At 42.9% G+C, this 72089-nt stretch overlaps 3 protein-coding genes across 3 annotated transcripts in view; all 3 read left to right on the forward strand.

Moving 5' to 3' along the window:
* The first annotated feature begins 13486 nt into the window (after positions 1-13486).
* On the forward strand, positions 13487-42092 carry LOC139261964 (protocadherin gamma-B5-like). Its single transcript, XM_070877125.1, has 6 exons — positions 13487-14044; positions 22812-22987; positions 24900-24976; positions 28287-28352; positions 29491-32015; positions 41928-42092. Exons 1-6 carry the CDS (start codon positions 13487-13489, stop codon positions 42090-42092), a joined length of 3567 nt encoding a protein of 1188 aa, XP_070733226.1.
* A 6873-nt stretch (positions 42093-48965) lies between these two features.
* On the forward strand, positions 48966-51515 carry LOC139261965 (protocadherin-10-like). The gene has a single exon (XM_070877126.1). The coding sequence runs from the start codon at positions 48966-48968 to the stop codon at positions 51513-51515; it is 2550 nt and encodes an 849-aa protein (XP_070733227.1).
* Positions 51516-70877: 19362 nt separating this feature from the next.
* The window catches only part of LOC139261966 (protocadherin-10-like), a 2562-nt gene continuing 1350 nt past the window's right edge, over positions 70878-72089 (forward strand). Inside the window, exon 1 of the mRNA XM_070877127.1 lies at positions 70878-72089. This exon is cut by the window's right edge and continues 1350 nt beyond it. Within this exon, the coding sequence (XP_070733228.1) occupies positions 70878-72089 (1212 nt within the window).

Here is a 72089-nt window from a genome sequence, read left to right on the forward strand (position 1 = left end):
CTCTGCCATCATTGAGCTTAGGAATATTCATGGCGACACGTTCTCTCGTTATTTGTTTAATTTACACCACCAATCCCGACTGGCTGTGGCTGGACTGCCGAGCTTTGATCTGATCTGTTTATTGTTGGAACGATTAGCTCTTTATAGCATGTGCTTCCGTTGCTTACCATTCAGTTAGTCCTGTGTTGCAGCTTCCTCAGGTTGGTATCTCATTTTTAGCTACTCGTGTTGCTGCTCCTGGCATGCTCTTCTGCACTCCACATTGCACGAGGGTTGGTTTTATGTTAATGGTAGAATGAGGAACATGCCGGGTTACACCACGAAGTTACAGATTGTGGTGAAATATAATGCTGGTGCTGCTTATGAAACTCAACGCTTCAAGCTCCATGTTAAGAACATAACAACATAGGAAATACAGAAGTAGGCAAGTGGTCAATCGAGCCTGCTATGCCATTCAATAAGATCATGGCTGATCTGATCTTGGACTCAGCTCCACTTCCCTGCCAGCTCCGCATAACACTTCATTTCCTTATTGCTCAAATATCTGTCTATCTCCATCTTAAATATATTCAATAACCTAGCAGAGAACTCCACAGATTTCAAAACTCAGAGTTAAGAAATTCCTCCACTCTCAGCTTTAAACAGGCGACTCCTTATTCTTAAACTATGCCACCTAGTTCTAGATTCTGCCACGAGGGGAAACATCCTCTCTACATCTACCTTTTCGAGCACCATCAGCAGCTTACATGTTTCAAAAAGTTCACCCCTCATTCTTCTGAACTCCACTGAGTATAGTCGCAAGCGACTCAATCTTTCTTCATAAGTCAACTCCTTCTTCTAAGGAATCAATCTCGTGAACCTTCTCTGAACTGCCTTCAATGAAAGTATATCACTCCTTACATGAGGAGAACAAAACTGTGTTCAGTGCTCCAGGTGTGGCCTGAACAATACCACGTACATGTGTAGCAGGACATCTCTGCTTTTATACTACATCCCCATTGCAATAAAAGCCAACATTTCTTTCACCTTCCTGATTATTGCTACACCGGCATATTAACTTTTTCATGCACAAGGACAACAAGGTCCCTCGTTACAGCAGCATTTTGTAATGTCTCTCCAATTAAATAACAATTTCCCTTTTTGTATTTCCTGCCAAAGTGGATAACCTCACCCATTCCCACATGATACGCCATCTGCCAAATGTTTGCCCTCTCATTTAGCTTGTCTATATACCTTTGCAGATTTTTTGTGTCCTCCTCAGAACGTGCTTTCACATCCATCATTGCATCATCAGCAAACTTGGCTACTTTACACTAGGTCCCTTCATCCAATTCATTAAAATATATTTTGAAGAGTTGAGACCCCAGCATCGATCCCTGTGGCACCACATTACTGACCATTTGCTAATCTGAAAATGACCCAATTATCCTAACTCTCTGTTGTCTGTTAGTTAGCCAATCCACTATTCATGCTAATATATTGCTCCCAAACTGTGAGCTATTACCTTGTGCAGTAATCTTTTATATGGGACCTTAGCGAATGCTTCTGGAAATCCACATAGACCACGTTATCTGGTTCTCCCTTACCACCCTGCTTGTTGCATCCTCAAAGAACGCCAAAAAATGTGTTAAACATAATTTCCCTTTCATACAACCATTTGACTCTGCTTGACTGTATTATCTAAAAATTGCAAAGTGCTGCAGTACATGGAACCTGGGGTTCCTGGTGCACGAAACACGAAACACAAAAGGTTAACATGCAGGTACAGCAAGTTTTCAGGAAGGCCAATGGAATCTTGGCCTTTATTGCAAAGGGGATGACGTATTGGAGCAGGGAAGTCTTGCAACAGTTACACAGGGTATTGGTGAAGCCACGCCTAGAATACTGCGTACAATTTATAGTTTTCATATTTAAGAAAGGATATACTTGCTTTGGCCGCAGTTCAGAGAAGGTTCACTAAGTTGATTCCAGCGGTTGACTTATGCAGAAAGGTTGAGTATGTTGGGCCTCTACTCATTGGAATTCAGAAGAATGAGAGGTGATCTTATCAAAACAATAATATTATGTGGAGGATTGAAGAGGTGGCTGTTACCGCTGATAGAACAGACTAGCTCTAGGGGGCATGATCTTAGAATAAGGGGCTGCTCATTCAAAACTGAGAAAAGGAGGAACTTCTTCGCTCAGAGGGTTTAAAATCTGTGGAAATTGCAGCCTCAGAGAGCTGTGGAGCTGGGTCATTGAATATATTTAAGACAGAGAGAGACAGTTTCTTAATCAATAAGGAAATAAGGGGTTATGGGGAGCGGGCAGCGAAGTGGACCTCAGTCCATGACGAAATCAGCCATGTTATTCAATGGCGCAGCAGGCTTGAGGTGCCGTAAGGCCTACTCCTGCTCCTATTTCTTATGTTCTTATGTTCTTGTGAGTACAGCCCCAACCTGCTCATGTTTTCTTCATAAGACAATCCCCTTCATCTCAGGAAACAACCTCGTGAACCTTCTCTGAGCTACCTCCAATACAAGTGTGCCGCTCCTTAAATATGGAGACCAACACTGTATGCAGTACTCCTGGTTTCATCTGAACAACACCCTTAACTTTTGTCGTAGGTCTTCCCTACTATTATAATTCATCCCGCTTGCAATTAAAGCCAACATTCCATTTGCCTTTCTAATATTACTGCACATGAAAGCTAACGTTTTGTGTTTCATGTACAAGATGCCTTGATCCCTCCGTAAAACTGCATTTTGTAATCTCTTTTCATTTAAATAATAATTTGCTCTTTTATTTTTCCTACCAAAATGGATAAACTCACATTTTCCCAGCTGCCAATTTTTGCCCAGTAACTTAACCTATCTATAATCCCATTGCAAATTATTTGCGACCTCCTCACAATTTGCTTTCCCACCTATCTTTGTATCAGCAGCAAAATTGGCTACATTGCACTGGGCTCCTTCATCAATTTCATTAATACAGGTTACAAATAGTTGATGCCCAAGCTGCGATCCCTGTGAAACCCGACGAGTTACATCTGCGACAGGTTGCTTGGTGATCTTGAATTCAAGTAGTTTTTTCTCTCCTTTGGTATCTCTCACCAGCTGCTGCAAGGCCAGTCTGAAAGCTCGCCTTCTCTGTCAGTAATAGTGCTCGCGAGCCACTACTGGTGATAGACTTTGAAGTTCTCCAACCGGATTACATTTTGTGTCCTTGCTACGCTCACTGCTTCTTCCAACTGAGGGAGGGTGGTAGTGGTAATCAACAGAAAGTTTCCTTGCCGAATCTGAATCCATGAGATTGCATGCAGTCCAAAACGACGAAAGGTTTCTGGTCACCATTACTGAACTAGCTTTTTTTAAATTCCAGATTTATTGAATTAACTAAATTTAAATTCATAGCAGTCGTGGTTGGATTTGAACTCATGTCTCCGTATCTAATAGTGCCGGAATTTCACCTCCATCCTATCGTTCCCGTAGATAATTCTAAATATTGTAGGCATTGATTTGTACGAGTTAAATCATCTATTAATATGGTTCAACACATCGAGAATTATTTGCGTAAAGGAAATAGCTCCGAACTCTGTTGATGGAAAAACTGAGTTTGAAATCTATTAAAGTGAAAGGGGAATATTAAACAAAGCGTAACAGATCGTTGATGTTGTCTGTTTCAATATAATCTAAACTTTCCACTTTTGTGGCCATTTCATACCGATAAAGATATGCTGGGATCGATTCTGTGTCGTCTCTCCTAATTTGTATCTGCTTCACTGACTGAGTCATTTCTCTTTAGCTGAATTTCGTGAAGTATGTTGGTCATAGAAATTAACCAGTGTTAGAAATAATTAACAGGTACAACTGCCAATTAAAAAGCGAATAGTAGTAAACTTTCCCGAGGCGTTTCACATGAGTGCTATCAAAGAAGGCAGTGTCGAGGGGTGGGGCGGGGGATAACCTTAACACAACGGGCGGTTTGGGCTCGAGTGGAAGGTTAAACATTTAAAAAATATGAATACCGATCCCACCCGGACTCCAAATTACACTCTTCCGGTTTTAGAGCTGCTGTGGGAGACGGGGGCACGATGGGGACCGGTCAACTAGCTCACAGCAGGCTTGTTTCACTATAAATATGAGGCTGCGTGCCACTTTTTGAAGCATCATTTTGAATGTATCGCTGGCTGGGTAGATTGTCCTGGCGTTGGGAAACCCAACAGCTGAATGGAGGCGATTACTGCTGCAAATTGAGTTTATGCTGGCTGAAAAAGAGCTATCCAGCCTAATCCAACTTCCCTGCTCGTAGTCCGTAGTCCTACAGATTATCGAACGCAAGAACAGTTTAAAATTTGATTAGGGTCTGTGCCTCTGCCAACGTTCCAGTCAGTGAGTTCCAGATCCCCACGACACTCTGCATGAAACATAATTCTCCTCAACTCCCTTCTAAGCCCTCAATCAACTACGTTAAATCTATTCCGCTGGTTATTGGTCTGTCTGCTAAGGGAAATAGGTCCATCCTTTCCACGCTGTCTCGACCCCATTTTATTTTTAAGCACCTCAAACATCCTCTCATTCTCCGCTCTTCTGATAAAAGAAACACAACCTATCCAATCATTCCTAGTACCTAAAATTCTCCAGTCCTCCGATCTCCAATCAGTTCTCCTGCCTTCTAACCAACCCTGGTCTCCGATATCCTTTCAGCCGGCTTCCGACCCTTCAACCTCCAGTCCACTGACCTCGCCAAAGATTACAGCCACAGACCTCTCTGACAATCCGCAACACCCGACGTCCCTGCAACCTCCAGCCCTCGATCTCACCGACGATCTGTAGTCACCAACCTACAATCCCTGAACATGCCAACCATCTGCAGCTCCGAACTCGCCGGCGACTTCCAACCCTCCACTTCCCTGATGATTTCCAGCCTTATTACTCCCGTGCCAATCCTTCCTCTCTGCGACCTCATGCCGCAGGCCGACCATTTAATCTGGTTGGCTGCCTATGGGATACAGACATTCAAAACGTTAGACAGACCCTGCCGTTAAATTCGCAGAGCTGGTGGGTAAACTGTTTCCTTGGTATTCGCGGCAAAATCCATGGCGCCCCCGCATCCTGGCTACCAGCCTCAAAATTAAAATTCTGGTGAATGTTTCACTGAGTTGTTAAGGAGATATTAAAACAAGTGATCGGAACTAGGTCGAAACATTTACGTTTTAATGTTTTACCGGAGCGACTTCAAGGAGTGGAGAGAAGCGGAGCGGCTTGAGGAGGGAATTTCATGGTTGATGTGCTCCGCAGCTGCAGGCACTGCCACCAGTGGTGGATCGATAAAATTCGTAGATGGGAAAGAGACCAGAATTTATGGAGCACAGAGAGGTTGGCGGGTTGTGGGCAACGCCACAGACGGAGTGGAAATATGGAAGTGAATTTTAAAATCGAGGACTTGCCGGACTAGGTCGAGTACAGGTAGGTGGCTGGTTGAAATCTTGCTAGTTCGGAAAGGTGCAGAGTTTTAAATGATGCCGAATTTACAGATAGCGCAATGTGGGGTGGCAGCCAAAAGAGCGTTGGAATAATTCAATCATCATCATTATCATCATAGGCAGTCCCTCGGAATCAAGGAAGGCTATCTTCCACTCTTAATATGAGTTCATAGGTGACTGTACATTCCAATGCGAGAACCACCGTCTCTGTCACTGTTGGGACAGGCAGTGGCTGAAGGGAAGGGTAGGCAGGGTGCCTAGTTTGCCGCATGCTCCTTCCGCTGCCTGCACTTGATTTCTTCATGCTCTCGGCGATGATACTCGAGGAGCTCAGCGCCCTCCTGGATGCACTTCCTTCATTTAGGGTGGTCTTAAGCTTGGTACTCCCAGGTGTCAGTGGGGATGTCACACTATTAGTGAGGCTTTGAGGGTGTCCTTGTAACGTTTCCTCTGTCCACATTTGTATCCTTTGCCGTGGACGAGTTCTGAGTAGAGCGCTTGCTTTGGGAGTCTTGTGTCTGGCATGCGAACTATGTGGCCTGCCCAGCATAGCTGATCAAGTGTGGTCAGTGCTTCAATGTTGGGGATGGTGGCCTGGACAAGGACACTAATGTTGGTGCGTCTGTACTCCTAGGGGATTTGTAGGATCTTGCAGAGATATTGTTGCTGTTATTTCTCCAACAACTTGAGTTGTCTACTGTACATGGTCCACGTCTCTTATCCATGCAGGAGGGCGGGTATTGCTATGGCCCTGTAGACCATGAGCTTGCTGACAGTTTTGAGGGCCTGGTCTTCAAACACTCTATTCCTCAGGCGGCCGAAGGCTGCACTGGAAGCAGTGTTGTATCTTGTTGTCAATGCCAGCTCTTGTTGATAGGAGGCTCTTGAGATAAGAGAAGTGGTCCACGTTGTCCAGGGCCGCGCTGTCTGGGGGGCAGTGTTGTGCGGTGAGAACAGGCTGGTGGAGGACCATTGTCTTACTGATGTTTAGCGTAAGCCCACGCTTTCATATGCCTCAGTAAATACGTTGACAATGCATAATCGAGTATATAATTAACAAATGCATCGATTAATGTTGGCAATCAATTCGACTAAATGTTCATTTCTCTTTCTAGTATTGCACCTGCTTTATTGCAGGGCGTTTTTTGTGGAGTAAAAATGAATATAAGGTTATTGCAACTTGGTAAAATAAATGCTTGCCCCCTTTCCAAAGTTAGACAGAGGGGTTATTTTTTGTGGAATTTGGAGATGTGGTGCCCTGATCTGCCATCAAGTTCAGAGCAACGTTCATTGATAGAGTACTGGAGACATATAATTTAAGAAAAAATGTGTGTTAAAATATCGATTACCAGTTTTTAATAGATATGCAACCAGGTGAAGGAAGGAATGAAGCATGAAAGCAAGAAAGCAAGCATGGAATAAATAAAAAAAGAAACATAGAAATCTACAGCGCAGAAGCAGGCCAATTTGGTCTATTGTGTTTGCACCAGCCGAAAAAGAACCACACGGCCCTCGGTCAGCAGCCGTGAAGTGTAAATATAAAAATATGAATAATGAACAATTGCGGAAAGGTGTACAGTGTCCGGCCCAACAGATCTGCGCCATGCAATTGCGGCACCTTCTACATCTCATATTTAAACATTCCACACTCCACCCCAATATGATCTCCTGGGAGCAGTTAAAAAACAAATAAAATCCCAGTCCAATTGGGGAAAGAATTCTGGGAAAATTCCTTTCCGACCCATCCAGGTGATCGAAACTAGTGCAGGAGATCACCCTAGCCATATTCTATTCCCAGCTGGACTTACATTCGTATCTTCGCCAGACAACAAGAGGTTATCCAATCTAATCCCGATTACCAGCTCGAGATCCATCACTCTGAACGTTAGGGCACTTCAACTGCCCATTCAAGCAACCATTAAAGGTCGTGAGATTTTCTGCATATCCCACCCTTCCAGGCAGTCAGTTCCAGACTCCCACCGATCTCAATGTGAAGAAGCCTATCCTCAAATCCCCTGCAAACCTTCCACCAACCACCTTAAAACTATGTCGCCCCATAATTGGCCCTGCACTAAGGGAAATAGGTCTTGCTCTCCATTATATCCTGGCCTCTCAAAAAGTTATACATCTCAATGACGTCGCTTATCAACCTCCTCTGTTCAAATCAGAACAAACCCAGACTATCCAATGTGTCCTCATTGCTAAAATATTCCATTCCAGGCAGTATCTAGGAAATCTCGTCTGCACTCTCTCTAGCACAATGATGTCCTTCCTATGGCGACCAGAACTTCATTCAGCTAATAAAGGCAAGCATTCGGTATGCCTGCGTAACAACGTTATCCACCTGGCCTGCAATTTCAAAGAAAGATTGAAAGAAAGACAGAGAAAATTATGCAACAGGGAAAGCAAAGAATGTATATTGCATAGGAAAAGTGTTGATTGATGTAATATATGATTAAAAATAATTTGCAAATGGGAGGACAGTATTTTGAACGTCTTCATGAAATACGTCTTTGAAGAAGTAAGACAATAGATAGCTTCACAATTCTTTGGTATTTTTTTAATTATTAATTCCTGGAATGTAGGCGCCACTGGCAAGGCCAGTTCGTTCTTCCCATTCTTAATTAACCCGGAGAAGGTGATGTTGATACAACTTCTTGAATTGCTGCAGTATGTGTGTTGATGATGCATCCACAGTGCTGTTTTAGAGGAAGTGCCTGGATTTTGATCCAGCCACAATGAAAGAACGATTATATAATCCCATGTCATGATGCTGTATGAATTGGCGAGGTATTTGGAGGCGATGGTCTTCCCATATCTTGGCTGCACTTGTCCTTGCAGGTGTAGAGGTAGCGGATTCGGGAGATATTGTTAAAGAATCCTTCACAAATTGCTGCAGTGCAACTTGTACTGTTTTTTTTTTCATTTCAAAATATACTTTATTCATATAAAAATGTGTACAGTACATTCAAAAACAGTTCAGTACATTTAGCTGTGGTCAGCAATCCCATACACTATATTTGGGTGTTGACTGCAGTTCCATTCGATACATTCCCTTGCTTTTCAGTTCAAGTACAATTCAGTACAGTACGGGATACATTGTAGTACATTCAACAAATTCCGTTACATGTGTCACTATAGAGTACGCGGAATGGGTGATGGTACATTTAATTTTTTTTTTCAACTTGCATTACGAAACCGACCTTGCATTGTACATGGCACTTCATAGATGTTTAGAGATCATGGTGCTCCATGTACACAAAAAAGAAGTTACAAGTACAGCCTGAGGGGAGTTTTGTACTGATTACTGCCCCCGGGTTTACCGTGGCAGAAGGGCTTTAAACTGTGACCCTTCCCCACCGTGCCTTTGCAGCGTCTGCACCAATTTTGAGTGCGTCCCTCAGCCCATAATCCTGGATCTTGGATTGCACCAGTCTACAACATGCAGACGTGGACATCTCCTTGCTCTGGAAGACCAGCAAGTTTCGGCAAGACCAAAGAGCATCTTTGACCGAGTGGATGGCCCTCCAGCAGCAAGTGATGTCAGTCTCGGTGTGTGTCCCTGGGTACAGCCCGTAGAGCACAGAATCCTGTGATAGGAAGCTGCTCAGGATGAACCTCGACAGCAACCACTGCATCTCTTTCCAAACCTGCCTTGCGAAGGCGCAATCCTGAAGGAGATGGGTGACAGTCTCGTCCGCCCCGCAGCCGACTCGGGGGCACCGTGCCATGTTGCTGAGATGTCGGCTGTGCATGAATGCTCTGACAGGCAAGGCGCTCCTCACCACCAACCAAGCGACATCTTGGTGCTTGTGTGACAGCTCTGGCGATGAGACGTTCTGCCAAACGAGTTCGACAGTCTGCTCAGGGAACCACCCGACAGGGTACACCCTCTCTTTCTTTCGTAGGGCGTCCAGGATGTTATGTGTTGACCACTGTTTTATGGCGTTGTGGTCAAAGAGGTTTTTTGTGAAAAACGTTTCCACGAAGGACAGGTGGGCAATCATGGTCCAGCTGGTGGGGGCGTTTTGCGGCAGCGTGGCAAGGCCCATCCTTCGCAACAAAGGGGACAGGTAGAACTTCAGCACGTAGTGACACTTGGTGTTTGCGTACCAGGGGTCTGTGCACAGCTTGATGCAGCCGCACACAAAGGTGGCCATCAGGATGAGGGCCACGTTCGGAACATCCTTTCCTCCACTGTCCAGAGATTTGTACATTGTGTCTCTGCGGACACGTTCCATTTTGGACCTCCAGACAAAGTGGAAGACGGTCCAGGTAACTGCTGCGGCACAGGAGCGAGAGATGGGCCAGACCTGTGCCACGTGTAGCAACCTCGAGAGCACCTGAACTCCTGATGACCAGGTTCTTTCCTGCCATTGAGAGGAAGCGCAGCTTCCAGCATCCCAGTTTTTGCTTCACTTTGGCGATATGCTCTTCCGAGTTTTTGGAACACGCCCCATCCGCTCCAAACCATATTCCCAACAACTTCAGGTAATCTTGCTTAATGGTGAAGGGAATAAAGGATCGGTCGGCCCAGTTGCCAAAGAACAGGCCTCGCTTTTGCTGCGATTGACGTTTGCTCCCGAGGCCTGTTCAAACTGGTCGCAGATTGTAAGCAATCTGCGGACCAACTGCGGATCCGAGCAAAAGACGGCGAAATCGTCCATGTACAGGGAGGTCTTGACCTGAGCACCTCCGCTGCCTGGGATCGTCAACCCTCTAATGCCCGCATCCTTCCTGATGGACTCTGCAAAGGGCTCAATACAACACACAAACAAGACAGACGAGAGAGGACAGCCTTGCCTGACTCTAGACCTGATTGGAAAGCTTTGAGTTTCCCACTCGTTGATTAGAAATGCACTACTGATGTCTGTGTAGAGCAGTTGGACCCAATTGCGGATAACCTCCCCAAACCCCAATTTGGAGAGCACGTCCATCAGGTACGTGTGCGATATCCTGTCAAAGGCTTTCTCGTGGTCTAAGCTGATTAAGCAGGTGTCCACCCTCCTGTCCCGCACGTAGGCGATTGTATCCCTGAGTAGCACGAGGCTATCTGAGATCTTCCTGCCGGGGACACCGCAGGTCTGGTCCGGGTGAATCACCAGCTCAAAAGCAGACTTGACCCTGTTGGCGATGACCTTTGACAGGATCTTGTAGTCCACACTTAGCAGCGAAATGGGCCGTCCGTTTTTGATTTCTTCCCTCTCCCCCTTCTGTTTGTAGATGAGGGTGATGATGCCTTTCCTCATCGATTCTGACATGGTGCCGGCCAGAAGCATACCTGGGTACACTTCCAGCGGGTCTGGGCCTATCCAGTTCCACAGAGCCGAGTACAACTCGACCGGTAAGCCGTCGCTTCCGGGATTTTTATTCGTCTTGAAGGACCGGACGGCCTTTGACAGCTCGTCCAGAGTTAGCAGCTGGTCCAGACTCTCCCGCTTGCTGTCGTCTAAGACCTCCGAAATAGATGAAAGGAAAGACTGGGAGGCCGCGCGGTCTGTGGGCTTGATGTCGTACAGCCTGGCATAGAAGGATTTGCTGATCCTCTGCATGTCAGGATGCGAAGACGTCAACTTGTACTTCGTATACACGGCAAGCATAGTGTGCCATTGGTGGAGGTATGAATCTTTAGGCTGGTGGATGGGATGCCAATCAATCTGGCTCCTTTGTCCGTCATGGTGTCTTGCTTCTTCAGTGTTGTTGGAACTGCTCTCATCACGGTTATAATGACTAATTCGACATTGAAAAATTAATGAATCTATAACTGTGTGATTTTGTTTCACAAATTGATGAGGAGAAATTTAATATTACATTATTTTACGCTCAACGTCGTAGTTGTTCGTTTAATAATTGCAACTGAATAACTTAAAATTGATTTTATTTTGCAATTTCTTGCATCAGATTACCAAGATTTTTCCCCAAGCCAGCAAGACAATAAGATAAGACATGTCCAGCAGAGAGCAGCTCGCTCTGCCTAACTGATGATTTTTGTCGGTTATTGTCAACACGGAGATGAGGTTCAAACGTTACCACTGCGCAATGAAAAGCTCTTCCATTCCAAAAAACAGGCACCAGCATTACGCACTCGGAGCCTATATATGTCGGGGTATACACAGAACGTTTTCCATTTCAGCAGCACAGTGGGCCTGAAGAGCGACAAAATAGCAACATGAAATATGACTTTAATATATATTTTGGTTTCTGACATGATCCACCCCTTGCTTCATTTGAGCGGGTCTGGCGATCTCATGGACGTACTGGTAATTTTCCGCTGTGGTCAATTTCTGAACATGGACACTTGCGAGATTTAATTCATTTAATTCACAAGTTTAATTACTGGAATCCGCCTGATTAAAATTTTATGATCCCGAAGCAAGCGTAAAAAGTGGTGTCCGACCAATCCACCAAACTATTTAATGACTTGGAAATACATTGTTGTTTGGGAATTAACAAGTCTGTTGATGTAAATAGTTCATCCATAACGTGAAGAATGCAGAATAATCTTTTTTTTTGCATTCACTTACCAATATTAAATATCACATAGTTTGCATAAATATGCTATAATGAGGCACGGCACCTCAAAATAACACCGTTGTTTCTATACACTTGGCCATTCGGTAATATTCAGCTGGCAATTAAGTTTTCAAAAACTCAACCAGTGAATATTGATTAAACGAGAGAGGACAATTCCAGATTGCAATGTTTGTTCATTTACTTAAAGTTTCTTTTACAAATTTAAAAATAACATCATAGCAAAAATGTCTATATAAAGTCATATGTGTAAAGTTCGACTTATTGGAAATTAAACAAAGATTACTTATCATAATTCTGCTATTTATAACAAACTTAAATTTACATTTCTTCATCAATAAAAACATCAATATATGTGCTGGAGTATATATTGAACACTTTGAAATATCGCATATAAATCATTCCAAAACAAACTCGCTTTAAGTAATGCCTGGTGCAATTATTGGTTGAGGCTTTTTGTGTCGCTGTCGACCAACAAGGAGCTGTGACGCACAGAGAGATCTACCCCCACCTTCGTTAAATACAGAACCGAACCGAAGGAAGCGACACAGTCCCTGCGATTATACCGTCGAGCCATGTTTAGAAGGATCGCTCTGGTCGCGATCGTGTATATCTGGGTTTAAAAACCGCATTTCGGTGCGGGAAACGACGTTTATTGCGAAGGGATTTAGTGGCCATTGATTCAGTTGTCAGAAAATCTGATATAGATAGAATTCAATCCCGAGCAATGGCGAGTACACTCGGCAACGGGGTGTATTTCATGTTCCTACTTTGTGTCTCGGTCCTGGTTTTTGGGCAGATTCGCTACTCTGTTTCCGAGGAACTGGAGATTGGTGCCTTTGTTGGAAACATCGCTGAAGATGTAAGGATAAGCGTTCGCGAATTATCAGCTCGGAGGTTTCAACTGCACTCCGATAATAGAAAATAATATTTCGAGGTAAATGTGGACAATGGGATTTTATTTGTTAATGAACGAATCCACAGAGAACTGCTTTGCATGGAAAGCCCGACTTGCTTCATGGCTTTGGAACTTGCGTTGGAAAATCCTTTCGAAATGTTTCTTGTTGAAGTGGAGATATTAGACGTAAATGATAATGTGCCGGCATTCCCGACCGCTAGATTGTTATTGCAGGTCGCAGAGTCAGTTGCACCAGGAGCGCGCTTCTCTCTCAAGAGCGCGCATGATCCGGACGTTGGTACAAACACTATCAGCACTTACGAGATTAGTTCAAATGAGCACTTCGACCTCAAAATGCACACAAGAAACGATTGTAGCAAAATCGCTGAATTGTTCTTGGAGAAGGCATTGGACCGCGAACAACAATCATCCTTTACGATGGAGTTGACAGCTGTTGATGGCGGGACCCTGCAGAGATCTGGCACAGCTCAGAGAATCGTCACTGTCGCGGACATTAATGATAAGCGCCTGCATTCGATCACGAAATATACAAGACAAATGTGTTAGAAAACACATCCAAAGGAAGTTTGGTAATGGAACTGCACGCAGCTGATTTAGACGAAGATGCCAACGCTGAATTCAAATATTCCTTTAGTAATTACGCCTCACAAAGCGAGCGAGATTTGTTCAATTTGGACGCGGAAAGTGGAGAGATTAGAGTTAAATGTTTACTGGATTTTGAAAAATCAGACGTTTACGAGCTGGTGCTACAGGCTGTGGACAGCGCTTCAAACGCGGGATATTCCAACGTTTTGGTTACAATAGTGGATGTGAATGATAATGCCCCCGAGATAAAGCTGACCTTAGTAATCAAAATGGTCCCCGAGGATCCGGCACCAGGTACTTTGATCGCTGTATTCAGTATCACTGATGGAGATTCTGGTGAGAACGGGCAGATTCGATGTCATATTCCAATGAATGTACCATTCAAACTTCAAAGCACAGTGATGAATAACTACATGATTGTAACCACTGACATACTGGATCGAGAATCCACTGCACTTTACAACTTACCAATTTCAGCATGGGATGCTGGTTTGCCCGCTCTGTCTAATAACAAAACTATAGCCTCTGAACAGCCTCCATTGCAAGTATATCTGTCCTTAAATACGGAGACCAAAACTGCACGCAGTACTCTAGGTGTGGCCTCACTAATATCCTGTATAGTTGTGGCAGGACTTATCTGCTTATATACTCTATTCCCCTTGCAATAAAGGCCAACATTCCATTTTCCATGCAGGTTACTTGCTTTACCTGAATACTAATGTTTTGTGTTTCAAGCACAATTACCCCAAGTTCTTCTGTTCTGAAGCACTTTGCAATTTTTCTCCATTTAAATTAAAATTTGCTTTTCTATATTTTCTGCCAAAGTGATAACCTCACATTTTACCACGTTATACTCCATCTGTCATTTTTTTCCCACTTGAATAGCCTGTCTATATCCCTTTGCAAATTTTATGTGTGCTCCTCACAATATGCTTAGTATCATCAGCAAACTTGGTTACATTACAATCGGTTTCCTCGTTCAAGTCACTAATAGAGATTGTAAATAGTTGACGCCCCATTACCGTTCCCTGCAGCATCCCACTGGTTACTGTTTGCCAAACGGAAAATGACCCGTTTATCCTGACTCCCTTTTTTCTGTTACTTTTCCAAACCTCTATCCAAGCTAATATATTACCACGAAGCCCGTGAACGCTTATCTTGTGTAGTAACCTTTTATGTGGCAACTTATCGAATTAATTCTGGAAATCCAAAAATTCACCACATCCACTTGATCCCCCTTATCGACCCTGTTCATTACATCCTCAAAGAAATCTAGCAAATTTGTAAAATATGATTTCCCCTTCATAAAAACATGCTGACTGTGCTTGATTGAATTTTGATTTTCCAAATGTCCTGCCACTGCTTCCTTATTAATGGACTCCAGCATTTTCACAGCAGCAGATGTAAATCTAACCGGTCTATTATTTGCTGCTTTCTGTCTGCCTCCTATTTTAAATAAGGGTGTTACATTTGCGGTTTTCCAAGCTGCTGGGATCGTCCCAGAATCCAGGGAATTTTGGTAGATTACGACCAATGCATCCACTATCACCTCAGCCACTTCTTTTAGGACCGTAGAATGCAAGCCATCAGGTCCAGGGTGATTGTCCGCCATTAGACAGATTATTTTGCCAATATTTCTTCTTCACTGATAGTTATTCCTCCCTCCCTATTGCACCTTGATTATCCATTATTGCGATGTTTTTACTGTATTCTACTGTGGAGACCGATACAAAATATTTGTTCAAATTCACTGCCATTTCCCTGTTCCCCATTATTAATTCCCCAATCTCATCCTCTAGGGGACGAACATTTACTTTAGCCGATCTTTTCCTTTTCATATACCTGTAGAAACTCTAACTAGCTGTTTTCATATTTTGTGCTATTTTATTTTCATAATCTAACTTCCCGTCCCTTTTTTTAGTCGTTCTTTGCTGGCTTTTAAAATATTCCCAATTGCCAGGCCTTCCACTAGACTTGGCCACATTGTATGCCCTTGTTTTCAATTTTTTATCATCCCTTATTTCATTAGTTTGCCAAGGATGGTTATCCTCCTCTAGCAGCTTTTCCTTCTCATTGGGATATATTTTTGTTGAGAGTTAATGAAATATCTCCTTAAATGTCAGTCACTTCCCATCAACCATCCCAATCTTTAATCTATTTTCCCAGTCCATTTAGCGAACTCTGCGTTCATACCATTGTAGTCTGCTTTATTTAAGCTTAGGTCACGGCTTTGCAATCCAACTTTCTCACCCTGCAAATGAATTTGAAATTCAACCACGGTATAGTCACTCATTCCTAGAGGATCTTTTACTGAAAGATTGTTTATTAATTCTGTCTCATTAACCAGTACCAAATCTAAAATAGCCTGCTTCCTGCTTAGTTCTGCAAAGTACTGTTCATGGAAACTATTCTACATACACTCTATGAATTCTTCTTAAAAGCTACCCTGGCTAATTTGCTTTGTCCAATCTATATGAAGTATAAAATCGCCCATGATTATTGCTGTTCCTTTTTTACAAGCATCCATTATTTCTTCATTTATACTCCATCCAACATTGTAGCTAATGTTAGGGGGCCGATAGATTATGCCCATAAGAGACTTTTTCCCCCTATTTTCCTTACCTCCACCCCAACTGATTCAACATCTTGATCTTCTGATCCAATATCGTTTCTCATTAATGCTCTGATCTCATCGTTTATTCACAGTGCAACCACGCATCCTTTTCCTTTCGGTCTGTCTTTCCAAAGTAATGTTCATGTTTAGACAGGTTAGATGCAGGAAGAATGTTCCCAATGTTGGGGAAGTCCAGAACCAGGGGTCATTGTCTGAGGATAAGGGGTAAGCCATTTAGGACCGAGATGAGGAGAAACTTCTTCACCCAGAGAGTGGTGAACCTGTGGAATTCTCTACCACAGAAAGTAGTTGAGGCCAATTCACTAAATATATTCAAAAGGGAGTTAGATGAAGTCCTTACTACTCGGGGGATCAAGGGTTATGGCGAGAAAGCAGGAAGGGGGTACTGAAGTTTCATGTTCAGCCATGAACTCATTGAATGGAAGTGCAGGCTAGAAGGGCTGAATGGCCTGCTCCTGCACCTATTTTCTATGTTTCTATGTTTCTATGTTTCATCAAAAGTTTCTTTTAATGCCAAATATTGAACTCTTAAATTTCAACAATTTGCATTCTTAGACAGATTTTTGTAAACATTTGGAAGTGTCTTAGTGAGTGGTTATCAATGGTGAGGCAAAGCAGTACAGCCCCCTCCCCCCACCCCCCATAATCTCTGCAATAGTAATAAGTGTGAAAGTAATGGCTTGAGCATTATGCTGCTGGTGTGACTGGTGACAATCTGGATACATTGTGGCCACCCAGTTGCACAGCTTCAAAAGAAATAAATCTGACAATGGTGAGACCAACCCTGGCCTCCCGGGCTGCAATGTGCTCATGTGCCGATGCCCTCTGTGCTGTGCAGCATCAGTTCATGCGCAGATGGTCGGTGTTGTTGTTGGTGCTGCTAGTGTGGCTGCTGCTGGTGTTGGGGCTGATCGTGGAGGGATTCTGAGGACCCAGGTGAGAGAATATAAAGTTAAACATGCTGATGGAATAGATGGCAGCTGAAGGAAAGAGGACAAAGCGATCTGCCCATGGTGAGAGCAGTAATGAGGTCAGACTGGATGGAGACTTGTGTAAAGACTGGCAGCATCCTGAATCTGTTGTGGAAATGCATTGAGTAACAGCTTCTGGCTGATGAAGAGCTTCTTGCGTGGACGCCATGGGTGAGCTTTCAAATGCAAAGTTTAAGCTGAAAATCATTCTTAAGTGTTTGTAAACAAACCTCTAATTACATTTATTGGATTGCCCACCACTGCCTCTCGGGTCTGCTAAGTGCTGACATGCTCGACATCAAGGTGCATGGGAACCAGTTCCTGACCCGCTCTCAAAAATATCAAATTTCACACCCAACCAACCATGAGTCCTGTCCGCGGACACCCTGGAATATTCCACCCATTTTCTTCAGTTCGCACCACCAACTCGATTATTCAGCCATCCACGTCCTCACTCTGTGGACTCTGTTTGAAGCAGAACGAGACCATTCGTAAACTTTGCATCATATTTGGACCTGAGATCAGCTTTCGGCAACAACAACAACAACTTTCATATACATTGCAACTTTTACATAGTAAAATGACCCAAGATGCTTCACTGGATCGCTATTGGGCACAATTTTGGCTTCTGTTACCAGTCTAGTGATCTGGAAGCCTGGAATAATGATACTGGATGAATGAGTTCAAATCGCACCATGGCAGCAGGGGAATAAAAATTTAATTAAACAAATCTGAAATAAAAATCTAATATCAGTAATAGTGATCATGAAACTACCAGAATGTCCTAAATACCCATCTGGTTCAGCAATGTTCTTCAGGGAAAGAAATCTGCCATTCATAGCTGGTCTGGCCGATACGTTGCGCCCAAACCACAGCAATGTGGTTGATTCTTAGTTGCCCTCTGAAATGTCCTAAAATGCCACTCAGTAATATTCAAGAATGTAGGTAACCGCTATCATCTAGAAGACAAATAGAGATGGGCAATAAATGCAGGTCTTAGTAGCAACATTCATATCCCACGAATGATTTCTTATATATTGACAATGTACCACAAAAGGCAATAATGGGACAGGTGACCAAATGCTTGATAAAAGAGATATGGTCTAAGGAGCGTCTTAAAGAAGGAGAGAGAGGTACAGAGATTTAGGGGGGAATTCTACAGCGTAGAGTCTAGAGCCAGGACCAATAACCTCTCGGTGCAGGGGGGGCGGGGGTGCTCGTGATGTTGGCGAGGGTTAAAAATAGCTTGATAGGGGGATGGGAACCAGAGAATACTTCCAGTAGGGAGGAAATTAAAGCTGGAATTGGAAAGCAAGAATCTAGAAATTGAATTTGAAGGACAGAGGAAACAATGGCTAGAAAGTAGCCAACAAAAAGGTCTGGTTGTAGTAAATGGTATATTCTAAAATGCAAGGATTATAGTGAATAAGGCAGATGAGCTGAGAGCACAGGAAGACATTTGGGAGTATGATATTATAACTAATGCAGAGGCATGGCAAACAGAGGGGCAGGTATGGCAGCTTAACATTCCTGGTCACTGGATTTTCATACGGGTTAGAGAGGGGGCATGGGTAAAAAGGGAGCATGACGTCATGGTATTGATTCAGGAAACTATTACAGCTGTGAGGAGGAATGATATGTTAGAGGGATCATCAAACAAGACTATATCGGTTGAACTTAAAACAAAAAAGGGGCGATTACACTGCTAGGCGTATACAATAGACCCTCAAACCATGAGAGGTAAATAGAGGAGTAAATTTGTAGGCAGATTTCTGAGAAGTGCACAAACTATAGCACAGCAATAGTAGGGGATTTAAGCTATCCTAATCCCGAGGACAAAATTGGTGTGAAGGGTATTGAGCGTGAGGTATTCGTAAAATGCATGCAAGAGAATAATTTTAGCCAGTATGTATGTAGCAAGCCCAACAGGAGAGAGGCTGGTTCTGGATTTAGTTTTAGGGAAGGAAGCCGGGCAGCTGGAAGAGATATCAGTGGGAGAGGATTTATGTGCTAGTGACCATAATTCAGGAATAGAAATATAGAAAATAGGTGCAGGAGCAGGCCATTCAGCCCTTCTAGCCTGCACCGCCATTCAATGAGTTCATAGCTGAACATGAAACTTCAGTACCCCCTTCCTGCTTTCTCGCCATACCCCTTGCTCCCCCGAGTAGTAAGGACTTCATCTAACTCCCTTTTGAATATATTTAGTGAATTGGCCTCAACTACTTTCTGTGGTAGAGAATTCCACAGGTTCACCACTCTCTGGGTGAAGAGGTTTCTCCTCATCTCGGTCCTAAATGGCTTACCCCTTATCCTTAGACTGTGACCCCTGGTTCTGGACTTCCCCAACATTGGGTACATTCATCCTGCATCTAACCTGTCTAAACCCGTCAGAATTTTAAACGTTTCTATGAGGTCCCCTCTCATTCTTCTGAACTCCAGTGAATACAAGACCAGTTGATACAGTCTTTCTTGATAGGTCAGTCCCACCATCCCGGGAATCAGTCTGGTGAATCTTCGCTTCACTCCTTCAATAGCAAGAATGTTCTTCCTCAAGTTAGGAGAACAAAACTGCACACAATACTCCAGGTGTGAACTCACCAAGGCCCTGTACAACTGTAGCACCACGTCCCTGCCCCTGCACTCAAATTCCATCGCTATGAAGGCCAACATGCCATTTGCTTTCTTAACCGCCTGCTGTACCTGCATGCCAACCTTCAATGACTGATGTACCATGACACCCAGATCTCGTTGCATCTTCCCTTTTCCTAATCTGTCACCATTCAGATAATAGTCTGTCTCTCTGTTTTTACCACCAAAGTGGATAACCTCACATTTAGCCACATTATACTTCATCTGCCATTCATTTGCCCACTCACCTAACCTATCCAAGTCACTCTGCAGCCTCATAGCATCCTCCTCGCAGCTCACACTGCCACCCAACTTAGTGTCATCCGCAAATTTGGAGATACTACATTTAATCCCCTCGTCTGAATCATTAATGTAAATGTAAACAGCTGGGGCCCCAGCAGAGAACCTTGCGGTACCCCACTAGTCACTGCCTGCCGTTCTGAAAAGTACCCATTTACTCCTACGCTTTGCTTCCTGTCTGACAACCAGTTCTCAATCCACGTCAGCACAGTACCCCCAATCCCATGTGCTTTAACTTTGCACATTAATCTCTTGTGTGGGACCTTGTCGAAAGCCTTCTGAAAGTCCAAATATACCACATCAACTGGTTCTCCTTTGTCCACTTTACTGGAAACATCCTCAAAAAATTCCAGAAGATTTGTCAAGCATGATTTCCCTTTCACACATCCATGATGACTTGGACCTATCATGTCACCATTTTCCAAATGCGCTGCTATGATATCCTTAATAATTGATTCCATCATTTCACCCACTGGTGAGGTCAGGCTGACCAGTCTATAATTCCCTGTTTTCTCTCTCCCTCCTTTTTTAAAAAGTGGGGTTACATTGGCTACCCTCCACTCCACAGGAACTGATCCAGAGTCAATGGAATGTTGGAAAATGACTGTCAATGCTTCCGCTATTTCCAATGCCACCTCCTTAAGTACTCTGGGATGCAGTCCAACAGGCTCTGGGGATTTATCGGCCTTCTGTCCCATTAATTTCCCCAACAAAATTTCCCGACTAATAAAGATTTCCCTCAGTTCCTCCTCCTTACTAGACCCTCTGACCCCTTTTATATCCGGAAGGTTGTTTGTATCCTCCTTAGTGAATACAGAACCAAAGTACTTGTTCAATTGGTCCGCCATTTCTTTGTTCCCCGTTATGACTTCCCCTGATTCTGACTGCAGGGGACCTACGTTTGTCTTTACTAACCTTTTTCTCTTTACATACCTATAGAAACTTTTGCAATCCGCCTTAATGTTCTCTGCAAGTTTCTTCTCGTACTCCATTTTCCCTGCCCTAATCAAACCCTTTGTCCTCCTCTGCTGAGTTCTAAATTTCTCACAGTCCCCGGGTTCGCTGCTATTTCTGGCCAATTTTTATGCCACTTCCTTGGCTTTAATACTATCCCTGATTTCCCTAGATAGCCACGGTTGAGCCACCTTCCCTTTTTTATTTTTACGCCAGACAGGAATGTACAATTGTTGTAATTCATCCATGCGGTCTCTAAATGTCTGCCATTGCCCATCCACAGTCAACCCCTTAAGTATCATTCGCCAATCTATCCTAGCCAATTCACGCCTCATACCTTCAAAATTACCCTTCTTTATGTTCTGGACCATGGTCTCTGAATTAACTGTTTCATTCTCCATCCTAATGCAGAATTCCACCATATTATGGTCACTCTTCCCCAAGGGGCCTCGCACAATGAGATTGCTAATTAATCCCTCTCATTACACAACACCACGTCTAAGATGGCCTCCCCCCTAGTTGGTTCCTCGACATATTGGTCTAGAAAACCATCCCTTATGCACTCCAGGAAATCCTCCTCCAGCGTATTGCTTCCAGTTTGGCTAGCCCAATCTGTGTGCATATTAAAGTCACCCATTATAACTGCTGCCCCTTTATTGCATGCACCCCTAGATTTAATGTAGCTGCGGAAATGGAAAAGGATAGACCAGGAATAAATGTTCTAAATTGGGGAAAAGCCAACTTTGCTAAGCTGAGAGGTGATTTAGCCTTGGAGGACTGAAAACAGCTACCTTAATGTGAATCAATGTCAGAACAGTGGCAGGCATTCAAGGAGGAGATCCAGAGCGTTCAGGCCAAATATGTACCTTTAAAGAAAAAGGGTGGGACCAACAAATTTAGAGCCCCCTGGATGTCTATGGATATACAGGGTAGGGTAGGTTAAAGGAAAAAAGGGCAGCTTATTGCAGATACCGTGGGCTAAATACTGCAGAATCTCTAGAGGAGTAAAGAAAGTCCATGGGTGAAATTAAAGGGATATTAGGAAGTAAAAGATAGAGCATGAAGAATTCTTGGCAAGTAAAATCAAGCAAAACTCAAAGATGTTTTATGAATATATTAAGAGGAAGAGGATAACTAAATTAAGAGTAGGAGCTATTATAGACCATGAGGGCAATCTTTGTCTGGAGGCATCTGTTTTCAAAAAGAGAGGGACGATGCAGACACTGCTATCGAGGAGGAGTGTGAAAAATAGATTAAATAAGCAGAGCGATAGAGGAGGTATTAAAGGATTTAGCATCTTCGAAAGTGGTGACGTCCACAGGCCCGGATGAACTGTATCGCAGACTGTTAAGCGAAGCAAAAGAGGAAATAGCAGAGGCTTTAACCATCATTTTCCAATCCACTCTGTCTTCAGGTGTGGTGCCGGACTGCTAATGTGTAAGAACCTTTTTTTAAGATGTTTCATAAGGGAGAAAGGGATAGACCGAGTAATTACAGGCCAGTCAGCCTTACCTCAGTGGTGTGTAAATTATTGGAAAAAATCTTGAAGGTCAGAATAAATCTACATTTGCAAAGACACGGATTAATCAGAGGGAAGGTCGAGTCTGACAAACTTCATTGAATTTTTCGAAGAGATAACCAAGAGGGTCGATGAGGTAGTGTATATGGATTTTAGCATAGAACTTGATAATGTGCCACATGGCAGACTTGTCACCAAAGTAAAAGCCCATGCGATCCAGGGCAAAGTGGCAAGCTGGATGCAAAATTGGCTCAGAGGCACGAAAAAAAAGTGTCGTTGATGGGTGTTTTTGTGAATGGAAGGATATTTCCTGTGGGATTCTGCACAGCTCAGTATTAGGATGCTTGCGTTTTCTGGTATACATCAATGACCAAGACTTATTTATCGGGGGAATGATTAAGAAGTTTGCAGATGATACTAAAATCGGCTGTGTGGTTGGTAATGATGAAGAAAGCTGCGGACTGCAGGAAGATATGCAGTAATAAGTAAGGTGGACAGAACAGAGGCAATTGGAATTCATTTTATAAGTGTAAGGTAATGCATTTGGGGAGAGCTAACAAGGAAAAGGAATAGACGTTAAATTCTGCCTGTAGGTCCTCATCCCTCTTTTACGTATGTTGGTAGTCCGGATATGGACCATGACCTCTAGCTGTATACATTCGCCCCATCCCCCAACCCGCCCCACCCCCCCCCCCCCACCCGAGAATGCCCTGCGACTGCACTGTGATAAACTTGTCCCTGGCACCAGGAAGGCACAATATCCTTCTGGAGTCAAGACGACGGCTGCAAAATTGCCTTTATGTTCCCCTAACTATATAATCCCGTATCACGACAGCTGTTTTACTCTTTGTCCCTCCCCCACCCAACCTGTGCAGCTGCTCCAGCAGTGGTGCCTTAGACTTGGCTCTGACTGCACTCCCGAGAGACACCATCGCACTCACCGGTGCTCAGTCGAGAATATCAGTTTGAAAGCGAGATGTACTCATGGGGGATCTTCTGCACTTCCTGTCCGACATTCTTCCTCCATCTGGTTTTCATCTACTTCGCATTTACCTGCACGCTTTTAAGCTGCAAGGTGACCACCTCATGAAACGTGCTCTCTCAGCCTCATAGATGCACCGTATTGACTCCAGCCACCGCTCAAGCTCTGAAATGCAGGGTACAGATCCAGATGTACTGCAGGACGTTGCATTTTTTCTCCCTTTAAATTATAATTTGCTTTTTTATTTTACTGCCAAAGTGGATAACCTCACATGTTCCGACATTATACTACATAGAAACATAGAACTATAGAAAATAGTTGCAGAAGCAGGCCATTCAGCCCTTCCACCCTGCACCACCATTCAATATGATCATGGTTGATCATGCAATTTCAGTACCCCATTCCTGCTTTCTCTCCAAACCCCTTGATCCGTTTAGCTGTAAGGATCACATCTAACTTCCTTTTGAATATATCTAACGAACTGGCCTCAACAACTTTTGAGGTAGAGAATCCCACAGGTTCATAATTCTCTGAGTGAATAAGTTTCTCCTCATCTCGGTCCTAAATGGCTTACCCCTTATCCGTATACTGTGACCCCTGGTTCTGGACTTCCCCAACATCGGGAACATTCTTCCTGCATCCAACCTGTCCAAGCCCGTCAGCATTTTAAATGTTTCTATGACATCCCCTCTCATTCTTCTAAATTCCAGTGATTATAAGCCGAGTCGATCTAGTCTTTCATCATATGTCAGTCCTACCATCCCGGGAATGAGTCTGGTGAACTTTCGCTGCACTCCCTCAATAGCAAGTATGTCCTTTCTCAGATTAGGAGACCAAAACTGTACATTATATTCAATATCTGGCCTCACCAAGGCCCTGAACAACTGTAGTGAGACATCCCTGCTCCTATCCTCAAATCCTCTCGCTAAGAAGGCCAACATGTCATTTGCCTACTTCACCGCCTGTTGTAACTGCATGCCAACTTTCAATAACGGATGTACCATGACACACAGGTGTCGGTGCACCTCCCCTTTTCCTAATCTGTCGCCATTCAGATACTATATTGCCTTCCTGTTTTTGCACACTCACTTGGCCTGTCTATATCTCTTTGTAGATTTTTTGTGTCCACCTCACAATTTGCTTTTCTACCCTTCTTTTTTTATCATCAGGACACTTAACTACATTACACTGGATGACTTCATCCAAGTCAAAAATATAAATTGTAAAAATTTTAGGCCCCAGCACCGATCTTTGCGGCAGCCTACCAGTTACTGTTAGGCAACCAAAAAATGATCCATTTATTAACTATAATGCAAAGAACATTCTGAAAACGATTTGTGTTTGTTTCTGTTCCATCAATCAGATCAATGATGCGACACCTGATATTTGTTTTACCCTTTTTATCCAGTTTAACAATCAAGACCTACAGATCCAAACTCATCATGGGCGGCGCGTACAAAGTTAATTCTGTAGGCAACTCCAAAGGTATGCTTTACGGCCAACAATGCAATCAGGTACACTTGGACTTCTCATGCAAGGCCCTGATTTTTAGACTGCCTGAGAAGCTATGGCGAACTATTGTGAATTAAATACGAACGAAATGCTTGAAATCCCTTAAATTAAGTTTATCTTGGACGCATCTCCTGGCACTTAACTCAAGATCATTGATTGCTCTCGAAGGTCAGGATTAGTGAATGATCCGGGGAGAAATGAATGACAAGTTTAGCTATTAAATGTCTGGAACAATACAACATTTTGGTATTCGGGCTTGTTATTTGCCTTACAAGGAAATAATCGCATTCAACGCTTGATAAAAGGCAACTGAGTGGAATAGTAATTTAATCAAAATCCAATACTATCTGTTATAGCAAAAATTTAATATTGACACCAATAATGTATTCTCCTTTGCTGTATTGACATTTCTGGTGTACCCCACTCAGTCCCTACTTCCCGTATTTTGTAATCTGTGATACACCGTTGAAGACATCATTTGGAGGCACAGGGCAAGCTTCCACATTTTTGTTTATTACTCATTCATGAGATGTGTGCGTTTCTGGGAAGGCCAACATTTATTGACCATCGTACTTGCCATTGGGTACTTGGTGAGCCACCTTCTTGAACTGCTGCAGTCCATGTGGCGATTGTTCTCCTGCAGTGCTGTTAGGGAGGGAGTTCCAGGATTTTGAACCAGCGATGGTGAAGTAACGGCGATTCATTGACAAATCAGAATGGAGTGTGACTTGGAGAGGAACGTGGAGGTGATGGTGGTCAAATTTGCCTGCTGCCCTTGTCCTTCAAGGTGGCCAAAGAAGCATCGGTGAGTTGCTGCAGTGCATCTTGTATTTGGTATCCACTACAGCCATGGTACATCGGTGATGGAGGGAGTGAAAGTTTAAAGTGGTGCAAAGGACGTCAATCAACAGGGCTGCTTTGCCCTGGATGGATTTGAGCTTCTTGAGTGTTGTTGGAGGTGCACTCATCCAGGCAACAGAAGAATATTTCATCACACAATGAATTGTGCCTTGTAGATAGTGGAAAGACTTTGGTGAGTCAAGAGGTGAGACAATCGCTGCTGACTATCCAGTCTCTGACCTGCTCTTGTTACCACAATATTTATGTGACTGGTCCAGTTATGTTTCTGGTCAATGGGAACGCGCAGGTTTTTGATGGTGGGGGATTCAGTGATGATAATGGTGAATATCAAGGGGCGGTGGCTCGTCTGATGTACGCTGATCAGAGCATATTCACCTATCCACTCGTCCATCGATTTGAAAGATGATCACATTCTTTCCATTTCTGAACTGATATTAAAAACTAGTTGTTCATCGAACCTGGGCCGAGAAAAATATAAACAAATCCGAATATCTGCCGCCATAGACTTTCTTTTCATGTCTTATTCCAAAATTGTAACCATTACGTTTCTATCGACATTGAAAAAATTCTGAGAATTCTCTTTGTAGCTGACAACATATCAATTGAAATTGGTTGCTGTGCATGTTGAAGGAATTGAGTTGCTACTTCTGTGAGCTATAAAAATAATACTCTCCCACCTGCTCCATCTGTCCTGCCACTATGACTCACTTTGTGTTCCAGTGCAGCAAATAGAAAATGGTATCAGAGACATTTAAACATTATTTGTAACTGTTAGTATTTGGCCTGTTTCCGAATGGTCCTCTTCCAAGGTTATGGAAACTACACTCTTTTTGCTTTCTAAATGACATCATTCTTTATTATAAGATTCATATCTGTGTTCCTTTTAATCTTAATTTGCTGATTTACCTTTCACCCGGAAAGATTTAGTATTTTAAGACTTTTTTGCTAATTTTAGCTTTTCAAAGCTTGATTTTGTTTACTGCACCGTATTTGTATATTGCTCCGATTATTATTCCCAATGTCACCATAGCTTTGATTAATAACTCTTATATATTAGCATGTTTTAACACAAATAAAACTATCATTATCATTGTGTGGTTTGACGAATAGAATATTTGCACACAATACAGACCAACTTTCTCCACTAACTTGAGTTGGCCATGCAGAATGTTAACAACAGACACAAGATACAAGACATGAAGATCTACAGATCACTGCTAAAGTGCACTATTCATGTTAGAACAGATGCCAGTGCCAGCTGTGTCTCAATGCGTAGCATCGTCGCCTCTGATTGAATAGGTTGTGGTTTCATAGTCCCACTCCAGAGATTTGAGAACATAAATCTAGGCTGACTCTCCAGTGCAGTGCCTAGAGAGGGCTGGTCTTTCGGAGGTGCCGTCTTTCAGATGAGACGTTAAACTGAGGCCGCCTCTTTCCCCTCAGTTGGATATAAAATACTCCATGGCCTTATTTCTAAAATGAACAGTGGAGTTCTCTACAGTGCCCTGGACCAATATTTATCCCTCAGTCGACAGTCGACATCACTAAAAGAGATTATCTGGTCATTATCACATTGCTGTTTGCAGGAGCTTGCTATGTGCAAATTGGTTGCCACGCTCCCTACAACTGTGACTAGACTTAAAAGAGTACGTTATTGGCTGTCAAGCGCCTTGATCTGCCTGGTGGTCGTAGAAGCCGTTGTACAAATGCAAGTCTTTCAAGTTTTTCGATAAGATATCCCTGATTAAAGATAATCCCTCTATTCTTAAAAGCAAGGTGAGGCAAGGTCACTACGTTTCTATTTCTGTTGTATTCTTTATGGAAGCAACATTGAAGTGAAATATTCTTTCACCAAAAAGATACAGCTGAGTTCTCCAAAAAACAAAATCATACATATTCTTTCAGGCAAATGTAGCTGTATCTTTTTTTCGCTCTCGAGATGTAAGTGATATTGACAGAATTGCCTCATTGCCCATCATTCCGTGCCCTTATGTTCCCACAATAGCGTTAGTTAGGAAAATCAGGATTTTGACGCAACGGTGATGAAGCAATGGTGATTTTATGTCCAAAACATGATTGTGTTTAATGTGGAAGTAAATCTGTTTGCAATGATGTAACCATGACACTTCTACGTTTGTTCCCCTCAGTAGTGGAGATCGTGAGAATGTGATCTGCTGCACTGTACCCTGTAAATAACATACATTGCTTTTGTATTACGCCGATCCAATAAAAAAGGATGCTGTTGAAGAGGGCTGCTCTGTCCTGAAAGGTGAGAGATGTCTTGAATATTTTGTTGCTGCAATCATCCAAGCAATTGATTAATATTTTCCTCATTGCACTTGAGCTTTTCAATGGACCAAGCGGTGACCCATGCAATGCACAGTACTCATCCCCTGCTACATTGTTTATCTGACTGTTGCAGTTAAATTTCAGTGCAGTCTCGAGTCTCATGATGTTCCTTTGGAGGACTTGGCAATATCGAAGAAAAGTGAGCTGATGAGGATATTTTCTACTTGAGATGTGCATTGCCTAGTACACAGATGGTGTGAATGTTACCGACAACTTGTTAGCTCAAGCCCAGCTGTTATCCAAAGACCTGCTTCATTATCCGAGCAGTAATGAAAGGATTCGTACAGTGAAATCATCAAGAAATAGGCTCGCCCCGTGCTTATAAGGAAGTGACGGTTATTGATGAAACAACTGCACAAGTTTGCGCTGAAGTCGTTGTATTAAGGAATTCCGACAATCATGTCCTGGGGCTTCAGTCATTGACTGCTAAAAAATAGGACCGTGTTCCTATGCTTCAGGAATAACTCCAGCCAGTGCAAGGTTTCCCCATTTACGTCAGTTTTATTGCTTCTCCTTTGAATACTTCTCGGTGAAATGCCACCTTTATTTCGAGAATGCTACTTTCGTATTATTTCAAATTTAACCCTTGCATTCATGCCCGGATGAAGACTGTGATGAGGTCTAAATCCAAGAGGTTTTGCCATGAGCTGTACCGAAAGAACGGGAGCATATTATTGATGAAGAAGTCTTGCATCAAGACAGTGAATTTATTCCATATTGAGTAACACATGTTTTTATCATTTAAATAATTTCCTTGAATGTCGGGGAAAATAGCAGCATTTTTCAATGGATATTTGCATCATATCATGCGAATGGAACGATTTCCTGTGTACAATATGCAAAATATCTTGCGCAAAATGCACGCATATTTTGTGTGGTGCGTGTTTGGCTGTTGTATACAATTTATGCGTTTATTATAATTATTGTAAGTTATAAGATGTGGATTCATTACAATGAAATTCGTATGATAGCTGCATTTTCAGTGTGTACGAATAATCTATAAGTTTGTGGCAGGTAATTTGTTTAAAGTCTTGCTTTAATATAACATCAGTGTAGTTATAGGCTGAGACTCTTTGTGTCGCTGTCTACCAATAAGGAAATGAAATACGGCTGGTGATCAACCAACCAGCCCCCATCAGTCGGGGAATGAAACAAAAGGATTGCTGGTCGTTATATTCGTGTACCGAGCTAGCTCGTCAGAAGGTCTCCACGATTTTCCAGTCTACTGCCAACGTGTATTATTAAATTTGGTTTTAATACATTTTCGCGCATAAAAGGATTTATGAGAGGCGAATGGTTCAACCCTGGAAAAGAAATGTCACATTCAGCAAGGCTGTTGCTGCTGAGAAAGCGAGCGATACCGTCCATGTTTCTTCTTTGTGCCTGGAACCTGGTTTCCGGGCACATTCGCTACTCGATACCGGAAGAACTGAAACACGGTGCTTTCGTGGGACGCATTGCGAAGGATTTGGGATTACCTTTGGAGGAATTATTAATTCGCAAATTCAGGATTGTTTCAGAATCACCAAAGCATTATTTGGACGCAACTAGCAAGAGCGGTCTTTTAATTGTACGTGAAAGAATAGACAGGGAGCAATTGTGTGCTCAGAGCGTTAAATGCGTCCTAACATTAGAAGTCGTCATTGAAAATCCGGTGGAACAGTATCGTGTTGATGTTGATATTGAGGATATAAATGATAACTCTCCGAGTTTCCCGCACGGCGAAACCCGTTTGGAAATTGCCGAATCAACGATACCTGGAACGCGCTTTTTGCTAGAGAACGCGCACGACCCTGACGTCGGAACCAATTCCATACGGGAGTACAAACTCAGTCCGAATGAAAAATTCTCGTTAGATGTGCAGCATCGCGGAGAATGGCAATTAGTTCATTTGGTCCTGGAAAAGTCTCTCGACAGAGAAGAAGATTCGTCACACCAGTTACTACTAAGAGCTATTGACGGTGGTACGCCGCAGCAGTCAGGTATTACAGAAATAACCATCACTGTACTGGATAGCAATGACAATGCGCCCGTTTTCCAACAGACTCTGTACACTGTTATTTTAAAGGAAGATGCTCCGCCAGGAGCTATGGTCATTCAGCTTAATGCCACTGATTTAGATTACGGGTCAAACAGTGAAATACTTTATTCCTTTAATAGCTACAATAAGGCGTGGCTTCGTGAAGTTTTTAGCATTGATCCTAAATCCGGAGCAATCAGCATAAAAGGGATATTGGATTTCGAAAAAGCGAGTGTTTACGAGATTAATGTAGAAGCGAAGGACAGCGGGTATCCCTCATATACTGCACACTGTACGGTTCGGGTGAATATCACGGATGTGAATGATAACGCACCTGCATTGACTCTCAATTCAGTTTCAAGCAAAATCTCTGAGGATGCTCAGATTGGGACGTTGATAGCGTTGATCAGTGTAACTGATCGAGATAGCCATGAAAATGAACAAACAGATTGTCAGATTTATCCTAACCTTCCTTTTGAGCTGAAATCTTCAATTAGGAATTCGTACAGGCTAGTCACAAAAGAACTTCTCGACCGGGAAAGTACTGCTGAATATGATATATCTGTTATGTGCTCGGACCGGGGGTCTCCACCGTTGTCCAGCAACAAAACCATCGTCGTGCATCTTACGGACATAAATGATAATGCGCCAATCTTTCTGCGATCTTCATATATCATCTACGCAATGGAAAATAAACCGCCTGGCAGTTCTATTGGGTCAGTGATAGCTTTGGATCCTGACGAGGACCAAAACTCGCAGCTTTCTTACGATATTCTGGAGAGCCTGATTGAAGGTCTGCCAGTAACGTCATATGTCTCTATGAACTCGGAAAATGGTATCATCTTTTCGCAACGCTCATTTGACTACGAACAAATTAAACGTTTTACGGTCCAAATTCAGGCTCGAGATGCGGGATTTCCACCACTGTCCAGTAACGTTACTGTAAATGTGATTATCCTCGATCAGAATGACAACGCCCCGGTAATAATATCAACCAGACCAGCGAATCGAAACACGATAAAGGTGCCTCGGTCTGCGGATCCAGGCTACTTAGTTACCAAGCTGACTGCATCGGATGCTGATTCTGGTCAGAACGCGCGGATTTCCTATCAGCTTATGCAAGCCACGGATCGCAGTTTGTTTAGCGTTTCACATAGTTCTGGAGAAGTCCGAACCATTCGCCGACTTAAAGACCACCACGTAACCGTACAAAGGCTGGTAATCCAGGTAAAAGATAACGGCCATCCAGCCCTTTCTGTCACGGCCACTGTCACGGTCACAATAAGTGAACAGAGCGCAGAAATTAACCACGATTCTGTGGAAACCCGTAGGGATGTAAACTATTCTTCAAATTTAGCCTTTTATATTATCATTGCACTGGCAGTAATATCTTTCATTCTCCTACTTGTTATAATTGCCCTTGTTATCGCAATTTGTCCAAGTGACAGAAGCTCTACTTATGACCCGACTTGTTTTGCAAGCAGTTGTTGCTGCAAGAGCTCGTTGAACGCTACCGAACGTTCACAACATTCGAATGTCAATCTTCAGGTTGTGCCGGATTCCAAGTTAATTACAAATGTCCTCGAAGTTCGAGGCAACGGATCCCTTTCGGATTCATACCGGTATAACGTCCGATCAGCACCAGAACCAAGTAAAATGGAATTCATGTTTCTCGCATCGTCCAATGCATCAACGCCAGGAACTATTAGGAAAATAACCAGAACGTATGTGTCAGAACAGTGTTCAAAGCCAACCAACATCTGGAATGGTATATCCAGTGAGGTGAGCCAACACATGCATTTTATGACACAGAACATACGGAAATTGGATGGCAGGACGGCTGACCCCTTAAAAAATAATAAGTTATCTTTCAGCTGCTCATCCAGTGCATATTCAGTATTATCTGTTCCGATTCATGTTTCCAACATTATACAACTTGTTCTTGAACCAAACGTGCAGTAAGTCCTGTTTTACGATGTCAATACACCGGTTTTATAAGTATTTTAACTTCATGAAATCCAGCAACATTGACTAGGCATTGCTCAATCTCCTAATCGCTCATTGAACTAGAAATATAGAAACATAGAAAATAGGTGCAGCAGTAGGCCATTCAGCCATTCGAGCCTGCACCACCATTCAATTAGATCATGGCTGATCATTCACCTCAGTAACCTTTCCTGCTCTTTCTCCATACCCGTTGATCCCTTTAGCCGTAAGGGCCATATCTTGCTCCCTCTGGAATATATCCAACGTATTGGCATCAACAACTCTCTGCGGTAGGGAATTCCACTGGTTAAAAACTCTCTGAGTGAAGACGTTTCTCCTCATCTCTGTCCTAAATGGCTTACCCCTTATCCGTGGACTATGTCCCCTGGTCATGGACTTCCCCAACATCGGGAACATTCTTGGTGCGTCTAACCTATCCAGTCCCGTCAGAATTTTATATTTTTCTATGAGATCCCCTCTCATCCTTCTAACCTCCATTGAATACAGGCCCAGTCGATCCAGTCTCTCCTCGGATGTCAGTCCAGCCATCCCAGGAATCAGTCTAGTGAACCTTCGTTGCTCTCCCTCAATAGCAAGAACGTCTTTCCTCAGATTAGGCCATCAAAACTGAACACAATATTCCAGGTAAGACCTCACTCAGGCCCTGTACAATTGCAGTAAGACCTCCCTGCTCGTATACTCAAATCCCCTAGTTAGGAAGGCCAACATACCACTTGCCTTCTTCACCACCTGCTGTACCGGCATGCCAACTTTGAATGGCTGATTTACTATGACTCCCAGGTCTCGTTGCACCTCCTTTATTCCTAATCTGCTACCATTCAAATAATATTCTGCCTTCGTGATTTTGCCAGCAAAGTGGATAACCTCACATTTATGCATGTTATATTGCATCTGCCATGCGTTTGCCCACTCAACTAACCAGTCCAAGTCACCTGCAGCCTTTTAGCGTCCTCCTCACAGCTCACACCGCCAACCAGCTTAGTGTCATCTGCAAACTTGGAGATATTATACTCAATTCCCTCATCCAAATTATTAATGTACATTGTAAATAGCTGGGGTCCCAGCACTGAGCTTTGCGGCACCCCACTAGTCACTGCCTGCCATTCTGAAAAGGACCCGTTTATCCCAACTCTCTGCTTCCTGCCTGCCAACCAGTCCTCTGTCCACATCAGTACATTACCCCAATACGATGTGCATTAATTTTGCACACCAATCTCTTGTATGGGACCTTGTCAAAAGCCTTTTAAAAGTCTAAATACACCACATCCACTGGTTTTCCCTTGTCCACTCTACCAGTTACATCCTCAACAAATTCTAGAAGATTTGTCAAGCCGGATTTCCTTTTCATAAATCCATGCTGAATTAGACCGATCCTGTCACTGCTTTCCAAATGTGCTCCAATTTCATCTTTAATAATTGATTCCAACATTTTCCCCACCATTGATGTCAGGTTAACCGTTATATAATTACCCGCTTTCTCTCTCCCTCCCTTCTTAATAAGTGATATTACATTAGCTACCCTCCAGTCCATAGGAACCGATACAGATTTAATAAACTGTTGGAAAATGATCACCAATGCAGCCACTATTTCTAGGGCTACTTCCTTAAGTATTCTGGGATGCAGACTATCAGGCCCCGGGGATGTATCGGCCTTCAATCCCATCAATTTCCCTAACACATTTTCCCGCCTAATAAGGATTTCCTTCAGTTCCTCCTTCCCACTAGACCCTCGGTCCCCTAGTATTTCCGGAAGGTTATTCATGTCATCCTTCGTGAAGACAGAACCAAAGTATTTGGGTAAATGGTCCGCCATTTCTTTGTTCCTCATTATTAATTCACCTGAATCTGACTGCAAAGGACCTACGTTTGTTTTCACTAATCTTTTTCTCTTCACATATCTATAGAAGCTTTGAAGTCAGTTTTATGTTGCCAGCACAATTCCTTTCATTCTCTATTTTCCCCTTTCCTACTTAAACACTTTGTCCTCCTTTGCTGTATCACAAAATTCTCCTAATACTCGGGTTTGCTGCTTTTTCTGGCCAATTTATATGCCTCTTCCTTGTCTTTAACACTATCCTTAATTCCCTAGGCTAGGATGACAATTATGAATGGGGGGAAAACTTGGATAGTACATCGTAAATTAGATATAAAGTTTAAATGTCTCACTTCACTAATACTTTAGAGTTTCTGGACAAGTAATTTTAGCGCATTTTATCTGGCAATGTTATAAAATGCACCAAAATTTCAAATTCCAATAAGAACATAAGAAATCGTAGCAGGAGTAGGCTATTTGGCCTCTCGAAGCTGCTCCGCCAGTAACAAGGAAATGAAGAGAGAAAAGCAGTCTTACAGTGGATGCCAGTAATTGGTACCGAGAAATGTTAATCTAAAAATCGTTGTGACTCTTATTTTTGTTTGAATACTCTCGTCTTCGGAAAAGATAAGTTTGGACTGTAACTTTTTCTTTGTAGAAATGGTCTTTTTCTTCCTTCAGTGGTCATGGAAAACATTTTTCTGCTGATTGGGTAAGCGCCAATGTAACGTATCTGGCTGTAACGAATGACCTTTAACGGAGTTTTAATGTATTGCATCACGGCTTTGATCCAGCTGTAATTGAAGTTCAGATCACTTCTAATACGCTCATCTTGTAAACGATTCTTTAGCTTCAAACAGATGGGTTAGAAGCGAGGGTGTCAGACTTCACGTGAGAAGACAGTGGACCGAGGATTGCTAGAAATCGTATAGCACCTCACCAGGCAGCTCGCAAGAGGGAAGTTTTCAATTTCGTGCCGCCTCCCTCACCAGCATGTGGAATGGGTCCAACAATTTGATAAAATACCCTGAAATAGAACCTTTTTTGCTCCAGTTTTAAACCAGTAAAAATGGTCCAATGGGAACCAAATTCTACCCGAGAAAATTAGGACAAGATATGGGGCTGGGAAGAGCTATTAAGCCGAATGCTACCATTGTGCTTGGACTGACAGTCAAAAAGCGCAGTCTAAAAAGTAAGAAAAACACACTTTACAAGGCCTATGGTGAAAAATATGGAAACATATTCGGAACAACGCTTTAAGAAAAGGATGGTGAAAGAATCAACCGGCTACAACACAAATTCCTCTAAAAAAAAATGTTAAAGGCATGAAAATGTCCATCAACATAATAAGGCCAGAAGTGAGTATAGAGTTAGAAGCATAACTCAACTGTTGGACCTACTTTTTGCTTTATAACAATTATGAAACTAGTAACATATTACCTACCTTAACAGACCTTCCAACAACATTTAATATATTTCATAACATTCCCATATTTCAAACCATTTAAAATCAATACATTTTCTGGAACAGGTTTTATATACCTGACGATAAAAGTTAATCGACAAAAGGTGCTTATTACCTTTCTGGAATTTTGAAGAATTTTCCACAGAAATAGTTGGCAAAGGGGTAACTTTAAATGCTGGGGTTTTTAAAGCATGGTTTTTCATGAAAAATGGAGACAAGCAAATAAAAGCTAGTTATTTTGCTAATCAGAAGTTGCTTCTTGTACAGCGTACACAACATGCAACTCGATAGATTGTATGGTATTCAAAAAAATCGTTTTTCAAAATTTTGTTTGAAAACACTTGATCTTCGTTGATCTGCAAGAGTTTTTCAACAATGTGAAAGGTTTTTAAAAAATCAGAACACAAAAATAAAAACGGCAGGCAACAAATGCTCCCTTTGTATTATAAGAACTGTAAACTTCAGAGATTAAGGTTATAACCTGGGAATTTAGAAAATATTTGCAGGGGATATTCTGGTTAAGGTGACCTACTGTATAGTATAACATCAGCTACTCGTTATGCTCATATCTAAGGGTAAGACTAGTTGTATTTATTTCAGTGTTAACACAGTCATAATTATTAGCTATACTGTTCAATAAGGTAGCGTTTAATTTAAATCAAGCTTGACCTCATGTAGCCTACCTTTGGGGAGATTGAAGAATTTAGATCAAATGATTCTATATATGGAATATGTCTAACGGGGTAGGTATATCATTGCTCTTTATTGGACCCAAATATTCTGCAAAGGGCTGTAGACAGTCTAACTGAGTAGACAAACATTTGGCAGATGGAGTATAATGTGTTGAAAGTGTGAGGTTATCCACTTTGGCAGGAAAAATCAAAAAGCAAATTATTGTTTAAATAGAGAGAAATTACAAAATGCTGTAGTACAGAGGGACCTGGGGGACATTGTGCCTGAAATGCAAAAAGTTACTGTACAGGTACAGCAATGAAGAAGGAAGTCTAATGGAATGCTAGCTTTTATTACAACGGGGATGAAGTATAAAAGCAGCGAAATCCTGCTACAACTGTACAGGGTATTTCTGAGGCCATACCTGGAGTATTGCATACAGTTTTGTTCTCCTTATCTAAAGAGCGATATACTTGCATTGGAGATATTTCAGAGGAGGTTCACTCGGTTGATTCCTTAGATGAAGGGGTTGATTTTTGAAGAAGGTTTGAGCAGGTTGGGTCTATACTCAGTGGAGTTTAGAAGAGTGAGAGGTGATCTTATTGAAACATATAAGATACTGAGGGGGATAGGCAAGGACAAGCACAAAGAATGTTTCCCATCGTGGGGGAATCTAGAACAAGGGGGCATCGTTACCGAATAATGGTTGCTTAATTAGAACTGAGATGAGGAGGAATTTCTTCTCTCATAGTGTCATAAATCTGTGAAATTTTCTTCCGCAAAGAGATATGGAGGCTGGGTCATTGAATATATTTAAGGTGCAGATAGACAGATTTTTGAGTGATATAGGAGTGAAGGGTTATGAGGAGCAGGAAGCAAACTGGAGCTAAGCCCGATATCAGATCAGCCATGATCTTATTAAATGGTGGGGCAGGCTCGAGGGGCCAAATGGCCTACTCCTGCTCCTATTTCTTATCTCCTTATGTTCTCATTGGCGTTATGATATCGCACAAAAATGGAATTATGAGAATACTCCCATTAAACTGAATTGCTAAGATTACTTAAGAGGACGATTATGCCTTAAACCTGAGTAAGTATCTATGGCAGGCCTGAATCTGTAACAATGATATTAAGGAGAGTTAGTCAGTTAATACAGGTAAGATTCAATTGGATTGGAAACAAGTGAAGCCGGTACCGTCTTTCGAAAATATTACAGTGCAAAAAAATTAATAACAAATGATCCATTGGTTTAACATGGATTAAAGGCAAAATAATGGAATTGGACATTTCGACAAATGGATGTTTTTGTGACTGGAGGGATGTTTCCATTAGGGATCCGCAGGGCTCAGTACTTGTTTTTTGTGGTATAATTCAATGATTTACAATTGAATATAGTGAGTGTGGTAAAATTGGCTGTGTGGTTGTTAATGAAGAGGAAAGTCATGGGCTGCAGAAGGATATCAATCTACTGGTCATGTGGGCAGAGCATAGGCAAATGGAACTTAATTCAGAGAAGTGTGAGGTTATGCACTTTGGGAACGCTAATAAGGAAAAGGTAGGCGTCTTAATAGTGTAAATGAACAACGTGACCTTGGAGAACTTGTCTACAGATCCCTGAAAGTAGCAGGCCAGGTAGATAAGGTGGGTAAGTAGGCATTCGGAATGCTTGCCCTTATAGACGGAGGCATAGAATACAAGCACAAGTTGGTTATGCTTAAATTGTAAAATGCACTGCTTCGGCCACAGCTGGAGTACAGCATGCAGTTCTGGTGGCCATATTAGAGGAAGGACGTGATTGTACTAGAGAGGGTGCAGAGGAGATTTATAAGGATGCTGCCTGGAATGGAGAATCTTAGCTATGAGGAAAGATTGGACAGCCTAGATTTGTTCTTATTGGAACAGGGGAGGTGGAGAGAAGGCCTCGTTGAGGTGTACAAAATTCTGAGAGACCGGGATATAGTGGATAGCAAGAGCCTTTCTAAAGGTACGCAATGTGGCCAAGACTTCTGGGAGGGCAGAGGATTCGGAAATGTTTAAAAGACTGCAGAGAACGACTAAACAAATGATTGAGAGAGGGAGATAGATTTTGATAGTTAACCTACACGAAATACAAACACAGATAGTAAGAGTTTCTACAGGTAAATAAAAAAGAAAAGAGTGGCTAATGTAAAAGTTGGTCCCCTGGAGGATAAGACTGGGAAAATAATAATGGACAACAGCGAAATGGCAGAGATGTTCAACAAATATTTTGTCTCGATCTTCACTGTAGAAGACTCAAAAACAGCCCAATAGTGGATAATCAAGGGGCTATAACTAGGGAGGAAGTTAATACAATCACTATCACTAATTAACTAGTATTAGGTGAAATCATGGGACAAAAGGCGGACAAGTCCCCTGGACCTGATGCCTTAAATCCTAGGTTCAAAGCAGCAGTGGCTGCAGAGATAGTGGATGCATTGGTTGTAATCTACCAACATTCCCTGAATTGGAAAACCACAAATGTAACGCCACTATTTAAAAAGGAGGCAGTCAAAACGCAGAAAGCTATAAACCAGATAGCTTAACATCTGTCGCTGGTAATATGCTGGAGTCCATTATTAAAGAGACAGTAGGGGGAGATTCGCTGAAGCATGAAGCAGAGCCAGCATGGTTTTATGAAAGGGAAATCATGTTTGACAAATTTGCTGTAGTTCTTTGAGGCTGTAAAGACCAGGGTGGATAAGGGGGAACCAGTGGATGTGGTGTATTTAGATTTCCAAAATGCGTTCGATAAGTTGCCAAAAAAAAGGTTACTGCACAAGATAAAATCTCTCGAGGTTGGGTGTACTATATTAGCATGGATAGAGGATTGGCTAACGAATTGGGATAAATGGGCCATTTTCTGGTTGGCAAAGAGTGACTAGTGGTGTGCTGCAATTATCGGTGCTGGGTCCTTAATTATTTACAATCTATTTTAATGATTTGGATGAAGGGACCGAGTATAAGGAAGACAAGTTTCAGTCGGTCCCTTTTTCAAGGGTGAAAGAAATGTGTGAGGAGGACACAAAAAATATGCAAAAGGATGTAGGCAGGCTAAGTAGAGTGGGCAAACAATTAGCAGATGGAGTATAATGTGGGAAAATGTGATTGTATCCACTTAGGCAGAAATAATAGAAAAACATATTATAATTTAAATCGAGAAAAGTTGGAAAGTGCTGCAATACAGAGGGACTTGAGGGTGGTTGTGCACGAAATAGAAAAAGTTAGTATGCAGGTACAGCAAGGAAACAGGAAGGAAAATGGAATGTTGGCTTTTATTGCAAGGGGGATAGAGTATAAAAGCAGAGAAGTCCTGCAACAACTGTACAGTGTATTGGTGAGGCCATACCTGGAGTACTGCATACAGTTTTGGTCTTCGTATTTAAGGAAGGATATACTTGCACTGGAGGCTGTTCAGAGAAGGTTCACTAGGGTGATTCCACAGATGACTGAGTTGATTTATGGGGATAGGTTGAGTAGGTTGTGCCTGTACACATTGGAGTTCACAAGAATGTGATGTGATCTTATTGAAACTGATGAGATAATGAGGGGGCTCGACAAGGTGGATGCAAAGAGGATATTTCCAGTCATGGCGGAAACTAAAACTAGGGTACATTGTCTCAGAATAAGGGGTCGCCAACTTTAAACTGAGATGAGGAGGAATTTCTTCTCTCAGAGGGTTGTAAATCTATGGAATTCTCTGCCCCAAAGAGCTTTGGAGGCTCTGCCATTGAATCTATTAAGACGGAGATAGACATATTATTGCGCGGTAAGGGAGTAAAGGGTTATGGGGAGTGGGCAACGAAATGGAGCTGAGTCCAGAATCAGGTCAGCCATGATCATCTTGAATGGTGGACCAGGCTCGAATGTCCAAATGGATTACTCGTGCTCCTATTTCTTATTTTCTTATTCCATTTGGAAGAATTTCTAGCGTGTCGTCGTGTTCCACCTCAGTACATATGCCATATATAGATTGGCAAACGGGACCATCAATTTTTATCCATTTTGTTCGTAATCTGGTTTCGCGACAGATTTGTTCCTCAATTCCAGAGGAGCAAGAGCAAGGAGATTTCTTAGGTAATGGCGCTAAAGTTTGCGATAAAGTGCAGAAGAATTGTCCAGCCATAGCTTCATCATTGCATTCGAGGCAAACAAAATATTTGGACATCTGCAAAATAGTACATATATTAATGTTTTTATATTGTTCGTTCTGGGATGTGGGCTTCGCTGGAGAGGCCAGCATTTATTGCCCATCCCTAATTGCCCTAGAGAAGGTGGTTGTAAGCCACCTTCTTGAACTGCTGCATTCCTTCTGTGAAGGGACACCCACAGTGCTATTACGGAGGGAGTTCTAGGATTTTGACCCAGCGACGATGAAGGAATGGCGATATATTTCCAAGTCAGGATGGTTGTAACTTGGAGGAGAAATTGCAGCTGAAGATTCTCCCATGTGCCTGCTGCGCTTGTACATTGAGTTGGTAGAGGTCCCGGGTTTAGGGGATACTGCCGAGCAAACTGTGGCCAGTTACTGCAGTACATCTGATAGACCCTGCCAGAGGTATAAATTCCATCAGTTCCTACCACGTTAGTCGAAATGTGTATTTTACTTTCGATGAGTAGCGGTCTGGAGAATGTATAACCACCTGGAGAATGCAAATTAGCAGAATTGTTCCTTACACCGAGAAGAACAGTCCAGTTACCAACTATTGCTAATGGCGATTGATGGCTCCACCACAGAATGGTCAGGTCTCGCCGTCACAACTGCTACTGCTTTAGACACTCACGACAACGCTCCAGTATTTTCGTAGTCGATCTACACCGTCATTTTGGTGATTAAACTTAACGCCACCGATTTAGCTAAAGTGGTGAGATCCACTACTTGTTCTCTAAAGTTAGTGCAATCAAGAATGAAGGAAAGAAAGACTTGCATTTATATAGCGCCTTTCACGACCTCCAGACATCTAAAAGCGATTTACAGCTAATTAAGAACTTTTGGACAGTAGTCACTGTTGTAGTATGGGAAATGCGGGAGCAAACTCCCACAAACAGCAATATGATAATGTGTAAACAATCTGATTTGGTTTTGTTGATTGAGTGACAAATATTGGCCAGGACATCGCCGATAACTTCCCTGCCCTTTTTCGAAATAGTGCAATGGGAACTTTAAAAAATCCACACGGAGCGTCGGTTTAACGTCTCATCCGAAAGCCGACACGTCGGATAGTGCAGCATACCCACAGCACTGCAATGTCAGCGTAGATTTTTTATGTTTAAGTTCCTGAAGTGGGACGTGAACCCACAATCGCCCCAACCCACATGCATGTGCGCTACGCAATGAGCCACAGCTGACACTGATACCTGCATCCCTTAGCTTTGAACAAAACCGGAGAAATTAGGCTAAAACTGTGAAGTTTGAAGAATGAAATGTGAATGAGATTAAAATAGAAGCGAAAGGCGAAGCTGCAAATCCTTTTCAATCGTATAATTTTGGTGCATATCAATAATGTACATTATAACGCTCATAATTTAACCTAAATTTTAATATCGAGCATAGTGCGTGAGGAGGTTCAGAGTATATCTATAATAGCGTTGATCAGTACAACTTACTTAGATTCCAAGGAAATCAATCACACTGAAGGCAAAGTTCCAGTGCGCCTCGCGTTCTACCTGAAAACAGTAATTAGAAATGCATACACATTTGCCACAAATTGTGTATTAGATAGAGAAAAATAACGATTCTTTGCAAAGAAATTGCGTCTTCTCCACTGTCCAGGAACAAAATATTGCTGTGCCTAGTTCAGATTTAAATGACAAACCTCTACGTGTTTTACAGACTTCATATACAGACTATGTAATGGAAAACAATGCGCCCCAGCACCTGTGACTTCTATATAATCAGTGACGGCTACTGAACTTGACATGGACGAAAATTCCCAGATAGCTTACTCTATCTTGGACAGCTGATTTCATGAAATGGCAATATCCTCAAACATTTCCAGCAACTCAGATAACGCTACAATCTTTTTTCGCAACTGCTTGCTTAGATAATGAACTACTTATAAACTTCCACATTCACATCCAAGCTCGAAACGTTGGATCTTCAGCGCTTAGCAGCAACGTTACCGTGATTATTTTCTTCATCAGAATGATAAACCTCCTGTAACCGTACCTCTTGGGACAAGGAACAGCTCGCAGATGACGATTCGTCTATCTGCACACCAAGGTTATTTAGTGGCCAATATAATCACTTCAGATGCTGATACTGATCAAAATGCACGACGTTCACATCAGCAAATAAAAGCTACTGACCCAATCGTTTTTGCATGTCACGCAGCTCTGTGAAATTAGAACTAGCTGTTGATTTAAATACACCGATGGCCACATGCATAAAGCTAATCATTGTGGCGAATGGTAATGGCCATCCTCATCTCTGAACCACAGCCAACAATCAGTCATACGAAGCGTTGAATAATTTTTTCTGATCACAATGACCCACCCATACATTAGAACAATCCTCCAATGCCTCCTTTTGTGTTATCATACAATTTGTTGCAATTATGTCTATACTTCTGGGGATGATATTTGTTCTTATTGTTACCATGTGCCACGCAGGGCGACGCTCTGATTAGGCAAACGTTCGGCTCCCATTGACTGAACCAAAGAGAATAAAAATAATAATTTCCAAAATTTTATTTTCCAACTGCAGTTAATGCCGAACTCCAAGGTAACCACACATTTTGTTCAGGTTTGTGATTTTGGATCGCGATCGGTGTGTTGTAATGCGCAATCCCCAACTGAAGTTAAAAGTTGGATTGCATGTTATTTACACCGTTCAGTCCCCAGGAACACGCCAGGTCATGAGCAATGATATGGGGAGAAATTTATGAGAAGATATTGCAAATGCAGCGAATTGAATACCCGATATACGTACTTGGTGTGAAATATATCTCTTCGACAACAATTTCAAGTCTTAACGTACGATTATACGCTATTTATTCTTCAACAGTTTCATTCGATTCACTTTCAGCAGTTTGGCACTGGCCTCACTCAGTAAGTTTCAGGTTGATTGAAAATACACTTTTCTTTACAAAAAAGCATTTTCTATCTCAAATATAGCGAAGAACCAGGCTTAACCGATTCATATACACACTGAATGTGTACAGCAAAGCTAAGACTCCTACGCGGAATGAGACTCCTTTCTCCACGGAAGTCTGCTCCGTGTGGTCCGAGTGTGAAGTGGGAAGCTGGCACCAGATTCAGCGCCCATTTATGCAATACATGCAGTAGATAATAAGCGAGATTGTTCTGCACAGATGTGACAGATATTTTGCCAAAATATCGACAGCCGAGGAGACTATTCTATGAGATTCTTCGATATAACTTAAGTGTACAAAAATATATTTAGCTTAAGTTGACAAGATTTTTCAAGCAATGGCGGCGCAGGAATTAGAATTTTCTATTAAAAGCTACTAGCAAAGACATTTTCAAGATCAAAAACAAACAAAAAAAGAACGAAAGCTTCATGTTCGTTCATATTTACCTCATACATTGCAGTATATCTTCCGCTAATGTATAGTTAAGGACATGTTACGTCGCTAAACTAGGATTATAAAGCAATGAGAGTTTAGCCTATCCACATCCCAACTGCTCCCTGTATTGCAAGGGCAGCATTTTCTGCAGAATCAATAGAGGCCCAGTTATTAATTTTTTTTAAAAATCCAAGCACATCCGAATTAATTTTTCCCAATTTGAATTCCCGTTTACTTCAAAAATAATACTTTCGTACAGCAACATTTTTGCATGCCCCTAATGAAGCCTAACTGTTGTGTCTCCAAATTACTGAGATTCGAATAATTAAATCTGGACTTATGTAGCAACTAAACTGACAAATTAAATTAATGCCTCAGAGTAGTGCAATTCATCCCAATCGGTTTGGTGACCCGTAATAAAAAGAACATTCTGCAAACGATTCATGCTTGCTCTGCATTTTGTTGAACGAGTTTCTGTTCCCTCAGTCAGATAAGAGTGTCGATGATGAGGCACTCGATATTTATTTTCCCTTCTTATCCAGTTTACAATCAACACCTACAGATCCAAACACATAATGGGCGGGATGCGCAAAGTTAATTCTGTAGGCAACTCCAAAGATCTGCTTTAAGGCAAAGCTCAGAACAATGCACATATATGCTTTCATGATAGGCACTGATTGTTATACTACCTGAGAGGCTATGGGAACCATTGTGAATTAAAGACAGATCAAACGCTTGAAATCGCCTAAAGTTACTTTTTCTTGGAAGCACCTCCAGTCCCTTTGCTCAAGATCATTGATTGCTCTCCAATTCAGGATTGGCGAATGATCTAGGGAGAATTTTACGAAAAGTTAACACTTAAGTGGCTGTAACAATACAAAATTGTGGTAAAAATGCTTACTATTTGCTTAACAAGGAAACAGTTGCATTAATATATTCATCAAATGGAACTGAGGGGAATATAATATAATGAATGTCCAACAGTACCTACTATAGCATAAATTTAACATTGACAAATTAATTTGTTCATCTGTGCTGTATTGACATTTCTGGTGTACCCCAGGATTCCATCCTTCAGACCATACCTCCCGCATTATGTGTTCTGTGCTACCCCCTTGGCGACATCATCTCGAGGCATAGGACAAGTTTCCACATTTTGTGTTATTCTTCGTTCATTGGAAGGCCAGCATTTATTGCCCACTCCTAATTGACCTTGAAAAAATGGTGGTGAGACGCCTTCTTGAACCGCTGTAGTCCGTGGTGAAGGTATTCCCACAGTGCTGGTAGGGAGGGATTTCCAGGATTTTGACCAAGCGAGGATGAAGGAACGGCGATATACTTCCAAGTCAGGATGCAGTTTGACTTGGAGGGGAACGTGGAGGAGGTGGTGTTCCTATGCACTTGCAGCCCTTGTCCTTCTACATGGCAGAGTTTGTAGTTTGAGAGGCGCTGCGGAAGAAGCCTGGCGATTTGCTGCAGTGCATCTTGGAGAAGGTACACACTGCAGCCACGGTACGTCAGTGATGGAGGGAGAGAGTGTGTAAGATCATGGATGGTGTGCCAATAAAGAGGGCTGCGTTGTCCTGGATGGTGTCGAGCTTCTTTAATGTTGTTGAACCTGCACTCTACCAGGCAAGAGAGTATTCAATCGCACACCTGACTTTTGCTTTGTCGATGGTGGAAATGCTTTGGGGAATCAGGAGGTGAGACTTTCGCCGAAGAACACGCAGCCTCTGACCTGCTCATTTTGCCAAAATATTTATGTTACTGGTCCAGTTAAGTTTCTGGTCAATGCTGACCCCCAGAATATTGATTGTGGGATATTCGGTGATAGTAATACCGTTGTATGTCAAGGGGCGCTGGTTAGTTTGATGCGATCTGATCAGAGCAGATTCACCTATTTACCTCATCCCTCAATTGGAAAGTTGGTTGCATTCTTTCCATTTTTCTCCAATACTAAAAAGTAGTTGTTCAGCGAATTTTTCCCACAAAAATATCAACAAATCTGAACATCTTCTGCCCTAGACTTTCTTTTCTCTATCTTCTTCCAAGGTAGTATCAGTCACGTTTTTAACGACATTGAAAGCATTTTGAGAATTGTCCTTGTAGCTAATAAATATCAAATGGAAGTGGTTGTTGTGTTCGTTGAAGGGATTGAGTTGCAACTCGTCTGAGCTGCAAAATAACCATCCCCTCTGCTCCACATGTTCTGCCAAAATTATTCACATTGCGTTAGAGGGCTGCAAAGAGAGAATCGTTTCAAAGGATATGAAACCTTATTTGAAACTCGTTTAGGTTTGCACTGTTTCCAAACGTATTGGAAAACTACACTCTGTTTGCTTATCAAAAGAAAATGCATTCTTTATTTAAGATTCAAAACTTTTAATCTCAGAGCAGCTTACTTTGCTGATTTACGTTTCAACCGTAAGCATTTTGCGTTTTCAATCTTTTATTTGGTGAAGTTCAGCTTCTCAATGGTTTGATTTGTTTTCTGCAACATATTAAGGTATTGCTCCAGTTATTATCCCCAATGTAACCATACCTTTGATTAATAAGATAACTTGTTTTATATTAGCATAGTGTAAATCAAATAACGACTATCGTTACCATTGTGTGCTTCGACAAACAGACAATTTGTGCACGACATTAATATAATTTAACCACCAACTTGCACACAATACAGACCAACTCTCTCCATTAACTTGAGTCGGACATGCAATATGATTAACAACAGATGCAACTTAAAAGACATGAACATCTACAGATGTTTGGTAAAGTGTGCTGTGGATCATTGGCTAGCACCCTCCTCTGTGAGTCAAATGGTTGTGGAGTCATAGTGGCACTCCACAAATTTAACAAAAATCTATGTTGACCTTCCAGTGCAGTCCCGAGGGAGCGCTGCACTGTCGGTGGTGCTGTCTTTCAGATGATATGTTAATCTGAGACCGCCTCTGTCCCGTCATTGGGAAGTAAAAGATTAAATGGCAGGATTTCGAAGATGAGCAAGGGAGTTCTCCCCGGTGTCCTGGGCCAATATTTAATCTCAAGCAACATCATTAAAACAGATGATCTGGTCATTATCACGTTGCTCTTTGTGATAACTTATTGTGCGCAAATTGGCTGCAGTGTTTCCTACATTACAACAGTGACTAAACTTAAAAAGTGCTTCATTGTCTGTGAAGCCCTTTCAGATGTCCGGTGGTGTAAAAGACGCAGTATGAATGCACGTATTTCAATCATTTCTTTCTGATAGCTTTCAAATTCAGTCATGGCGATTATTTTATAATTAAAGTTAATCCCACCATTCTTAGGAGCAACATGAGGCAAGGTAACTACGTTTCTATTTTTGTTCTCTTCTTTATGGAAGCAACATTAAAGTGCAATATCCGTTCAGCAAAAAGATGCAGCTGAGTTCGCCAAAAAACAAAATTACATATCTTCTTTCAATCAAATCCATCTGCGGTTTTATTTCTCGTTCTCGATATGTAAATGATGTTGACAGCATTAATTTATTGCCCATCTCTCTATGGTGAAGATCTTCTCCTTGAACTACAGCAGTCCTTGCGCTGGTGTTGCCACAAAAGTGTTAGTTAGGACATTCGGGATGTTGGTGCAACTATAATGACGCAATGGTGATGTTATGCCCAAGACATGATGGAAGTAAATCTGTTTGCGATGATGTAACCATGCCACTCTACATTTGTCCCCCTCAGAAGTAGAGGTCGTGAGGACGTGAGTTGCTGCAAATGTATGCTGCATGAATTGCTGCATTTTATCCTTTAAATACCATATATTGCAGTCGTGATCTAACGGCCCAGACCAGGTTGCTCTGTCACGCAAGATGTGAGATTTCTTGAGTACTCTTGCAGCTGAAGTCATCAAGGCAAGTTTTCAGTAGTTTCCTCGCCGCACTTGACCTTTTCAATGGAGCAAAGGGTGAAACAGACGTCACAAAATTCGCATCCGCTGCCATATTATTTATATGACTGTTTCAGTTAACTTTCAGTTTAGTCTCGATCCTCAGGATGTTCCTCTCGACGACTTGGTCATGTCGAAGTAATAATGATGGTGAATAAACTATTTTATATTGTAGATGTTCATTGCCTGGCACTCAGATGGTATGAATGTTATCTACCACTTGTCGGCCCAAGCCTAGGTGTTATCCAAAGATCTGCTTCATTTTCAGAAGAATAAAGAATGGATACGAACAGCGGAATCATCAACAAACAGCCTCAACCCGGGCTTATAAAGAAGTGAATGTTATTAATGAAACAATTGCAAAAGGTAGCGCTGATGACGTTGTAAAAGGAATACCGACAATGATGTCTCGGGGCTGCAATCATTGACAAAAACGACCGTCTTCCTATGCGTCAGGAATTGCTCCAGCCACTGCGGGGTTTTCTCACTGCCGTCGGTTTTACTGAGTCTCCTCGGTACGTCGCTCGGTAAAATGTTAGCTTGATTTCGGGAAAGCTACTCTCGTATAATTTCGAATTCAAATCGTGCCTTCATCGCTGGATGAAGACTGTGATGAGGTCTAAATCCAATATTTTCTGGCATCTGAACCGAAAGTACGCGAGCAGATTATTGATGAGTAAGTCTTGCTGAAGGCAGTTTGTTTACTTGAACTTGAGTAGCACATATGTTCCCCTTTAATATAATTTCCTTCAATGTCGAGGAAAAAGGCAAACATTTTTAATGGATATTTGCACCATATCGTGCGAATGGAAACGGTTTTCTTTATGCAATGTGCAAAATATCTTGTGGAAAAGGCACGCATATTTTGTACAGTGTATGTTTGGTCATGCTATACATCGTATGTATTTCTTATAATAATGGTAAATGATAGCATGTGGTTTCGTGACAATGAAATTCGTATGCTAGCTGCATTTTCCACATGTACTAATAATCTATAAGTATGTGGCAGATAATGTGTTTGTCGTCTTGCTTTTATATAATCTTGGTGTAGTTATAGGGTGAGACTCTTTGTGTCGCTGTCTACCAATAAGGAAATGAAATACGGCTGGTGATCCACCACCCATCCCCCAACAGTCGGAGAAGCATACGGAAGGATTGCTGGTCTTTATATTCCTGTACCGTGCTAGCTCGTCAGAAGGTCTCGACGATTTTCCAGTCTGCTTCCAAATTATGTTGTATAATTTTGGTTTAATACATTTTAGTGCATAACAGGATTTACGAGAGGCGAATGGTGCAACCCTTGAAAAGAAATGGCACATTCAGCAAGGCTGTTGTTGCTGAGAATGCAAGCGATACCGTCCATTTTTCTTCTTTGTGCATGGAATCTGGTTTCCGGTCACATTCGCTATTCCATTCCCGAAGAACTGGAACACGGTGCTTTCGTGGGAAGCATTGCGAAGGATTTGGGATTAACGTTGGAGGAACTATCAAGTCGCAAATTCAGGATTGTTTCAGACTCCCCAAAGCATTACTTGGACGTAAACATCAAGAACGGTATTTTATTTGTAAGTGAAAGAATAGACAGGGAGCAATTGTGTGCTCAGAGCGTTAATTGCGTCCTAGAATTAGAAGTCGTCATTGAAAATCCGGTGGAACAGTATAGTGTTGATGTGGATATTCGGGATATAAATGATAACTCTCCGAATTTCCCGCACAGCGAAACCTGTTTGCAAATAGCCGAATCCGCGACACCCGGAACGCGCTTTTTGTTAGAGAACGCGCAGGATCCTGACGTCGGAACCAATTCTATCCGTGACTACCAGCTCAGTCCAAATCAAAAGTTCTCGTTAGATGTGCAGCATCGTGGAGAATGGCAATTAGTTCATTTGGTCCTGGAAAATTATCTCGATCGAGAAGAAGAGTCTACATACAAGTTACTACTAAGAGCTATTGACGGTGGGACGCCGCAGCAGTCAGGTTCTACACAAATAACCATCGCTCTATTGGATAGTAATGACAATGTACCCGTTTTCCAACAGTCTCTGTACACTGTTGTTTTAATGGAAGATGCCCCACCAGACACCATAGTCATTAAGCTTAATGCCACTGATTTGGATTACGGGTCCAACAGTGACATTTTTTATTCGTTTAGCAGTTACAACAAGGCGTGGGTTCGTGAACGCTTTCGTATTAATTCAAAATCCGGACAAATCATTGTAAAAGGGATATTGGATTTCGAAGAAGTTGATGTTTACGAGATTAATGTTGAAGCAAAGGACAGCGGCTCGCCTCCGTTAATTGCACACTGCACGGTTCGGGTGAATATCACCGATGTGAATGATAACGCGCCAGCAATAACTTTCAATTCAGTTTCAAGCAAAATCTCTGAGGATGCTCAGATTGGGGCGTTGATAGCGTTGATCAGTGTAACTGATCGGGATAGCCATGAAAATGAACAAACATATTGTCAGATTTATCCTAACCTTCCGTTTGAGCTGAAATCTTCAATTAGAAATTCGTACAGGCTAGTCACAAAAGAACTTCTAGACCGGGAAAGTACTGCTGAATATGATATATCTGTTATGTGCTCGGACCGGGGGTCTCCACCGTTGTCCAGCAACAAAACTATCGTCGTGCATCTTACGGACATAAATGATAATGCACCAATGTTTCTGAGATCTTCATATACCGTCTACGCAATGGAAAATAAACCGCCTGGCAGTTCTATTGGCTCAGTGACAGCTTTGGATACTGACTTGCAACAAAACTCGCAGCTTTCTTACGATATTTTGGAGAGGCAGATTGCGGGACTGCCGGTAACGTCGTACGTCTCTATGAACTCGGAAGATGGTATAATCTTTTCGCAACGCTCATTTGACTACGAACAACTTAAATGTTTTACGATCCAAATTCAAGCTCGAGATGCGGGGTTTCCATCGCTGTCCAGTAACGTTACTGTGAATGTGATTATCCTCGATCAGAATGACAACGCTCCAGTAATAATATCAACCGGATCAGCGAATCAGGGCAGGATAACGGTGCCTCGGTCTGCGGATCCGGGCTATTTAGTTATCAAGGTCACTGCATCGGATGCTGATTCTGGTCAGAACGCGCGGATTTCCTATGAGCTTCTGCAAGCCACGGATCGCAGTTTGTTTACCGTTTCACATAGTTCTGGAGAAGTCCGAACCACTCGGCGACTTAAATATTACCACGTAAGCGTACAAAGGCTGGTTATCCAGGTAAACGATAACGGCCATCCAGCCCTTTCGGCCACGGCCACTGTCACGGTCACAATAAGTGAACAGAGTGCAGAAATTAACCACGATTCTGTGGAAACCCGCAGTGATTTACAATATTCTTCACATTTAGCATTTTATATAATCCTTGCTCTGGGAGTAATATCGTTCATTCTCCTAATTGTTATAATTGCCCTTATTATCGCCATTTGCCCAACTGACAGAAGGTCTACTTATGACCCGACATGTTTTGCAACCAGTTGCTGCTGCAAGAGCTCGTTGGACGCTGCCGGTCGTTCACATCATTCGAATGTCAATCTTCAGATTGTGCCGGATTCCAAGTTAATTACAAATGTCCTTGAAGTTCGAGGCAACGGATCCCTTTCGGATTCGTACCGGTATAAAGTCCGATCAGCACCAGAACCAAGTGAAATGGATTTCATGTTTCTCACATCGTACAATCCAGCAACGCCAGGAACTATTAGGAAATTAACCAGAATCTCTGTTTCAGAACAGTGTGCAAAGCCAACGAACGTCTGGCGTGGTGTTTCCAGTGAGGTGAGTCAAAACATGCATCTGCATGAAGCAGAGCATGCTAAAATTGGATGGCAGGACGGCTAACCGCTGAAAAACATGGTTATCGTTCAGCTGCTCATCCAGTGCATATTCATCATGTTCTGCTTTTGAATCACGTTTCCAACATTCTAAAATGTTTTATTTAACCAAATGATCAGTAGGTCGTGCTTTAGTATGTCAATACCGCGCTTATTTTAACAAAAGTATGTTATCATCTTGAAATCCAGCCGGTACTCAATCTCATAATCGTTAAGTGACCTGAGCTGGCATGACAATATGAATGGAAAGAAATCTCGATTCGCAAAACAGATATAACGTTTAATGTCTCGTGTCACTAATACTTTAGAGCTTCTGGACATGGAATTATGGCGCATTTACTATAGCTTGCAATTGATCACAATCAACCTAAAATCTCAAATACCAATACGAACATAATAAATGGCAGCAGGTGTAATCCATTTGGTCCCTCAAGCCTGCTCCGCCACTAATAAGGAAAGAAACAGTGAACTGCAGTCTGAAAGTACTTTCCAGGTATCCCCTTGGAGCAGAGGAAGTTAAATCTAAAGAATCGTTGTGAATCTTAGTTTTGTTTTAGTAAATTCGTCTTTGGAAAAAATGTAACTGAAAACGCGGGCTTGGACTCAACTTTTGCTTTGTTGAAATCGTTATTCTTTGTGCCTTCAGTGATCACGGTAACCATTTTTCTGCTGATTTGGTAGACGCCAATGTAACGTGTTTGGCTGTAACATGTGACGTTTAACAAAGTTTTACTTTACTGCATCACGTTCTTGATTGATCTGTAATTGAAGTCAGATGACTTCTGATGCGCTCATCTTGCAATCGTTTCTCCAGATTCACACAGATTATATAGAATGGAGGGTGCTGCCACGTTACCTTGTATTTGTCCCTCTGGTGGAACAACGTGTTGGTCATGAGGAGTTCATGCTCTAGACATTTTGTCAGGAGGATGGCTTTCACTATCCCCTCTCTGCCAATCACACCTCCACAAAGGGCTTTGTCTTTGCTGACCCTGGCATTAAAGTCACCTAGGCGGATCAGTTTGTCGTCCATGAGGACACGGGCAGGGATGTCTCGAGGTGGAATGAAAACACTCTTTTGCCTCATTCGTTGCATCGAGTGTTGGGACATACACATTAATGAATGTGGCGCATTGGTTCAGAGATAGGTTAAGATAAAGAGTCACGAGGTGTTCATTAAACTCGCAGGAGGGGTCTATGAGGATGTCGAGCAGCTCATTTTTGATGGCAAAGACGACTCAATGGAGTCTGGTTTTCCCTTCCACAAAAGGTGTAACCTCCATCTTGTTCCAGAAGCTGACATTCTCCAGCACACCGGGTCTCATTAGGTTGGCGATGTCGATGTCAACTTTGGTGGTACGGCGTATCGGCCTGTTGCTATTGGAATTGTCCATGAGGGTCCTGATGTTCCAGGTCCAGAATTTCATATTGACGAAGTGGGAGATGCCTGTGCTGAGTTCTTTAAAAGTGGGGTGGCCAATGCACATTGGAAACCACAGGGGATTAGCTGAGTAAGGTCTTGGTCCACTGGCAAGGGATTCCATGATGACTGGAGTCCAGTCACTGCTGTATAACCTTAGTTGCCAAGGCGAGGTGTTGGCCGCAAGCTCGGCGCTGAATAGCGTCATTGGTGGTAGGCGGCCCGAGGCTTGGTTGGGGGGCAGGCATTAGGAAGGTCAGCTGTCCGCTCTGGGCTTCTGAGGGATGTTTTAAGAAGTTTCTTCCAGAGTTTTCATGATTATTTAAAAGTTTCTTAAAAGTTTAAGAGTTTAAAAGTATTTCCAAATTGTTTAAAAATTTACTGACGTTGTTTAAGAGTTTAAAAGTATTTCCAATTTGTTTTAAAAAGTTGCTCAGGTTGATGAAAAGTTAAAAAAAAACACCTTATCATCATCATAGGCAGTCCCTCGAACCGAGGATGACTTGCTTCCAGGTCATCAACTTCACAGGTTTTTCAATGATGGACCTAAAATTCCAGGTCCGAACTAATTCTTGAAGGGTGGAAGATGCCTGTGCTTGGATTTTTTTAATGTGTGGTGACCGTTGCACACCATCCACTACACGGGCTTGTCAGAGCTAGGTATGGGCCCAGTAGCAAGGATTAACCAAGGCGACTGGAGACTAGCTCTGCTGCATGGACCTAATGCGCGCACATATCGCAGCATGCTGCCCCTGTGCCCTAGCCTCGTCTAGGCACTGGACTCGCGCCTCTCCTGCGCCCCAATCATGTGCCTCTACAAGTTCTTGCTGCTCCTTCGCCCTGACCTCGCCTCTCCTGCTGTACTTGCCCACGCTCCAATCAACGACCTGTACCTTGGTGATGTCCCTCTTCACTGCTGTTGCACTTGTGCTGCAGCACGTGCTGCTCCCTGGAAAGGTAGGCCGCCACGCTGCTCCTTCCACTCCCTGGACTGCTGCTATGGTGCTCGCAGGTCAGGGCCGTGCAGACTGCTGGGCTAGGCTGCCACGCTGCTCCTTCAACTCCCTGGCCTGCTCAGTTGGCGCTCGCAGGCCGGGGGCTGCACAATCTGCTGGGCTCGGCCGCCAAGCTACTCCTTCCGCTTCTCGGCCTGCTCCGATGGTGCTCGTAGGCTGGAGGCCACGCAGACTGCTGTGCCAGACTGCCAAGCTCCTCCTTCCGCTCCCCGGCCTGCTCCAATGGAGCAACAGTCCTTCCAACAACATTTATTGTATTTCATAACAATCCCATAGTTAAAACCACGTTAAAAGCAAAACGTTTTCTGGAACATGTTTAATATGCCTGAAGATAAAAAGTGAATCGACAAAAGTTGGTTATTTCCTGTCTAGTGTTTTGTGCAATTGTCCACAGAATGTAGTTAGCAAGAGGATAACTTTAAATGCTTGGGTTTTTAAAGCATTTTGTATCCTCATTACTTGAAAAATGGAGGCACTCACATAAAACGTAGTTAACATGATAAACAGAAGGTGCTTCTCTTACATTGTACACAATAGGCAAGTTGACGATTCAGAAAATCATTTTGCAACATAGTGTTTGAAAATCAACTTCGTTGATAGGCAAAAGATTTGATGCAACATTTTTGAACAGAGTGAGAGGTTTTAAAAATCAACACAGAAATAAAAATGTCAGGCAACAAGGTGATGCCTACATGTTAAAAGAACTGGAAACTTAGGAGAGAAAGGCTATGCCCTGGGAATTTCGAACATATATGCAGGGGAGTGTTGAATTAAAGGTGACGTACTGAGTGGTATGACATCAGCTGTTCATTATGCTCATATCTTGGGGAAAGTCATGTTGTATTGATTGCACAGTCATAATTTTTAAGCATAATGTTCAATAAGACAGCTTATAATTCCAACCAAGCTGGAGCGCATGTAGTCTGGATCTGCCTTTGGGCATATTGAATAATTTGGTGCAGAAATTCTTTATATGGATTAAGTCATAAGAGGGTATATTATTCTTCTTTGTGGTTATGATATCGCACAACAGATAGTGTGAGACTACTCCATTAAAACTAAGATACTAAGATCAATTAAGAGAGCGAATTATGCCATGAACCTGAGTAGGTATCTAAGGCAGGCCTGAATTTTTAACATAAATTATAATGTGAGTTAGTCAGTGAATACAGTTAAATACAATTGGATTGGAAACAAGTGAAGCAGGTCCTTACTATCAGAAAATGTAAGCTTCCACAAATATGAATACCAACTGACCCATTGGTCTGACTTGGATTAGAGGAAAATATTAGGTTTGGTCATTAACCCAGTACATTAGAAAAGCCCAATGGGGTGCAGCTAGTCAGAGATCCGGACTGCTCCATCCAGAATTGAGATTTTAAAATTTGATCATAGTTTCCTTTTCCTATCATCTGTTGAAGGAACACATTTCAGGAACACTGATTGCGTTTTCTGACTTCAATTCAATACAGAAAACAATTCTTCAAATATCTCTATGATCCTGCAGCAGACTCCTGAACAGACACCAATCCATACACTTGATGATCTCGTAAATGGCAATATTTGGGTTGGATGGTGCTTGACCTACTCGTAGATTTTTCGAATGCAGGTTAAAATGTTTTGGAATACACTGTACTTGGAATTCTAAAAATAGAATTGAGAAACGTCCACGTGAAACCTCTTATAGTTGGTTTAAATGGTGCCACCTGGAGGAGGATACGGGATTGGTTCACAAAGAATACTTAGCAGTGTGACCAAGAGAGATTTTTGAGATTGGACAATCATTAACAGGTTCTGTTGTTGGGACGAGGAACATAGAAACAGGAGTAGCTATGCATCTCAACGAGCCTGGGTCCATACTCAATTATATCATGCATGAACTCCACATACCCACCTTGCTAATATAACCCAAAATATCCTTGCCAAACATAACACTTTCAATCTCAGTATTAACATTCTCAATTGAATTGCTTAAGAGCTTTTTGGGGAGAAAGTCCCAGTTGTCCACTCCCCTTTGTGTCACGAAGTACTGTCTGCCATCACCCATCAATTGCCTACGTCTAACATTGTCCCCTTGTTCTGGACTCTCACACTAGGGGAACTAGTTTCACTCTATCTAACGTATCAAATACATTAATTATCTTAAACAACTCAATTAGATTACTCATTAATCTTCTATATTCAACAAAATACATTCCAAGTCTATGAAACTTTTCCTCATAAGGTAACCCTTTTAAGCCATGATATAATGGAATCATAGGATCATAGAAATTTAAGCATGGAAGGAGGCTGTTATGTCTTTAGATGCTCTGATAATGACTCCACGAGACAATGGATTGCACTTGAACTGTAGTGACCTTAGTCCATTTAATATAACTCCCGAGTGATGATCACACATGGTGGCCTGCCTTTTATACTAGGCCTGGCACACCTGTACAGGTAACCTACAAGTCTCCCACTCTGTTCGCACAACTTAGTGACCATACAGCTGGTGTACACGTTTCCTATAGTAGTGCCCTCGGGTGGCACATAATATGTAATAGTAAAAGCAGTAAATATGTCAGGATTCATGACATCAGCCTCCCCCAAGTCCTTACTGCAAATCGCCTTCATACATTGATTGTGCTCTGGGCTTAGCTCTATCTGGTTGAGCCTAAGAGGGTCATTTCCATCTTGGGTGAGTAGGTGGTGTTTCGTTGGCAGTAGAGGTGCTGGTGGTTTCTGTTTGATATCAATGACCACTCCCTTCTCTCGCCCCCCCCCCCACCCCACCCCCGCCCCCACATATAAATTATGCCAGTGGCTCATTATATTCATATACATTCAAGTCTAGAAAGAAAATTGCATTTACATCATTACATTTTTGGTACAGTTGTGAGGCAAGTACATTTGACTGGTGAGATACATTCTTGATACATACTTGGAATAAGTACTGGTGTCAGCACTGGTGCGTGAGGACCAGCTAGGTCCAGAACTGCTGGATGGAGTCCAGGTAGTCTCGTGGCGGCGTGGTGCCCAGTGCTGGCAGTGGTAACCTTGGTGGCTCAAGTTGCCTGCTCTCACGGCCTTTGCCGTTGTTCCGAGCATATGGAGTGGTCATGGACTCACAAACAGAAACCACCAGCAACTCTCCGGCCAACGAATCTGGGAAGATGCCTTTTAATCCGATTTTCTTCCTCCGGAGTTCTGCCACTGGAGCCTGGAAAGTGCATTCGGGTCGTTTCAGCTCGATCATCTCCAGGCAGTCATGCTGACCGGTCTGTGTCTCGGATGCTGTGCTGGTCTGCTCTCTGGTGCCAGATCGAATCTCAGGTGGGGGCTTTCTTTGTTTCTGAACATGGGGGAAGTCGATCGCTGGAGGGATGAAATATTCCCAGCCACAATGGATCTTCTCCATCCAACTTCTTCTGAGTAGTGTTGGTCCATCACTTGCAACAATCCACAGTGCTGACTTGTGCACCGCGCCATCTTGGAATAGCTTTACACCCACACTATCAATGACTGGGATAAGTTCATTGTTTTAGGTGCGCAGCTTTGCCTGAACTGGGAACAGCTTGGGTCATTCAGCTTTATTGTCCCAAAGCCTCTCAAATGCTTCTTGATTCATTAATGACTGGCTCGCCAAAGTGTCCACTTCCATGAAGACTGGAACACCGTTTAGCTCGACTTCCACCCTCAACGGCTAATATTCTGTGGTGCAGGTAAACATACCATACACCTCGTCGTGGCGTTGAACTGCCATTCTGACCACCTCTACATAATCCGCGCTGGATTCATGGCCATCTGCAGATTCTTCATCAACTGTGAGTCATATTTCTTTTTGATATTCGCTGGAGGTGGCCCTTTGTGCTGCAGCCTTTACACACATAATCTTTAAAACGGCACTGCTAAGCCCGTTCATTGCCTCTGCAACATCAGCATGGTGCTAACCGATTATCCTCCCTCGGCAGACTCAGAGTTAAGGGACTGGGGTGCCTGTGCTCTCTCCCCTGAGGAGATTCATGTTCTACAGTTCAGCCTCTAAAAGATGCCAGTCTGTGTACAGTACTTGCCGGGTTTGAGTCCTGAGGATGAGTCATCTGCCTAGAGCTGCAGGTCAAGGTCATGAATGCCTGGATCATGATGATGGTCTTCTAAAGTATGACTGTGGTATCCGCAGAGAGTATCCTGTGAAGCAGACCCTCGTGGCCGATTTCTATGACAAAGATATACTGCAACGCTTCAGTGAGTTATTTGCCAAAATCACACGGTGCCGCCAGCCTCCTGAGGTCTGCAGCATATTTCTTGAATTCCTGGCCTTCCGGCCGTCGGTGAGTATAAAACCGTTGTCTGGCTGTGAGGCTGCTCTCTTTGGGATTGATTTGTTCTTGGATCAGCGTTACAAGCTCCTCATACGTCTTGGTCATTGTCTTTGCTGGTGCCAAGAAGTCCCGGACGAGGCTATAGACAGTGGGCCCACAACAGGTTAGCAGGATAGCTCTGCGTTTTTCAGCCAGTGTGGCCGGATTGTCGCCTGCCAGGTCATTTGCTGTGAAGAAATTGTCAAGCTTCTCTGCAAAGGCGTCCCAATCATCACCATTGGCAAACTGCTGTAACGTACCAAAGTTAGCCATTTTCACGTGAAAGTCTGTAATCTCATTGCCAATTGTTATATCTGTGGATGCTCTGATTGTACTTGAACTGTAGTGACCTTAGTCAAATAATATAACTCCCGAGTGATGATTTGACATGGCGGCCTGCCTATTATACTAGGCTTGGCACACCTGTGCAGGTAACATACAAGTCTCCCACTGCAGTGTCCTCTGGTGGCACACCTTAGTGACCAAACTGCTGGTGTACAAGTTTTCTAAATTAGTGCCCTCTGGTGGCACATCAGATGTAATAGTACAAACAGTAAACATGTCTGGATACATGACAGAGGCTATTTCAGTCCATCATTTCTCCACCGGCCGAACAAGAGCTATCCAACCTAATCCCAATTTCCAGCTCTTGTTCTGTAGCCCTGTATGTTACGGCACTTCGAGTGAACATCCATAGATTTTTTTTATGTGGTTGGAGTTTCAGCCTCTACCATCGTTTCAAGCAGTGAGTTCCAGACCACCAATACTAGCTGGGTGAATAAGTATTGCCTCATACCTCCTCAAAACCTCCTCTCAATTACTTTACATCCATGCCTCCTGATGGTTGACATCCTGCCATGGGGAACCACTGTATCCAGGATCTCATAATTTTGTACAGCTCTATCAGGTATCGCCTCAATCTTCTCTGTTCCAAAGAAAACAGATGCTGCAGCTCCAAACTTTCCTCATAGCCAAAATTCTTCAGCCCAAGCTACATTCTTGTAAATCTCCTCTGCAAACTTTCTAGTGCAATCACATTTGGGGTGGGGATTCGGTTTGGACATAATATATCAGCACGGATAGAGGATTGGCTAATGAACAGAAAACAAAGAGTAGGCATAAATGGTTCATTCTCTGGTTGGCAATCAGAAACCGGTGGGGTGCCGCAGGGATCCGTGCTGGGACCCCAGCTATTTACAAACTGTATTAATAATTTGAAGGAAGGGACCGAGTTAAATTTAGCTAAGGTTGCTAATGATACAAAGATGGGAGGAAAAGCATTGTGTGAGGAGGATTCAAAAAATCTGTAAAAAGACATGGAGATGTTAAGTTAGTGGGCAAAAATTTGGCAGATGAAGTATAATGTTGGAAACTGTGAGGTCATGCACTTTGGCAAAAAACAATTCAAGAGCATGTTATTATTTTAGTGGAGAACGATTGCAAAGTGCGGCAGTACAGGGAAACCTGTGGGTACTCCTGCATGAAACACAAAAAGTTAGTATGCAGGTACAGCAAGTGATCAGGAAGGCGAAAGGAATCTTGGCCTTTATTGCAAAGGGGATGGAGTATAAAAGCAGGGAAGTCTTGCTGCAGTTGTACAGAGTCATCATCATCTTCATCATCATCAAAGGCAGTACATTGGAATCGGGTAAGACTTGATTCCACTCCCAAAGTGAGTTCTTTGATGGCTGAACAGGACGATACGAGAGCCACAGACCCTGTTACAGGGGGGACAGACATTTGTCGAGTGAAGGATTGGGTGGGGCCGGTTTGCCACGTGCTTCTTCTGCTGCCTGCGCTTGACCTCTTTACGCCCATTGTGTTGAGACTCGAAGAGCTCAACGCCCTCCTGGATGCTCTTTCTCCACCTCGGGCAGTCTTTGGCCAGGGACTCCCAGGTGTCAGTGGTGATGTCCACTTTACCAGGGAGGCTTTGAGGGTGTTCTTATAACATTTCCACTGCCCCTTTAGCTCGTTTACCAGGAAGGAGCTCCACATAAAGCATTTGCTTAGGGAGTCTCGTATCTGGTATGCAAACTATGTGGCCTGCCCAGCAAAGCAGATCGAGTGGGGTCAGTGTTTCAATATGGTGGATGGTAGCCTGGATGAGGACACTGATGTTGGTGTGCCTGTCCTTCCAGGGGATTTGCAGGATCGTGCGGAGACGTCATTGGTGATATATCTCCAGCGACTTGAGGTGCCTTCTATATATCTTCCATGCCTCAGATCCATACAGGTGGGCAGGTATTGCTACAGCCCTGTAGACCATGAGCTAGATTGGTAGTAGATTTGAGGGCCCAGTCTTCAAACATTATTTTCGTCAGATGGCCAAAGGCTGCACGGATGCACTGGAGGTGATGTTGAATCTCCGCATCAATGTCTGCTGTTGTTGATAAGAGGATCCCGAGATATGGGAAATGGTCCATGTTGTCGAGGGACGCGCTGTGATCCTTGATGATGGAGGGCAGTGCTGTGCTGTGGGGCTAGGCTGGTGGAGGACCTTTGTCTTATGGATGTTAAGCGTAAGGCCCAAGTTTTCATATGCCTCAATGAATTCATTCACTATATCCTAGAGTTCAGCCTCAGAATTTGCGCAGACGCAGGCGTCGTCCGCATACTGCGGCTCAACACCAGAGCTTGGGATGATCTTGGACCTGGCCTTGAGGCAGCGTAGGTTAAACAGCTTCCCACTGATCCTGTAGTTTAGTTCCCCTCCAGTGGGGAGCTTGTTGATTGAGAAGTGGAGCATGAAAGTGAGGAAGATTGAGAAGAGGGTTGGAGCGATGACGCAGCCATGTTTGATCCCGGTCCGGACGTGACTTGGGTCTGCAATAGATCCATTGTTAAGGATCATGGCCTGCATGTCATCGTGAAGCAGGTGAAGGCTGTTGACTAATTTTGGGGGCATCCGAAATGGAGGAGGACGCTCCATAGGCCCTCACAGTTGAACATGTTAAAAGCCTTTGTAAGATCGAAAAATGCCATGTGTAAGTGCTGGCGCTGCTCCCTGCATATTTCCTGCAGCTGTCGCACTGCAAAGACCATGTCCGTTGTTCAATGTAGATGACGAAATCTACATTGTGATTCCGGGACGAGCTCCTCAGCCACAGGAAGAAGATGATTGAGGAGAAATCGAGCGACAACTTTCCTAGTGGCTGATAGCAGGGAGATTCCCGTGTAGTTGCCGCAGTCGGACTTGTCCCCTTTGTAAAAAAAATGGTCACAATCACTGCATTGCTGCGATCTCTCGGCCTGCTCTCAACCCTCCAGATGAGAGAGATGAGATCTTGTATCCACACCAACAGCGACTCTCTGCCATACTATAGCGCCGAAGCAGTCACTTCATCTGCACCCATAGCCTTGTTATTCTTGAGCTGTTTTAAACATTTGCCCACCTCGTGCAACATTGGAGTTTCATTGAGTTGGTGACGGGTCGCATGCTGCGGGATTGAGTCAAGCACACTCGAATCAAAGTCTGAGTCTCGATTGAGGAGTTCTTCAAAGTGATTCTTCCATCGGGCCCTAACAGCCTCTGAGTCCTTGATGAGTGTATCGCTGTTCTTGGCCAGGAGTCGTTTCGGGCCTTGGGAGTTTGGACCATCGGTGGCCTTGACTGCAGTGAAGAATCCTCGCTAATCGTGGCTGTCTGCCAGTTGTAGTACCTCCTGTACTTTCTCTATCCACTACCTATTCTTTAGATCCTGGGTTTTGTTGGGCTTGAGCCTTGAGCCATCTGTAATGTTGCTTTTCAGCTCCCGAGTTAAGTTGTTGCTTGAGGCTCAGAAGTGCTTTGTGCTTGCGATCAATTAGCTCTTCAATCTCCTGGTCATTTTCATCAAACCAGTCCTGATGTTATCTGGTTGAGTCACCAAGGAAGTGGCATACAAATTGGCCAGAAATAGCAGCGTACCCTGGGACTGGGAGAAATTTAGAACTCAGCAGAGGAGGACAAAGGGTTTGATTAGGGCAGGGAAAATAGAGTACGAGAGGAAGCTTGCAGGGAACATTTAGACGGACTGCAAAAGCTTCTATAGTTATGTAAAGAGAAAAAGGTTAGTAAAGACAAACGTAGGTCCCCTGCAGTCAGAATCAGGGAAGTCATAACGGGGAACAAATAAATGGCAGAAAAATTGAACAAGAACTTTGGTTCGGTATTTACTAAGGAAGTCACAAACAACTTTCCGGATATAAAAGGGGTCAGAGGGTCGAGTAAGAAGGAGTAACAGAGGGAAATCCGTATTAATCGGGAAATTGTGTTGGGGAAATTGATGGGATTGAAGGCTGATAAATCCCCAGGGCCTGATGGACTGCATCCCAGAGTACTTAAGGAGATGGCCTTGGAAATAGCGGATTCATTGACAGTCATTTTACAACATGCCATAGATTCTGGATCAGTTCCAATGGAGTGGAGGATAGCCATGCAACGCCACTTTTTAAAAAAGGAGGGAGAGAGAAAACACGGAATTACAGACCAGTCAGCCTGACATCGGTTGTGGGTCAAATGATGGAATCAACTATTAAGGATGTCATAGCAGCGCATTTGGAAAGAGGTGAAATGATAGGTGCAAGTCAGCATGGATTTGTGAAAGGGAAATCATGCTTGACAAATCTTCTGGAATTTTTTGAGGATGTTTCCAGGAGAGTGGACAAGGGAGAATCAGTTGATGTGTTGTATTTGGACTTTCAGAAGGCATTCGACAAGGTCCCACACACGAGATTAATGTGCAAAGTTAAAGCACATGGGATTGGGGGTAGTGTGCTGACGTAGATTGAGAACTAGTTGGCAGACAGGAAGCAAAGTGTAGGAGTAAATGGGTACTTTTCAGAATGGCAGGCAGTGACTAGTGGGATACCGCAAGGTTCTGTGCTGGGGCCCCAGCTGTTTACATTGTACATTAATGATTCAGACGAGGGGATTAAATATAGTATCTCCAAATTTGCGGATGACACAAAGTTGGGTGGCAGTGTGAGCTGCGAGGAGGATGCTATGAGGCTGCAGAGTGACTTGGATAGGTTAGGTTAGTGGTCAAATACATGGCAGATGAAGTATAATGTCGATAAATGTGAGGTTATCCAATTTGGTGGTAAAAACAGAGTGACAGACTATTATCTGAATGGTGACAGATTAGGAAAAGGGGAGGTGCAAGGAGACCTCAGTGTCATGGCACATCAGTCATTGAAGGTTGGCATGCAGGTACAGCAGGCGGTTAAGAAAGCAAATGGCATGTTGGCTTCATAGCGAGGGGATTTGAGTACAGGGGCAGGGAGGTGTTACTACAGTTGTACAGGGCCTTGGTGAGGCCACACCTGGAGTATTGTGTACAGTTTTGTTCTGCTAACTTGAGGAAGGACATTCTTGCTATTGAGGGAGTGCAGCGAAGGTTCACCAGACTGATTCCGGGATGGCGGTACTGACATATCAAGAAAGACTGGATCAACTGGGCTTGTATTCACTGAAGTTTAGAAGAATGAGACGAGATCTCACAGAGACGTTTAAAATTCTGACGGGTTTAGACAGGTTAGATGCAGGAAGAATGTTTCCAATGTTGGGGAAGTCCAGAACCAGGGGTCACAGTCTAAGGATAAGGGGTAAGCCATTTCGGACCGAGATGAGGAGAAACTTCTTCACCCAGAGAGTGGTGAACCTGTGGAATTCTCTGCCATAGAAAGTTGTTGAGGCCAATTCATTAAATATATTCAAAAAGAAGTTAGGTGTAGTCCTTACTACTAGGGGGATCAAAGGGTATGGCGAGAAAGCAGGAATGGGGTACTGAAGTTACATGTTCAGCCATGAACTCATTGAATGGCGGTGCAGGCTCGAAGGCCCGAATGGTCTTCTCCTGCACCTATTTTCTATGTTTCTATGTTCCTATGTTTCTTTGTCTCTTCACAGGCACTGGTTATAGAGGCCTGGAGGGCAGACCAAACGTTGTGGACATTCAGCATCTCAGGGTCATCAAGGCACGCCAGATTGGCTGTGAGTCGCTGGCTGTATCGGCTTCTCTTAGCTGGGTCTTTATGTGCCCCGCCATTAGCTTTTTTGTGAAACTGTTTCTCCTGTCCCCTCTGGTTTGGGGCAATGATAATATTGATGATGGATTGGATTAGGTGGTGGTCCGTCTAGCAGTTGTCACCTCCTGTCATGGCACGGGAGATAGGCACATCCTTGCGATCCCTGGCTTGGACGATGACATAGTCAAGCAGGTGCCAGTGTTTGGAGCGAGGGTGTTGCGACGATGCCTTATATTTGTCCTTCTGTAGAACAGGTTGTTGGTGAGGAGGAGTTCATGTTCTAAACATTTTGTCAGGAGTAATGCACCACAGGAGTTGGCTTTCCCTCCCCCCCTCTCTGCCAATCACGCCTCGCCAGAGGGTTGTGTCTGTGCCGACCCTGGCATTAAAATCACCCAGGTGGATCAATTTGTCACCCGTGGGGAAGAGGGACAAGGATGTCTCGAGGTTGCAATAAAAACTCTCTTTAGCCTCATCCATTGCATCGAGTGTAGGGGTAAATGCACTGATGACTGTGGCGCATTGGTTCCGGGATCGGGTAAGACGTGGAATCATGAGGCATTCATTAACCCCGCAGGAGGAGTCTTTGAGGCGGTCGACCAGCTCATTCTTGATGCAAAGCTGAATCCATGAAGGCTTTCTCTTTCCAGAAGAAGGTGTAACCTCCACGATGTTCCTTCAACTGGCCTTCCCCTGCCCACCGGGTCTCGCTTAGGGTGGCGGTGTCAATGTGAAAACATCTGAGTTGCCGGGCAATTTTGGTGGTGCGGCGTTCTGGCCTATTGCTGCTGGAATTATCCATGAGTGTCCTGATGTTCCAGGTCCCGAACTTCATACTGATGAAGTGGAAGATGCCTGAGCGTGAGTTCCTTTAATGTGGGGTGGCCGCTGCACACTGGCAACCACACGGGCTTAGCTGAACAAGGTCTTGCTCCAGTGACAAAGGAATCCAAGACAATTGGAGACCAAGCACAGCTCTATAAGCCAAATTGTGTATGACAAAGTGTTGGCCACAAGATCTGCGCCGAGTAGCAGCATTGATGGCAGATGTCCCGAGGTTTGGTTGGGGGGCAGGCATTAGGAAGATCACTTCCAAAGTTATTTTAAAAGTTAAAAGTTGATGGAAATTCAGAATTTGTTTAAAAAGTTTCTGAGAGTTGTTAACAAGTCTAAGATATAGGTCAATAATAGGTTATAAAATATCCCCAATTGTTTAAAAGTTATGATTGATTAAATGTTTTTTCAAAAGAACTATTAAAATTCTATTGAAAAGTTTAAGATGCAGGGGTCCCTCCGAGTCGAGGTAGAATTGGACTGGTGCAGGAATCCCTTTGATAAAAATTCATAATTTATTTTAAAAGTTTCTAAAGTTTGTAAAAAGTCAAAGATGTAGAACAATAATAGGTGTTTAAATGTATTTCGATTAAAAGTCTAAAATGTAGGTTTTAAAAGTTCTCCCAAATTATTTAAAAATTTAAAAGTTGATTAAAAGTTTAAAAATTGATTAGAAGTTGGTTAGATGTTTAAGATTTTGGGTTGTACGCTAGCAGCAGTTCAGCGCTGGCCTCGGAGTCCCTTCCGTCGGTTCATCGCCAGCCCATCGTCCCTGAACGCCAGCTTGACGTCCGCCCTGAAACTGTCAGCACAATGAAAAGCTGTTGTGCGACCACAGGGATAGGTATGAGCAGGTGTGGAGTCCTTTCGGCCCGGGATGGGTGCGGGCCAGTCCTTTCAGCGGGATTGCAGCGGGCCAGTGCAGAATTATTTCGGCCAGGGGCCTGTGCAGAGTCCTTTCGCCAGGGGTAACCACGAGTGATGGTGCACACCCGGTGCAGCTCTTCCCGGCGGTGCAATGGAATCTTGGCCTTTATTGCAAAGGGGATGGAGTATAAAAGCAGGGAAATCTTGCTACAGTTGCACAGGGAATACTGTGTGCAGTTTTGGTTTCCATATTTACGAAAGGATCTACTTGCTTTCGAGGCAGTTCAGAGAAGTTTCACTAGGTTAATTCCGTGGATGAGGGGGCTGACTTATGAGGAATGGTTGAGTAGGTTCTGCCTCTACTCATTGGAATTCAGAAGAATGAGAGGTGAACTTAATCAAAACATATAAGATCATGAGGGGGCTTGACAAGGTGGATGCAGAGAGGATGTTTCCACTGATAGGGAAGACTAGAACTAGAGGGCATAATCTTAAAATTAGGGGCCTGCCATTTAAAACTGAAATGAAGAGAAATTTCTTCTCTCAGAGGCTTGTGGATATGAGGAATTCGCTGCCTCAGAGAGCTGTGGAAGCTGGGACATTGTATAAATTTAAGACAGAAATAGACACTTCCTTAAATGATAAGTGCATAAGGGTTTAAGGAGAGTGGGCACGGAACTGGACCTGAGTCCTAATCAGATCAGCTATGATCGCATTAAATGGTAGAGCCGACTCGAAGAGCCATTTGGCCTACTCCTGCTCCTAATTCTTATGTTCTTATGTGTAGTCCAGTACTGCATGCAGTACTCCAGCTGCGGCCTAACCAGTGTTCTTTACAGTTCAAGCATAACCTCCTTGCACTTGAATTCCATGCCTTATCCAAATTATGCACCTTGCCTGGTACTCTCAGTTATCTGTGGACCTGCACCCAAAGTCCCTTTGTTCATCTACACTTTTCAGTGTCGTACCATTAAAGGTGTATTCCCTTGCCTTGTTAGATCTCTCCAAATAAGCACACAAGAAAATAAGAAATAGAAGTAGGAGTAGGCCATATGTCCCATGGAGCCTGCTCCACCATTCAGTAAGATCACAGCTTATCTGATCATGGACTTAGCTCCACTTCCCTTCCCGCACCCTATGACCATTTATTCCCTTATCGCTCAAATATCTGTCTACTTCCACCTTAAATATATTCAATGAAGTAGCCTTCACAGCTCTGTGGGGCAGAGAATTCCGTAGATTCACAACTGTCTGAGAGAAGAAATGTCTCCTTATCTCAGGTTTAAATGGGCAGCCCCATATTCTGAGACTATTTCCGCAATTTTAGATTCACCATTGAGTGGAAATATCCTCTCTGCATCCACCTTGTCGAGTCCCCTCATTATGTTATATGTTTCAATAAGTTCACCTCTCATTCTTCTGAAATCCATTGTGTATAGGCCCAAACGACTCAAGCGATCTTCATAAGTCAGCCTGCTCATCTCCCGAATTGACCTAATGAACCTTCTCTGAACAGCCTCCAATGTAAGTATATCCTTCCTTAAATACGGAGCCTAAAAGTGCACAAAGTACTCCAGGTGTGACCTTGCCAATACCCAGTACAGTTGTAGCAGGACTTCTATGCTTTTATTCTATCCCACTTGCAATAAAGGACAACATTCCATTTGCATTCCTGATTAATTGCCGTACCTGCATACAAGCATTTTGTGTTTCACACACAAGAACCCACAGGTCCTCTGTACTGCAGCAGTTTGCAATTTTCCTCCATTTAAATTATAATTTGCTTTTCTATGATTTCTTCCAAAGTGGATATCCTCACATTTTCCCATATTATACGCCATCTGCAATTTTTTTTGCCTACTCAGTTAGCCTGTCTATAGGCCTTTGCAGATTTTTTCTGTCTTACTCACAATTTGCTTTCCCACCCATCTTTGATTCAGCAACAAATTTGGCTACATTGCACTCAGTCCCTTCATGCAAGTCATTAATATAAATTGTAAGTAGTTGAGGACCCTGCGGCACTCAACTCAAACTGAAAATCACCCATTATCCCGACTCGCTGTTTTCTGTTAATTAGCCAATCCTCTATCCATGCTAATATATTACACCCAACCCCGTGAGCTTTTATGTTGTGCAGTGTCCTCTTATGTGGCACTTATCGACTGCCTTCTGGAAATCCAAAATAAACACATCCACTTGTTCCCCCTGCTCGTTACATCCTCAAAGAACTCGAGCAAATTTGACAAACCTGACTTCCTTTTCATAAAACCATGCTGATTCTGCCTGACCGAATTTTGCTTTTCCAAATGTCCTGCTACTGCTTCCATAATAATGGACACCAGAATTTTCCCAATGGCAGATGTTACGCTAACTGGTCTATAGTTTCCTGCTTTTTGTCTGCCTCCTTTTTTAAATAGGAGCATTAAATTTGCGGTTTTCCAATCTGCTGGGACTGCCCCAGATTCCATGGAATCTTGGTAGACTACAACAAATGCATCCACTATCTCTGCAGCAACTTCTTTTAAGACCCTATGATGTAAGCCATCATGTTCAGGGGATGTGGCCACATTTAATCACAATATTTTATTAAGTACTACTTCATTAGTGATAGTGATTGTATTAAGTTCCTCCCTCCCTATAGCCCCTCGATTATCCACAATTGGGATGTTTTTAGTGTGTTCTACCATGAAGATCAACACAAAATATTTGTCCAACGTCTCTGTCATTTCCCTGTTCTCCATTATTAATTCCCCAGTATCATCCTCTAGGAGACCACTCTTTTCCTTTATTTTGTACCTTTCGAATCTCTTTTACCTGTTTTTATATTTCGTGCTAATTGACTTTCATAATGTATTTTCCCTCTGTTTATCATTGCTTTAGTCGTTCTTTGCTGGTTTTTAATAAAATCGAAATACTCTGGCCTCACATTAGTCTTGGCCACATTGTATGCCCTTGTTTTCAATTTGATACCATTGCTTAATACCTTCGTTAGCCACGCATGGTAATCCTTTCTCTTACAATCTTTCCTTCTTATTGGGATTATTTTTGTTGCGATTAATGAACTATCTCCTTTAATGCATGCTACTGCTTATCAACCGTCCCATATTTTAATCTATTTTCCCAGTCGACTTCAGCCAACTCTGCCCTCATATTTTTGTTGTCTCCTTTATTTAAGCTTACGATCTTGGTTTGAGAACCAAGATCCTAATTAATTTGAAATTCAACCATGTTATGGTCACTAATTCCTAAAGGATCCTTTACTACGAGATCATGTATTATTCCTGCCTCATTACCTAGTATTCGATCTAAGATAGCCTACTCCTTGGTTGGGTCCACAACGTACTGTTCAAGGAAACTCTCCCGGAGACACTCCATAAATTCTATGTATGCATCACCTCACACTTATCCGGATTGAATTCCATTTGCCACTATTCTGCCCACCTAACCTGTATATTGATAGCTTCCAGCAATCAGCAGCTCTCTTCTTCATTATAACCACAAAGCCTATTTTAATTTCACCTGCAAACTTCTTAACCATACACGCAACCTTAAAGTCATCATCATCGGCGGTCCCTCGAACGAGGATGACTTACTTCCACATGAGTTCACAGATGTTTCAATGAAGGACCTCATGTCCCAGTCCTGCATTTCAATTGAAGGGTGCAAGATGCCTCTGCGTGTATTTTTTTTTACGTGTGGTGACCGTTTCACATCAGCCACCACACGGGTTTGAAAGAGCTAGGCCTTTATCCAGTGGCAAGGGTTAACCAGGACAACTGGAGACCTGTCCACAAAAAGCAAAATCATTCTGGTGAACCTGTGCTGCAGCTACTTCAAGGCCAATATATCCTTCCTGGAATGCAGTGCCCAGAACTGAATGCAATGCTCCAGATGGGGTCTAACCAGTTTTCTGTACAACTGTAAGATAACATCCATCTCTTTGCATCCAACCCTCTTCTGATAAAGGCTCTACTAGCCACCTTAAATATTTTAAAAGATTACTGCTGTTATTAATCTAGACAAATGACTTCGCTCCAGAGCTACTACGGCATGGTCAAATTGGCATCAGATACTAAGTAGGGGGAGTAGTCGAATCTCATTTTGCAGCAAAAGCACTACAGAAAGAACTAGACGACATTTGAAAGTGGGCACGATTTTGCGTCATGAAGTTCAACACAGCTAAATACGAAGTTTTATATTTAGGAAGAACAATTGGGAGACACACCGACTCAATATATTTTGTTCAGATTGTTAGGGGAGGACCTCGAGTAGATCTGGGCAGACGCAATACCTACCATCATCAGTCACTGCAGAGTAGTAATTCACAAAGTGGAGCGAGTTCAGAATAATTTTGCAAAATCAATAAAATAATATTCAGTGGGCCAGAGTCTAAATTGTATATTTTACTGTTGTTAACGTATCCTGGGCAATGCATTGAATTTTGATCTCTGCACTGCACATATAATGCACGGGAACATCTGCAGTGAAAGTTTGTACTGCTAATCCTTAGTTTTAGAAGATTGGCTGTGAGAAATGGTGAGAACCTTCGGAAAATGCAATAATGAGGGACATCCAGTTACAGCAAAATTCATGTAGATATTTTCAATAAAGTCTGGCTTTACTGTGGTCTCAGTGTAGTTATAGGCTGAGACACTTTGTGTCGCTGTCTACCAATAAGGTGATTAAATCGAGCCAGAGATCCACCACCCATCCCCCGCACGAGGGACAGGAAGCAGACGCATTGCTGGCGCTTACGTGAACCAAACGAAGCATCTCGTCGACCGCTTTCACAGCCTTCCAAACTGTGTCCTAAATTATATAATTTTCTTGAGATGTAAGTCACGATATTAATCATCAGGAAGATTTATGAGCTTCGAAAAATGTACCCTGCCAAACAAATATCACAATCAGACAGTCGTTGGGTGCTGAGAATGCCAGCGATACCGTCCATCTTTCTGCTTTGTGCCTGGAATCTGGTTTCGGGTCAAATTCGTTACTCCATTCCCGAAGAACTGGAACACGGTGCATTCGTCGGAAAACTCGCTGAAGATTTGGGATTGAACGTAGAGGAACTATCACGCCGTAGGTTTAGGATTGTTTCTGTTTCACAAACAAAATATTTAGATATAAATCTGAAGAATGGAATCTTATTTGTGAATAAAAGAATAAACAGGGAAGAACTCTGTGGGCAAAGCCTGACCTGCTTGTTGCCTCTGGAAGCGGTCATTGAAAATCCCGTGGAACAGTATCGTGCCGAGGTCGAGATTTTGGATATAAATGACAACTCTCCCAGATTCCCGGTTAATGAAATCCGTTTGGAAATTGCTGAGTCGGCCACAGCTGGAGCGCGCTTTCTGTTGCAGGCCGCGCAGGACCCTGACGTGCGCATCAATTCCCTACGCACATACGAGTTGGCTCCGAACGACTATTTCGTTTTAGATGTACAGATTCACGGCGAAATGAAATTACCCGAATTGGTGCTGGAGAAGACGTTCGACCGAGAAAAACAATCCCAGCACCGACTATTGCTCACAGCTCTTGACGGCGGATCTCCCGAAAGGACAGGTACTATCCATGTAACTATTACGGTCTTGGACACGAACGATAATGCGCCGGTTTTCCAGAAGTCGTTGTACACTGTCAGTCTAATAGAAGATGTACAATCCGGCACGTTGGTGATTAAACTTAACGCGACTGATTTGGATGAGGGATCCAATAGTGACATCGTGTATTCCCTCAGCAGCTACAATAAAGAGAGGGTTCGTGAACTGTTTAATATTAATCCCATATCGGGGGATATCAGGGTAAAGGGAATACTGGACTTTGAAGATACAAGTACTTATGATATTTATGTTGAAGCCAAGGATAGGGGTTTTCACCCATTATCCACACACTGTACTGTTCAGGTGAACGTCAAGGATGTGAACGATAACGCACCTAATTTCACTCTAAATTCTGTCGCTAAAGTAGTCCGTGAGGATGCTTCGACGGGAACATTAATCGCATTCATCAATGTGAGAGACAGAGATTCCCATGAAAATGGACACGTTGATTGCCAGATCTCGCCAAACCTCCCGTTTGTTCTGAAGTCC

The sequence above is a fragment of the Pristiophorus japonicus genome, chromosome 4 (assembly GCF_044704955.1).
Source record: "Pristiophorus japonicus isolate sPriJap1 chromosome 4, sPriJap1.hap1, whole genome shotgun sequence".
Lineage (NCBI taxonomy): Eukaryota > Metazoa > Chordata > Chondrichthyes > Pristiophoridae > Pristiophorus > Pristiophorus japonicus.

Bases quoted from the DNA above. Each gene is read 5' to 3' on its own strand.
- LOC139261964 (XM_070877125.1), top strand. From the start codon at position 13,487: ATGGAACTGCACGCAGCTGATTTAGACGAAGATGCCAACGCTGAATTC. The intron at 22,988-24,899 runs GTAATAAGTAAG...CTTTTTATCCAG, and splicing joins GGACTGCAGGAAGATATGCA to TTTAACAATCAAGACCTACA. The intron at 24,977-28,286 runs GTATGCTTTACG...TGACTGTTGCAG, and splicing joins TTCTGTAGGCAACTCCAAAG to TTAAATTTCAGTGCAGTCTC.
- LOC139261965 (XM_070877126.1), top strand. From the start codon at position 48,966: ATGGCACATTCAGCAAGGCTGTTGTTGCTGAGAATGCAAGCGATACCG.